The sequence below is a fragment of the Impatiens glandulifera genome, chromosome 1 (genome assembly GCF_907164915.1).
Source record: "Impatiens glandulifera chromosome 1, dImpGla2.1, whole genome shotgun sequence".
Taxonomy (NCBI): domain Eukaryota; kingdom Viridiplantae; phylum Streptophyta; class Magnoliopsida; order Ericales; family Balsaminaceae; genus Impatiens; species Impatiens glandulifera.
In genome coordinates, this window is record NC_061862.1 from 42066277 (window position 1) to 42138365 (window position 72089).

At 29.3% G+C, this 72089-nt stretch overlaps 7 protein-coding genes and 1 pseudogene across 10 annotated transcripts; 6 read left to right on the forward strand and 2 right to left on the reverse strand.

Annotated features, from left to right (window-relative positions):
* Positions 1–6642: 6642 nt before the first annotated feature.
* Positions 6643–8877, forward strand: LOC124920903 (VAN3-binding protein-like). The gene is made up of 7 exons (XM_047461484.1): positions 6643–7159; positions 7248–7361; positions 7430–7841; positions 7911–8123; positions 8182–8231; positions 8305–8362; positions 8447–8877. Exons 1-7 carry the CDS (start codon positions 6851–6853, stop codon positions 8656–8658), a joined length of 1368 nt encoding a protein of 455 aa, XP_047317440.1. The 5' UTR covers positions 6643–6850; the 3' UTR covers positions 8659–8877.
* A 1467-nt stretch (positions 8878–10344) lies between these two features.
* On the forward strand, positions 10345–11571 carry LOC124920275 (chlorophyllase-2). Its single transcript, XM_047460724.1, has 2 exons — positions 10345–10682; positions 10759–11571. Exons 1-2 carry the CDS (start codon positions 10404–10406, stop codon positions 11434–11436), a joined length of 957 nt encoding a protein of 318 aa, XP_047316680.1. The 5' UTR covers positions 10345–10403; the 3' UTR covers positions 11437–11571.
* Positions 11572–12945: 1374 nt separating this feature from the next.
* On the forward strand, positions 12946–24284 carry LOC124921838 (DNA-directed RNA polymerase III subunit RPC9-like). 3 transcript variants are annotated; one of them, XM_047462536.1, is made up of 5 exons: positions 12946–13110; positions 13874–13947; positions 14032–14149; positions 14255–14407; positions 24082–24284. In XM_047462536.1, exons 2-5 carry the CDS (start codon positions 13940–13942, stop codon positions 24268–24270), a joined length of 468 nt encoding a protein of 155 aa, XP_047318492.1. In that variant the 5' UTR covers positions 12946–13110; positions 13874–13939; the 3' UTR covers positions 24271–24284. The 3 variants fall into 3 exon arrangements, with proteins under 3 accessions (XP_047318492.1, XP_047318493.1, XP_047318494.1); XM_047462537.1 differs by having other exon boundaries at positions 13882–13947; XM_047462538.1 differs by lacking the exon at positions 24082–24284 and adding an exon at positions 14471–14746.
* An 8413-nt stretch (positions 24285–32697) lies between these two features.
* LOC124920277 lies at positions 32698–35284 on the forward strand (annotated as a pseudogene).
* A 956-nt stretch (positions 35285–36240) lies between these two features.
* Positions 36241–38494, forward strand: LOC124922534 (heat stress transcription factor A-6b-like). Its single transcript, XM_047463266.1, has 2 exons — positions 36241–37325; positions 37567–38494. The coding sequence occupies exons 1-2, from the start codon at positions 37008–37010 to the stop codon at positions 38284–38286; spliced, it is 1038 nt and encodes a 345-aa protein (XP_047319222.1). The 5' UTR covers positions 36241–37007; the 3' UTR covers positions 38287–38494.
* Positions 38495–55456: 16962 nt separating this feature from the next.
* On the forward strand, positions 55457–57566 carry LOC124922535. Its single transcript, XM_047463267.1, has 4 exons — positions 55457–55645; positions 55741–56387; positions 56475–56661; positions 56752–57566. The coding sequence occupies exons 2-4, from the start codon at positions 55989–55991 to the stop codon at positions 57243–57245; spliced, it is 1080 nt and encodes a 359-aa protein (XP_047319223.1). The 5' UTR covers positions 55457–55645; positions 55741–55988; the 3' UTR covers positions 57246–57566.
* A 4016-nt stretch (positions 57567–61582) lies between these two features.
* LOC124922537 (acylamino-acid-releasing enzyme) lies at positions 61583–66269 on the reverse strand. Of its 2 annotated transcripts, none has more exons than XM_047463270.1 (18): positions 66097–66269; positions 65727–65908; positions 65336–65645; positions 65042–65263; positions 64731–64943; positions 64570–64626; positions 64331–64469; positions 63941–64092; positions 63768–63850; positions 63562–63680; positions 63394–63472; positions 63127–63304; positions 62993–63053; positions 62773–62895; positions 62440–62637; positions 62028–62096; positions 61864–61940; positions 61583–61775 (listed from the first exon to the last, which is right to left on the reverse strand). In XM_047463270.1, exons 1-18 carry the CDS (start codon positions 66252–66254, stop codon positions 61712–61714), a joined length of 2484 nt encoding a protein of 827 aa, XP_047319226.1. In that variant the 5' UTR covers positions 66255–66269; the 3' UTR covers positions 61583–61711. The 2 variants fall into 2 exon arrangements, with proteins under 2 accessions (XP_047319226.1, XP_047319225.1); XM_047463269.1 differs by having other exon boundaries at positions 65727–65929.
* A 651-nt stretch (positions 66270–66920) lies between these two features.
* On the reverse strand, positions 66921–69883 carry LOC124925805 (pentatricopeptide repeat-containing protein At1g62680, mitochondrial-like). The gene is made up of 3 exons (XM_047465914.1): positions 67977–69883; positions 67528–67863; positions 66921–67459 (listed from the first exon to the last, which is right to left on the reverse strand). Exons 1-3 carry the CDS (start codon positions 69579–69581, stop codon positions 67085–67087), a joined length of 2316 nt encoding a protein of 771 aa, XP_047321870.1. The 5' UTR covers positions 69582–69883; the 3' UTR covers positions 66921–67084.
* Between the last annotated feature and the right edge of the window lie 2206 nt (positions 69884–72089).

Consider the following 72089-nt stretch of genomic DNA (forward strand, 5'->3'; position numbering starts at 1 on the left):
AAGGTAAAAAATACGATATCTGTCTGGGCAGCGAAAAAACTTTCTTATGCAGGGAGGATCGAACTTATCAAAACCGTGGTTATGGGCATAATTGGCTATTGGGCGCAACAAATGGTCATTCTGAAGAAGGTAATGAAGGAACTCGACACGCTGATGAGAAACTTTATCTGGGGTAGTAGTGGAAGAGGATGAAAGAAAGTCAAATGGACCGCTCTCTGTAAACCGAAGGACGAGGGAGGCATCGACTTGAAGAACTGTATCGAGTGGAACAAGGCTCTAACCTTCAAGCATCTGTGGGCTTTGGAGCGCAATTAGGAGTCACTATGGATCAAATGGGTGCATACGAGGTTTATGAAACACGAAACCAGCATCTGGACCTGCAAAATTCACGAAAGTATGAGCTGGTCTCTAAAAAAGATTCTTAAACTAAGAAGCGATATTGCAGATCTTTATGACATCCGACTAGGGGACGGGAAAGACACTCTATTCTGGCACGACCCTTGGTTTGAAAACCAGCCTATCATCGATAAGGGAGAGTTTCAAAATACTCGTATCAGAAGGGACTGCGCAAAAGCGAAAATCAGAGACATCAAAGACGGGAATTGGAACTTGCTCTTGAGAAGAATTCCAGAAGGAAAGAGGATATTTGATCATATAAGTAACATACAACTACACAACATACCGGATATTCATGAATGGAAAGCTGAGGGCAGTGGGAAGCTGGTATTGAAGAAAATATGGGAGGTAATCCGGGAAAAAGCGTAGAAAGTAGAATGGGCTCCTCTTGTATGGTCAACGAAGATTATCCCTCGACACTAGTTCCTCATATGGCTTGCCTTCTAGGAAAGACTCAGCACTCGTGATCGTATCAGTAAGTATATGAGCATCCCGGACGCGAGCTGTCTTCTATGCATAGGAAATGAAGAAACCATAGATCGCCTATTCAGGAGCTGCTGTATTGCTTTAGAGCTTTGGGACAGATTCTATAAAAGCCTAGAGCTGATCAGTTTCCCGAGCGAATGGAATGAAATCAAAGAAGCAGCACTACTCAAAGCCAAGGGAAATAGATTTGCAACAAGCGTGTTCAAGTGCGGCTTTGGAGCAGTGGTATATAACATTTGGCAAGAACGGAATGCAAGGGTATATAACAGAACCCGCAGGAGCATTGACGAGTTATGGAAAGATATTGTATCGGATTGCAGCGCCCTCGCGGGAACGTGGAGAAGAATTCCAAGCACGGAGCAGAACTGGAATATCTGCAGGAACTGGAATTTACCGTTTTTTAAACTCACTAGAATTGAAAGCATTGTAAACAGATAATTCATTTACGTTTTTAGCTTTTATTCAGAATGTTACGACTTCAAAATCATTCTAGGCCTGTCTAGAATGATCTCTTAAACTCATGGTTTTTTTTCCTGTTTTTTGGAATTTTTAATGAAATGACGCTAAGTCGTTTTTTCCAAAAAAAAATGTCGTACTTGCTCTTAGTGTGGCATATTTTTCATTGTATACCTTAGTTATAATTAATGTTATTCTTTTAAACTAGCATGTATCCCGTGCATTTGCACGAGTAATAATATAAAAAACAGTGAAAAAAATATTACGGTAAAAATGTTTATGGCGGGTCAACCCACAATCCGACCCAAGTATCCATTTACTCTCACATATATATTCAAATTAACCACAGCTCTCGATTCGGCAATCAAACACTTTAAAAATTAAGCATTATTATATATAGAGAGATTAGTTAGTTAAAAAGTTGAACTTATATTGTTAAAATGTCTCGCGTTCATCAAATTTGGTGTTGAATTTAAAATATAAAGTGTTATTAGTCTAGTTGGTTAAAGGGTTGTACTTGTTTTGTTAGGTTGCAAGTTCAAATCATACTACCTATAGCATTTTAAAATTTATTTTTAACCGTTTTAAGTTTATGGGCGGGTCAACCCACAATCCGACCCAAGTATCCATTTACTCTATAAATATATATCCAAATTAACCACAGCTCTCGACCCGACAATCCGAACACTTTAAAAATTAAGCATCATTATATATATATATATATATATATATATATATATATATATATATATATATATATATATATATATATATATATATATATATATATATATATATATATATATATATATATATATATATCAACTGTTTTATTTTCTCTTTATATAAATTAAATGCTTGAGAGACATTTTTAAGAAAATATATAAAAGTTGATCGAGTTTTTTATTTTTTATTTAAAAATATTATAAACCATTATTTCTAACCATTTTGTTACTTGCATATAAGTTCATGTAACACTATTACATAACAAACTTATCCTTTTCTACTAATAAAATTTTATGTATTTGATATATGTAATTAAGAAAAGATATAAAAGTTTAAAGAGTTTCTTAACTTTTATTTGAAAAAATTGTAAGCCGTTGTTAACAATAATTTATGTCAGATTGCATCACTTATTTTTTATATTAGCAATTCTTATCTTAATATTAGTGACATATTTACTTTTTTAACAGGTATAATATTAGTCTTGTAATTTGAGATTTTACACAAATACATTCAAATTAGTCGAGTTTTTTTCCTTTTATTTTAAAGTATTCAACGATTTTCGACAACTTATTTAGTGTTTAATTGTGACAATTTTGCGTTATTAATTTTGTATTGTTGTATTATATAAAATAAGTATAACATTAACATTTTTAACCTCCTACTAAATTTCTTAATAGATGTATAATGATCATGAACCAACCTCATGTTTGTTTCTTTACAGATATATCATTTTAGGACTTAGGCCATCTCCAATCCAAATACTTATTTTCAAACCCAAAATACAGTAAACATCCCATTAAACATGAACTCATCTCCAACCTAAAACCCAAACTCAAACTCAAAAGAATATTCTCAGAATATTCATTTTTATAATAACTTTTAATTTTTTCAATATTATATATATATTTATCTAAAATTACAAATTGAACCCATTACTTTACAACAACTTATTAATTACTTTTAAATTCTAATTATAAATCAATTATTTATACAGCTCCATAAAAAAATTAAATATTATTAAATAAACACAAATTACATTTCACAAACAAAAAAATACAACAAAACAAATTACATTTTTCCGGTTTTTCTACTTATTTTATTTTATTAAAATTATTTTTATTATTTATTATTTTTTATCAATATTATTTATTATTATAAATTTATAATACTTAAAAAGTATAAAATATAAATATAAACAAATTTAAATATAAGTTAATCATATAAACAAATTAAAATTATCATGAATTAAACATATAAATAATTTAAAATATAAATAAATTAAAATATAAATAAATTATATAAATAAATTAAAATATAAATAAATAAAATATGTAAACAAATTAAAATATAAATAAGTTAGGTAAATTAATTAAAAACAAACTAAAAAGACTGAAATGAAAGTTTTGAAAACTTTTGAATATGTGAACAGTGTCCCTGCAAATTTAGGTTTGGAGGAGAGAGAATTTACAAAAAAACTCAAAATGCAGTTGAGTTTGCAGGTGGATTGGAGGGCTAAAACCTATTATGAAGATGAGTTTGCAGGTGGGTTGAAGATGATCTTAAGCTTATTAAACAAATAAAAGAACCTATGTTCATAAAAACAAGATAAATATATATTATTAGCTTTCTCCATATAAAGGAATAGAGAGTAAAAAACAAGCAATGTACACAAAAGAGCCAAATTGTCCCAAACAAGACCAGTGAGGTAAGGGCGTGAGGCCTAGGGCCTAACTCGCCTCGCCCTCTGCCCACAGTGCACATGTGCCAGTTGCGTGATTTGAATTGGAATTAAACCTTCAAATTTCAAACCAAACTTGAAATGTTTGTATATGGATATGGAAGTACATCGTCTACTCTCAACAAAATCCTTTTAATTACTAATAAACAGAAAATCATTCATAATATCCAAGAAAATATAGAGATAATTAGAAAAAAGTCAAAAGTTGAAGGTGAAACATACACATTTATAATGGAGTGAATTAATAATGCTTAAACTGAGTACAAATATGTGTTGGGTTAATTAATATCAATTAATTAGTGGTTCAAATACTATTTATATAAGTATGATCTAGCTAACCCTCACCTTAGAGTAGTGCAAATATGCTGTTTCTAGTTCGGATTATTAAATAATCATAACATAATCAAATATTATTTTATATTTTTATTATTCAATTTAGTAACTAAAATGTTAAAACATCTTTTATTTAAATAAAAAATAAATTATTTTATTATTATATATATCATTTAAGTTTTTTAACCAAAAAAAAAATCTAACTTTATCAAAATTAACATTAATCATCTTTTTATAAATAATCCACATTATTTTATAAAAAAAATCTACTACGGAACAAGGCATTGAGCACTAGAGATTTACTTATTATTATTTTTCAATGAGAGATTTTGGTATCATTGTTTTCCATTTAGTCTTTCCTAAGATGATGTTTATTTGAAGTATTTTGTTTTGATTCATAAATCTTATCATAATTTATATTAAATTATTGAAACAATTTTTTTTTTCTCCCTAATTTTTACTGTCTTCACAAAAGAAAAATACATATTAAATGATTTTACAATTATTTTTTTATTTAAAAAAACATATTATTGTGAAAAACTTTTATTTTTTATCATACATATATATCATTCACAAGTTCTTTGTTTTTATATTTGTTGTATTTGATTAATTTATAACTAATAATATTTTATAACTTTAAATCTTATAGTTTTGTTTTCAGTTGAACGCATATTTTTGATTTACAAGTCAATGGTGGATTAATTAAAAAATATTTAACTTTTAAACAAAATTATTTATTTATAGATATATATTTATGATGAGTGTTTGAAGAATTAAAATTTTATTAATAAATAAAATAAAAACATTATATAGCCTTCAAAATTTGAACTTAAAAATAAAAAGTTAGACAACAAGACAACACAAAATAAAAATAAAAATAAAAGAATGACTTAAATACCACCAAAAATATTCAAAACCCATTTTAGTAAAAAAAACTTAATGAAAATTGAAAAATAATAACAAGAGAAGAAATAGTCACCATCTAAAAGGTGATCCCCATCCAAAAGTGAACAAAACAAATGTCAATGAACTTGCAATAAGCCAAATAAAGAGGACACATATGACTCCCACAAACACGTTAATTGGCACGAGCCTCTAGTAAAATTGGCTGAAAGTAGAAGCAAGAAAAACTCGAAATTCAGACCAAACCGGCTCAAACAACCTTGACCGACCACCCATCAAGACCGCAAGCACAAAATGCATAATGAAATATGTTGTTCATAACATAAGTGTCTCTATACCCAATATGACAAAAAGTACACGAACAAAACTCGGCACAAAAAAAGACTCCAAAAAGGTATGAGCATCCAAAACCTAGTGAAGACAAAATCAAATGAAAGAACAAAAAAATTAAACCTCAAATCTAAAATTGTTAATCCTGAATCACACAAACAAGTTAAATATCATACACATTCGGTGAACCAAAACAAATCAGTTGAAAACAAAAGTAACAATAACAAAAAAAAAAATCCGTCACAAATCTAGCTTCACATTATTTTCTCTAAAGATATAATCATAATTATACTGATTCTGATTAGAGCCTAAAATTAAGATGAAAAATTACGTCCTAATTTACAGAGAAATCTAGACTTCCAAAGAGCTAACTTTGTTTATTTATATACTCTAATAACATTGTTACACATGACTTAATTAACTCCTTCTTATTGGGCATTGCCCATAGGTTATTATTCTTTAATACTTGAAATCATAAGGCTAATCTAATTAAATTAGATCTCATTAACACAATAATTTCCATTAGTGACCAATTCAAATCTGATCGATCCACACCTCGATCCCATCTGTAATCTATGATACAATTCGAAATAATATATTTATATATATTCCTATTTTGATCAATATATTATGGTAATATTATAGGGGAAATATGAATGATCATTTGGAATGTAGCATGAATATATGAATGAATTTGGAGAATGGATTAGATCTCGACACTGCCATTTAATGGACCCCATTTTTCATTCATTTTCCAGATGTCTACAGATGATCTACCTCTTTCGTGGGTCGGCTATGTGTTTGATTCTAAAATTTGGCTCTAATAGTGTAAAGATCATGTTAAATTTTAAATTATAAAAAAGGAAGATAAAATGTCTTTTAGTTAAATTTCAATTATTTATGTTAGTGCATTGATCTCATGCATTAAGGTATAGTTTCAATCATTATGTATAGTTAGGGTTAACACTTTTTCATACTTTTTCATGCCGTTCTTTAATAAAGTAAGTGGGTTTTTATTACCCAATTGAAGACCTCTCATTTAAAAAAAAAAATACAAATATATTTATTTTTTGAAAAATATTGAGAATTAGCATGGTCAATTTTCATATGCTTAAACTCAAAACGATTTCAAAAAAAATGTAATTACAAGAGGTTAAGTACAAATAAATCGTAAACACACTTAATCCACATAATTTGCCATATAATTTGCCATATGACGGACTCAAACTCAAAACTTTTGATAAAAAACAACACGAGATTATAATGTTATATATGTAAGTTATGAATAGTAGTAGTAATCCACCACCACCCAGCCTAAAAACAATTGATGATGATCCACACCACTATAGATGAAATGATGAGCATATTTCATGTTTGCTTTGCTAGCTGGGGGCGCCCTGTTTCTTTTATTTTTATTACTAACAAACAAAATTACAACATCCATTATCTCACTCTGTCCGATCTCTCTCTTGTAATAGATCCATGGAAGAGGAGAAGAAACTTGAACAAAAGATGCAGCGGCTGGTATTCCGGCAGCCGGAGACGCCAAGAGAGCCAATGGAATTTCTATCTCGCTCTTGGAGCCTCTCTGCAATGGAAGTCGCCAAAGCTCTCTGCCCTCCCACCACTCATTCCTGGTCACCCCTCTCCGCCGCCACAGGTGGCAGAGAAGCAACCATTATTAATAATTCGGAGCTGGACGAGGTTAACCCAGTTAATAATTTCTCATTCGCGTCTACTGAGACATGTCAACTTGTGTTGGAACGTATAATGTCAACCCACTCCCTAACTGTAAGTATAATATATGTATAGCAAATGATCAAACGTTAATTGTTACATTAATTTGATCAAAATGGCTGCCGGCTAGTTTCAGGCGCAGGCCGATATGATAACATCATCGCCAAGTTCTGGAAGGCTTTCCAATGGCAGTGGTCTTTCCGAAACCCCACCTCATTCCCCTCCCCAGGTTCACGATACCTGCAAAATCACTCAGGTTTTACTCATTCATTTTTTACATAAATGTTATTTTATTATATAATGGTTTTGAATATTCAAAAACAGAGCAACCAGTGGAATCCGCAGCAGTGCAGAATCAGCACCGCCTCAGCCTCGATCCCGGGTGGTGGAGGGAAGACAATAGGCCGGTGGTTCAAGGACAGAAGGGAGAAAAAAAGAGAAGAGACAAGGGTTCAAAATGCTCAAGTCCATGCAGCAGTCTCAGTCGCCGGAGTGGCAGCCGCAGTTGCAGCCATGGCCACCGCCACAGCTTCATCTCCAGGATCCCAAAAGGACGAACAGGGGATGAAGACAGATTTGGCAGTGGCATCCGCAGCAGCATTGGTAGCGGCACAGTGCGTTGAGGCAGCCGAGATTATGGGTGCAGAACCAGAGCATTTATCTTCTGTTGTTAAATCTTCTGTCAATGTTCAGTCTCCCGGAGATATCATGACATTAACGGCGGCGGCAGCCACCGGTACAAATGTTTTAAATAAAGTGTTCTTCTTGTATTATTGAAATTAATTATTTGATTATGAATTTGTAGCTCTTCGTGGGGCAGCGACATTGAAGGCAAGAACAGTGAAGGACGTGTGGAGCATGGGATCGGTTATTAATCAGACGACTGTAGATAATTACTCTAGTACTACTGGATGTTTCAATGGTGATTTGATTGCTACAGAAGAGAACAATTTCTTAAATATATGCAGTAGAGAATTGCTTGCTAGAGGCTGTGAACTTCTAAAGAGAACCAGAAAAGGTAATATATAATCAATCATCATCTTCTTCATGTCTCTGTTTAATACACTGTATTGCAGGTGATCTTCATTGGAAGAAGGTTTCTGTTTACATGAACAGAATAGGACAGGTATATAATACAAGCCCTGCTTTTGATGCATTTTCTTTTATCTTAAAAGACTCTTACAATTGAATTTGTAAAGGTTATTGTGAAGATGAAGAGTAGACATGTTGCTGGGACCATGACAAAAAAGAAAAAGAGTATAGCCTTTCTCTTTTTACTATAACAATCAAACTATCTTTTATGTATTTGTTTGAAATTCATTTGTATTGGTGGTGGTGCAGATGTGGTGATGGAAGTAGTGAAGAATATTCCGGCGTGGTCAGGGCGTCATTTGCTTGAAGGTGGGGAGAATTTGCGCTACTTTGGGTTGAAGACGGTTAATAGAGGGGATATTGAATTCGAGTGTAAGAACCAAAAGGAGTATGATATGTGGACTGAAGGTGTCTCGAGGCTTCTTTATGTTGCAAACCGACTCAAGAACAACCAACTATAAAATCATATCATTCCTAGCATCGCTCTTTTTGAGAGGTCCCATGTCTGTGTTTTATGTGTTGTTGATCTTGCTATTCTTCTTGTAAGATGGACAGATTAAGTGTGTAATCTAATGGTGAAGCTGTTTGTTATGGAATAAGCTTATCAAAGTTGAAGTGTTGTTTTCAAAGATTATATATATATCTTCATGCTTTTGGGGGAATTAATGTGAATATGTCTTAGGTGCATCAGATTTTCAGGTGTTGTCTGGGCCCATACTAATTTTGTTGTTATGGTTAGTCAAATTTTGAGTTATTTAAGTTAAGAATTTAAAGAATATTTAGATCAATGTTATAAAATTAAATTACATTTATATCAAAAATAGTATAATAATAACAAGTTAATGATATTATCACAATACATTATATATAACAATCATAATAACTCATAACTAAGAGTTTTGTTTATTGATACTAAAAGCTTTTTAAGTAGGAATACGATTCAAAATGTCAATTATAATTAATTCCACAATTTAAGATTTAAAATAACTCAAACAAGAATGTTGTTTGAGTTTGATTTCTACTTAAAAAAATATAAAAAAAAATTAAGTGAGATAGTGATTACAATTATAATTTGAATTGTCTAATTTAGGATAATTTTTCCAGATTTAATTAAATCGGAATAAGGTGGGATTATATTTATGATGTCACCCTCACACTTGATACAAATAAATATATAATGTAGGGCCGATAATTTTAGACCCGACACGAAATACGACCAACCCGAACATGAAAAAATTAGGTTAGAATCATGTATTTATTTTGTTCGTGGCAAAATTAGGTTGACATTTTGAACTTGATTAATAGACAAGTCAAAACCGATAATCCTGTTTACAAGTTTCTTTTGTTAAGTTTTGTCTTTTTCTTTTTTACTCACTCTTTTTTTATAAGATTTTTTGTGATTGAACTATTATTATTTTGTCTTAATGTCATTTTAATTTAAAACGAAAAGATGTAAATTAATTACATCGAGTTGGGTTATGTAAATCGGGTTAATCAAGTAAGATTCCAGTCAATCACAAATAAACAAGTCAGTTTTATGTTAAATTTTTTTAACAAGAATTACTAATTAGATATGATTCAAATTAATATTGCTTAACATATATCTGCCAACCTAAAACTGACCCAATTGTATGACAAGTATTTGATAATAGTTTTAAATTTATTACATCTTAATAATTGTGAATTTTTAATATATTTAATAGTATTATACTATATAAAGAATAATTTAATTATAGATTTTTTTTACAATATAATTTGAACTATACATGATAACATGAATGATAAGTTCATTTCTTGCATAATTATAATTGGGATCCCTACTCATGTCTTTAGGGATCCAATGATAATAATACAGTGCTATATATATATATATATATATATATATAGGCTAAAAGTTTACTTATGGTATCATCATATCTACTTCAATGGTGGATATCATGATAAAAAGTTATCAAACTTCTTCTTTTAGGGGAAATATTGTATAGAAAATATCCCACTCAGAAAATAAGAAAAAAGGATTGATGATTTACCTGTATAGCTAAAGACCAAGACCAGTCAGTCTCTAAGTGATGGAGATGGAGAAGGCACAAGAAAGATCCTAAATGAAAGCAAGGTGGGCCTTTGAAGGCCACACACACAAGAATATAAACTAAACTTATCCACCTTGAGAAACAAGAACCAAGAACCAAGAACAAGAACAAGATCAATGTCACCTTCTCTTCCAATCTCATCTACTGTAACTAAAGTGTTTGATACTGGGAAACACTCAACTGTCCTGCTTAATGTTCAAACCACAACTTGCTGTAATAATTCATCTGATTCTGATCTCCACCCTCCAAAACCCCTGCTTATAGCATCACCATTAGACCATCCATCAGACTTCCCAGTCCTCCTTTTCCTCCATGGCTACCTCCTCTCCAACTCTTTCTACTCTCATCTAATCCTCCATATCGCTTCCCACGGCTTCATCGTCATTGCTCCTCAGGTCTTTCTTTAACTTTCATTCTACTTTCTTCAATCAAATTTACATCTCTGTTTTTCTTTTCCCTGCAATTCAACAGTTATACACAGTAGCCGGACCTGATTCAACCAACGAAGTCAAATCAGCAGCTGCAATAATAGACTGGCTATCAACCGGACTAGGATCTGTACTTCCAACAGACGTAAACCCAGATCTAACTAAGATCGCCATTTCAGGACACAGCCGTGGAGGGAAAACTGCGTTTGCGCTTGCCCTAGGGCTTATAACAGTTCCATCGCTAAAAATCTCAGCTTTATTAGGAATCGACCCTGTTGATGGAATGGATAAAGGAAAACAAACAGTTCCTCCGGTTCTTACCTACGTTCCTCGATCATTTGACCTAGAAATGCCAGTATTGGTTTTGGGATCTGGATTGGGGGAGATTAAAAGGAATTCTGTGTTTCCGGCGTGTGCTCCAAAAGGAGTGAATCACGAGAACTTCTACGATGAATGCAAACCGCCGGCTTGCTATTTGGTGATTAGGGATTATGGACATCTTGATATGTTGGATGATGAAACGAAAGGAGTGAGAGGAAAGGCTACGTATTGCCTGTGTAAAAATGGTGAATCGAGAGAGCCGATGAGGAAATGCGTCGCCGGAGTTATGGTTGCGTTCTTGAAAGCTTATTTGAGAGATGATTGGGGAGATTTGATCGCCGTTAAAGACGGCCGGCGAGATGCTCCGGTGGAGTTTCAAAAGATCGACTTCTACTGGTGAATGTTTAATTAATACTAAATTATTATTCAAACTCATCTATTTATATAATGTTATTAATATAGTTTATATATTAATAAAAGAAATATATTAATTTAGTTTATATATACTTGTTTGTTTTAGGGAGCTACATATATTTTTATGAAATAAAACAGGTTAATCCAGTTTAACATCTAATTATAAAAAATAATATTAAATCAACTTAATTATTTAAGTAAAAGGTTGAAAACAAATATTCTCATTAATTAAATAAACATAGAAATAAAAAAATTATAGTATTTTATTTATAGGGATGTTTTGAATTTTGGAAACACTCATTTTTTATAAATAAAAAATAAGTTATTTTGATTTGATATTTGAAAAAAAATATTAAAATATTATTATTTAAATAATTCAAACTAACCGATTTTTATTAGGTTTAAATAAATATCCTAGGTTTAAGTCTATTATGTTATTTACTAGTGTGACCAAAAATGGATAGATTTTGTTCTTTCACAAGAACTCTTAAAAGATTAGGATCAATTTAGCTATGTTTTTTAAATAAAGTTTATCTTAATATATAGATATAAACTAATTAAGATTATATATTTAATAAATAAAATATAAATTAAAGATTCTAACCAATAATATTAAAGCTTTTTTTTTTTATATCATATTTGATTTAAGTTTATAATTATTTTGATAAATATGAACCGATTTTATATATGTTCTTGAGTAAAACAAATAAAAATAAATTGAATTATTGAAATTGATCTGAAATATTAGATGAGTAGGAAGAATATGAACTATTTTTTTTTTAAAGAAATAAGAATTCTTGGTTGAAGTAATATGGAATGAATTTATTTTTTATTTCTTTAAATAATATATATCATACCAATATGCAATATGGTATGTCAAATAATTAAGAGTTAAATATTTATAATTAATTGAGAAAATATATCTTTATATAAATTTGATTTGGAGTTAAGTATTTATAATTAATTAAGAAGATTATTATATGAATTTTTTTAAATAATTCATTTAATTTAAATAATAATTGATAAATATATATATATAAACAAATAAAAAAATTCAAGTAAAATGCATTCAATATCACGTTAGGTTTAATTATATATGGATAGTTATATTATATATATATATATTAAGGATTATTTATAAACTTAAAAATTAAAGAATTCTAATAATTATATTTTTAATCAAATTTATAAGAAAGTTGAAACAATTAATTAAGGAATTCAGATTTTTGTTAATATTTATTTCTTTAAAATAATTAATTAATATATAATACAATTAAGAATAATTATTTATTAAAATGAAAAATATTAAAAATTAAAGAAATAAATAAAAATTCATGTATCTATGAAAGAAATAAAAAAAAATAAGGATTTAATGTTAAGAAATACATTATTCCAAACAAATTAGTTAAAGAAGTTTGTCTATATGGTTTTACATATTAAAGAATAAAGAATTAAAATAAATATTTATGTATATAAAAATGAAAGTATCAGTTATAAATTATAAAACCCTAACCAAGGTTGAAGAAAGCAAGAACGAAGAAGGCAGCAGAGCAGGTCTGAAGTGAAGAAGACGGAAACCACCGCCGACGTGGAGACGCCGAGACTCCTAATCGCCGTGAGCCGACAGAGACATCCAGACTGTTCAGTGTTAAGACTCCAGGTTAGTTACTTAGTTACTATCTGAAATCCAGCCTAGATAGTATTAGTATTAGTAATTACTAGTTAGTTTAAGAAGGGATCCAATTTGGTGTAATTATATATTTGTATCTTGAAATCTTATTTAATTCTTTCCAACAGAAAGGAAGTGGCTTGTGAATTGTATTTTCACTATCTGAATTAAGGCCTAAATACTTCGAATTCTTCTTAGACATTGGGAAAATATATAATTGGATTAAGGGTCCACTATCAGTTGATCATAACTCAATCAAAATCAGATTACATAATACTAGTTCTTGAATGAAGTTGTAAAATGCATCAATATCACATGCCTTCTCATGACAGGTAACATTGCTAGTTTCTCGAATCATAAAACGAAGCTGAAATAGGGGGACGGAGTTAGTTAGATCAACCAACCTGTTTAGGTTAATTGACATTGTTCTTGATGGTTGAGTCTTCAGTGACAGTCCACAATAACAGTTTTGACGCTATGAATCAGAAAACATTAAAAATATTGGATTGAATAAATTAATTGTAGGAGTCTGGTCTTCAACTTGGAAGCCGAACTGCCAAATACAAGATGACAGATATTGCTATCATCTCTAATTGTATTCGAACTGCCAAATATAAGATAATGGTTTACTGATTCTGTTTACTATCTTCATGTTCATATTATTTAAAGGAATCTAGTTTGCCCAGGTCAGGTCAGGTCAGGTCAGGTCTGCTTAATCAAACCCTTATGCTGATTGTGTTTGTTATCCTGGAAGTTTTGCAGATACTTGTGCTTTGATAACTAAATTCAACGATACATATCCTGAGCGGGTTTGCCTCAGATGAAGATGTAAGTAAAAACACAGAGAATCATTATTCAATCAAGAAACTGTAGTTTTAATATCCATTTTTGTTTAAATTTGTTGTTTCATAGATTGCAAGCTAATGCTGGGCCACTTACAAATTTTGAAGTGCTGGAATTTCTACGAGGTCGAGGAGCTGGAAAAGATCAAACACGGCTTTTGTTATCGATAAAGCAATCAGAATTCAAGGTTTTGTTTTTTTTTTGTCTCTGGTTGGTTATGTAGGGAAAAAAGAAGTTGATTATTTATTGTGTTCTCATGATTACCTATAAATAGAGGATTTTGTGTTGGTAGGTTTTTGACTATTTGGAACAAAGCCAGGCTGGCTATGAGACATTGGATACTATTAAAGAGTTTTTGGAGAAGAGCAAACCTTATAACCTGACAAAGGCTGAGATTCTCAACATCCTCAACACTAGGCCTTCCTCTGTTGCTGAAATTAATCCGGTAACAACATGAAAGTAGATATGTTTGTGTTATGCATTGTTATGACTGTTGTTTGTTTATCAGATAATATATGATTGGGACCGAAGAAAGTTGGTTCTCGATGACTTGGTGGAGGTAGTGGTAGAAGTATTGCCCGGTCCTCCTCCAACAGAGAATGAGGGTGAAGATGAGGGTGAAGACGAGGATGGGATGGAGACTGAAGACAAACAATGAAGTAGGGTATGGTTTATGTTTACATCATTTGAATTCATATTAATACAGAGTTTTATTTGTACTGTTAGAAAATTGAGATGTCTATTATTGGTATCAAAATAATCCCCAGATTGATCCTTGATTAGTAGTCAATACATGATTTTAACACTCCTTTCTTACACTTATAAGCAAAGATGTTGCAAATCATATCAATATTACTATTATTTGGTTATAAGGTTATTTTGGTCCTACTAAAACTCACTTCAAATGTAAATACTTTGCTTTAGTTTTATCTCAATGTTAACACAAATAACAGTAAATAAGAAGAATATTCTTCATTCTCTTGTAGTAAATTTGAAAGTAAAATCATTTATTTGGATAAAATGATTGAAATTGAAAGATGTTATGATTTAGCAAATTTCTTTGAGTAGAAAGAAAGATAGAGAGAAAATGTGAGAATTAAAATGTTGAGTTTGACTCACTCGGGTGTAGTTGAGGAGGATAAAGGCGAAGGCAGCGACAACGGGGGACTACACGACTGCAAAATACGATAGAAGTTTGCCTAGTTTTACAAGTTTAGTAACAGCTAGCTGATATTGTGCCTGATATCTCTCTGTGGGAGAGAAGCTTGCTAGCTGCATATTCTTGTGAAATAAGAGAATAGACAAAGAATGGTCGGTTTCTTATGGAAACAAAGTGCATATTAAATTATTCTGTTTTCATAAATATTCCTTGTCTACAATCTGATATACCAAAGACATCTTCAATATATATACATAATTATATATATTTATATCTTTATTATATTTCTAATTATTTTATATATATATATATATATATATACTTTCTTCATAATTATATATCTATCAAATTTTATATAATTAAAATAAATATTTATATATATAACTTTTATGAAGAAAGTAAATATATATATATATATATATATATATATATGACTTTATTAGGTCAACAAAATTAAACGAACTCTCTTTTTATATATATATAATAAAACTTATAAACTTAGTTATGGGTGATAATTTTTATTTTATTTTAGAAATGACTTACGTTAACAAATTAAAAAAACTCGAAAAGGGTAAAAGAAGTATAAGAGTTGAAATTGAGTTTATAACAGTTTGTTCAAAGTCAACACATTGAGCAAACACACGATGGCCATAAGCAATCCACAGTTAGCCTAAGAAACGCACACAAACATAAAATCATAGTACAAAAGTAAATAAAGAATGAAACTAACAATCAATCAACTAAAACAAGACGATAGGGGTTGATTTCCTCAGACTCGTCTCTCTTGTCTTTGTCCTTGTTCTTTCATTCTTTCTTGTCACTCTTATATCTTTTTGAGATATATTTTCGGATAGAGTTCCGGCTTGTTCGTCTTCGCTAGCTTTTCTTGTCACTTTTTTTCTTTTGGACTTGAGTTTGGAGTTGAGTGTATGAGTTGTTTCCCTTAAGGTGGTTTCTTTGACAATGTTGCGACTTTCTTTGGTTTCGGACCTCATGGTTTTTGAGATGTTTTGGCTTTCGCTATCATCCACGTCGACGTCGGGCTTTTCGAACCTAATTAGTGGGAAAAGGGCCTCGGTTTCAGGCTCGGTGGGATCGGGATCAGTTTTGTTCTCATTCACGTGTTCGTTGTGGTTTCATTTGTTTTAAGAATTTCGATATAGAATTTCTTAACCACCTTGAGATTCTCTTTTTCGGGGGGCCACGGGTTTCTTTTTTTTTTCGTCCTCTTTTTCCGGTTGCTCGTACATGACATCAATGACAACCATGTTGTCATTCCAACATTTTAACTCGAATTTTTCCAATTTTGTACTCGTTGAATCGATCTCAATGCAAACGCGGACAAACGTGACTCGTTCAAATGAGTCAAAGTTGGGATCGAGCTTAAACGACTTTTCAATGAGTCCGGTGAGGTAGTCAAATGCTTTGGTGTTACAAAGGTGCGGTGATAATTTTAACTTAACATAAAAATAAAAAAAATCATAATCAATTTTCTCTACATTTTCTTTATCTATCACTTCTTAAATATTTTTTAATTTATTGTCTCCTTTTTCCATTTTTAATTTTTTCCTTTTTAATTTCTTTATACAATTTTATATAATTATTAAATTATTTTTAATGTCATTATAAATCATATATATATATATATATATATATATATATATATATATATATATATATATATATATATATATATAAAAAAAAAAAAAAAATTTAAATCCAGCCCAAAAGAGAAGAGAACGACCGGCCCATCCCGGTCCTCTTATAAATAGTAATCATTTTAGGTCTTTGAGAGAAATTCAAGTTTTTGGGATTTTGAAGAGTAAGAGATTGAAGAAGATTGATCGGAATAGAGCGAGAGATCGGGATAGGCGACGGCCAGCGTCCCAGATGCGATCTTTATTATTTGAATTTGAACGATTTTCTTGATCTAACTCTCTATTACTGTTTGAATATGAACGACTTTATTGATTTAACTGTTTCAATTTGATCGATTTTCTTGATTGTTCTCGTTCATTTTTATTAGAGAAGATCTTTTTTTTTATTTTTTTTATTCTGATGTCTGAAATTTTTGTAAGTTGGTATATTACAGTTCTTTGATTCTGATTTCTTAAATGATTTCTAAAAATGTTCTGATTTCTGTTTTATTTTTCCCGATTTCTGTTCTGTTCTTCGGTAAAGATGGTCGTTTGATACAGAAAGCCAGAATGATACAGTCCGATTCAAATATCGAAAGGAAGCCATGCAACGGTGTCTATGTGTTTGTTAATTTTATATTAAGGTATAAGTATAATCCTAATTCTTTCTTTATCGGTTAATTTTATTTCATTATATAAATCTTAAATCGTCTACTAATTTCAAAGTTCATAGGTATAAATTCCATTTAACTCTTCTTCACTTTTTTGAATTTGAATGATTTTCTTATTTAACTTTTCAACTCTTCTTCTTGCTTTCCTTTTTTCTTTCTTTATAATACTTTAATAAATATATTACACGTACATATTAATTTTATTTATTTATTTACATTTTTTTTTATTATGGAGATGTTTTTCTCATTTTTACAACTACATTTCTATTCATTTTTAAAACTACTTATTTATTATTATCACTTTTAAATATTTATTTTTTTTTATTTTTTATTTTATTTTATTATTAATTTTTTTTATTATTAAATATAATTAATTAATTTTTAATATATTTTTTTAAATTTATTTATTTAATTAAAAATAAAAAATATTATTATTTTTATATTATAATTGTTTAAAATATATTAAATATTAAAGTATGTTCTAATTTAATAAAATATAAATATTTAATATTTTATTATATTAATTATATATATATATATATTAAAATACTTATAAAAATAATAGTTAAATGATTCAATTCTTTTTATAAATAAAATTATCTATCAAATAAATAAATAAAATAAAATCTTTAATATATTATATATTAATAATTAATCAAATTAAATATAATAAATAATATATTAAAGACTTTATATTAAAAAGACTTTATTTATTTATTTATTTATTTAATAGATAATTTTATTTATAAAAAAGATTGAATCATTTTTGTTTTTATAAATATTTTAAAAAATATATTTTATTAAATTAGGACACTTTAATGTTTTATATATTTTAAATCATTATAATATAAAAATAATAATATTTTTTATTTTTATTTAAATAAATAAGTAAAAATATATATATTAAAAATTAATTAATTATATTTAATGATAAAAAAAACTTAATAATATAAAATAAGTAAAATAAATAAAATAAGAATAAATAAAATAAGAAAAGGAATATTTAAAAGTAATAGAGATAAATAAGTAATTTTTGAAGTAGAGATAGGGTGAGAAAATAAATTTTAATTAAATTTATTAAAAACATATTTTGTGTTATAATTTATTTAACTTTTTATTTATATATTTTTTATATTAAAAATATTATTTATTTTTAAATAATTTTATATGGTTAATTAAAATTGCATTTTTTATATTTAATTAAATTTTGCATTAATCTTTTTTTATATTTTAATTTAAAATTTTCTTATTAAAAATATATAAAAATAAATTTTTTATTAAATTTTATTTAACTTTTTACTTATATATTTTTTATATTAAAAATATTATTTATTTTTAAATACTTTTATATTATTTATTAATAATTTTAAAATTTGAATTAATCTTATATTTATTACACTATTATATTTTCTATAATATTTTGCATTAATTATATATTTTTATTAATTTTTAATTTCTATTAAATTTAGTAAAATTGTATTTTTTATATTTAATCAAATTTAATTTAAATTTATATTTTACACTAAATTTATTTTATTAAATTTAATATATTATATTTTGAATTACATTTTTTAAATATTTTATTTATAAATAAATATTAATTTTGAATTAAACTTATATTTCATTTTTATGTATTAAATTTTATTTAGTTTTTTATTTATATATTTTTTATATTAAAAATATTACTTATTTTTAAATATTTTTATTATATTTATAAATAATTTTATATTTTAAATTAATCTTATATTTATCATTACTTTTTTTTTTTAATTTTGTATTAAATTTATTAAAATTTCATTTTTCATATTTAATTAAATATAAATATAATTTAAATTTATATTATACACAAAACTCATTTTTAAAAAAAAGTTAAATTTGTATTTAATATATTAAAAAAAATTATTATTTTTTTAAAATTTTTATATTAAATTTATTTTAATTAAATTTTGCATTACAAATTTTAAATTTTAAATTTTATATTTATATTAAATTTATTTTATTAAATTTTAATTAAGTTTATTTCATCATTAATTATAAATTTTATCCTATATATTTTCAATATTATGATTTTAAATTAAACATATATTTCATTATTAATTATAAACACACGTTTATATTTTTACATTTATTAAAATTGTATTTTTTATTTAATTAAATTTAAATTCAAATTTAAATATTACAATAAACTTATTTTCATTAAATTTTAATTAAATTTATTAAAAAACATATTTTGTATTATATTTTAACTTATATTTAAAATATTATTTATTTTTAAATATGTGTATAGTGTTTATAAATAATTTTAATCTTTTTAATTAATTTTGTATTTATCATTAATTCATACATATTATTATATTTTCTATATTTGCATTAATAATATTTTTTTATTAAAATTTAATTCGAATTAAGATTATTAAAATTGCATCTTTTTCATATTTAATCAAATAAAAATATAATTTAAATTTATATTATGCTCAAAAATATTAGTTTTAAAATTATATTAAACTTATTTATATTATTTATATTTAATCAAATATAATTTAAAATATAATTTAAATTTAAATCAAATCAATTACTTCAATTTTAAGAAAATAATAATTTTAAATTAAACTTCTATTTCATCATTAATTTATAAAAATATTTTAATATTTTGCATTAATAATATTTTTATAAAATTTTAAATTGAATTTTTATATTTATTCAAATATAAATTAAATTTTCCATTAAATTTATTTTCATTCAATTTTAATTAAATCTATTCTTATTAAAAAATATTTTGATATTAAAATATATTTATTTATATATTATTTAAATTTTTAAATTTTATATTAAACTTATATTTAATAATTAATTATAAATACTTTATTAAATATTTTAAATTAATTTTATAGATACATTAATTTATAAAAATATTTTTATATTTTGCCATTACTTTATTAAAATTACATTTTTTATTTAATTAAATTAAAATTTTACATTATATTTATTTCTTTAAATTTTAATTAAATTTATGAAAAATATATTTTGTATTATATTTTATTTAACTTTTTACCTATATATTTCTTAATTTAAAAATATTATTTATTTTTTAATTTTTTTATATTATTTATATATAATTTTGAATTATAATTTGGTGTACTATTATATTTTGCATTAATAATATTCTTTTTAATAAATTTTAATACAATAAATTGAATAAAATTATATTTTTCATATTTAATCCATTTAAATATAATTATTTTATATTATGCAAAAAAAACTTATTTTCATTACTTTTAAATTTACATTTATTTTGAACTTATTTTACATAATTTCTGTTTAATTAAATATAATTTAAATTTTAAATACATTAAATTTAAATACATTAAATTTAAATCAAATCATTAACAAATTAATAATTTTAAATTAAACTTATATTTTATCATTAATTCATAAACATAATTTTATATTTTCCATTAACAATATTTTTGTAAAATTTAATATTGTATTACAATTATTAAATTTTATTTTTCATTTATTTAAATATAAATTAAATTTTACATTAAATTTATTTTTATTAAATTTTAATTTAAACAATTCTTATTAAAAATATATTTTGTATTATATTTTATTTAACTTTTTACTTATATATTTCTTATATTAAAATATTATTTATTTTTAAATACTTTTATATTTTTTATAAATAATTTTAAATTTTAAATTATTCTTATATTTATCATTAATTCATACACACTGTTATATTTTTTTATTTAATTTCATATTTAATCAAATATAATTTAAATTTTTATTATACACATTTTATTTTTCTATTTCATCAAATATAATTTAAATTTTACTTTAAAGTTATTAAAAACATATTATAGATTAAATTTAAATTTTGCTTTTTAAACTTGTTAAAAATATATTTTAGATTTTTACTTTATACTTATTATTATTTATTTAATTAAATATAATTTAAATTTAAATTTTCCATTAAACTTATTTTGCATTAAATATAAATTTACATTATATTTATTTTTCATTATTAATTCATATATTTTGCATTAACAATATTTTTATCAAATTTAAAATGACATTTTTCTATTTAATTAAATATAATTTAAATTTTGTATTATTTTTTGTTTAGTTTAACTTGTATATTTTTTATATTAAGAATATTATTTACTTTTAATATTTTTATAATGTTTATTTAATCAAATATAATTTAAATTGAAATTGCAATAAACTTATTTTATATTAAATTTTATTTAATTTTTTACTTATATATTTCTTCTATAATATTATTTATATTTTTAACTATTCTATGTTTATAAATAATTTAAATTTTTTATTAATTTTATTCTCTTACATTAAATATAATTTAAACTTCTTAAAAACATATTTTAGATTAAATTTAAATTTTTCTTTAAACTTATTTTCTTTAAAATTGTTAAAAAGATATTTTAGATTTTTTTATATATACTTATAATTTTATAAATAATTTTAAATTTTAAATTAAACTTGTATTTATTATTAATTCATAAACTTTTATAGTTTAATTAAATTAAACGTATTTTCATTAAATTTCATTAACTTACTAAAATTTAGTTTTCTCTATTTAATTTAATTTAGTTTTCTCTATTTAATTTAGTATAATTTATTTTTAAATTTAGTATTAAACTTTTTTTTATTGAATTTTAATTTGAATTATACTTATTAAAAATATAATTTGCATTAAATTTTATTTAGTTTTTACTTATATATTTCTTATTATAAAAATATTTTAAATATTTATTATTAATTTATAAAAATACTTTTATCTTTGTATTAATCTTATTAAAATTACATTTTATTGTATTTAATTAAATATAATTTATATTTTGCATTAAATTTATTTTCATTGAATATAAATTTACAATAAATTTATTTAAAAAATATTTTACATTAATTTTTATTTATTTTTTTACTTATATTTATATATTAAGATTATTATTTATTAGGTAAATATTCTTATAAAGTTTATAAATAATTTTAAATTATTAATTAAACTCATATTTTATCATTAATTCATAAACATACTTTTATATTTATCATTAATTCATAAACACATTTTTGTAATATTTTATCATTAATTCATAAAATTTTCTTTAAATTTAAATTTGTATTAACTTATTTAAAACGAATTGTAATAATTTTATACTTATATATTTTTTATATTTTTTATATTATTTATTTTTTAAATATTTTTATAATGTTTACATATAATTTTAAATTTTGAATTAAACATATTCCATCATTAATTTATAAATACACTTATATTTTTCATTAATTTATAAATACACTTATATTTTTCATTAATTTATAAATACACTTATATTATGTAAACATTATTTTATAAAATTTAAATTTGCATTACACTCAATCGCGGAGCACTTGTATTCTGGACTCTAAGTGAGGTGATCAAACCCTGGCCAAAAGAATTTCTGGATTCGCCGTTGATTACACTTATATTCCATTCTAAATACAAGAGCTCAATAATAAACAATATATTGACGTAATTTTATGTGATTTGTAGTTATCTATAAAAAGAGTTTTGATACGAGTTCTGCTTATATGTTGATTATCAGTTGATCATGACTCAATCGAAATCAAATTACACAATACTAGTTCTTGAATGAAGTTGTAAAATGCATCGTCTGACCAGAATATATTGCATCAGTATCACCTGCCTTCTCAAGTGAGAGTTACAGGTAACATTGCTAGTTTCTCGAATCATAAAACGAATCTGAAATAGGGGGACTGAGTTTCCACAATAACAGTTTTGACGCTATGAATCAGAAAACTTTAAAGAGATTGGATAAATTAATTGTAGGAGTCTGGTTTTCAACTTGGAAGCCAAAGTGCCAAATACAAGGTGATATTGCTGCTATCATCTGTAATTGTATTCCAACTGCCAAATACAACAAGAGCTCAATAAAATAATGGTTTACTCATTCTGTTTATTATCTTCATGTTCATATTATTTAAAGGAATCTAGTTTGCCCAGGTCAGGTCAGGTCTGGTCTTCTTAATCAAACCCTTATGCTGACTGTGTTAGTTATCCTGGAAGTTTTGCAGATACTTGTGCTTTGATAACTGAATTCAACGATACATATCCTGAGCGGGTTTGCCTCAGATGAAGATGTAAGTAAAAACTCAGAGAATCATTATTCAGTCAAGAAACTGTAGTTTTAATATCCATTTTTGTTTAAATTTGTTGTTCCATAGATTGCAAGCTATTGCTGGGCCACTTACAAATTTTGAAGTGCTGGAATTTCTATGAGGTCAAGGAGCTGGAAAAAATCAAATACGGCTTTTGTTATCAATAAAGCAATCAGAATTCATGGTTTTGATTTTTTGTCTCTGGTTGGTTATGTAGGAATAAAAAATTAGCTATAAAGAGAGGATTTTGTGTTGGTAGCTAATTGACTATTTAGAACAAAGTCAGGCTGGCTATGAGACACTGGATACTACTAAAGAGTTTTTGGAGAAAAGCAAACCTTATAACCTGACAAAGGCTGAGATCCTCAACACTAGGCTTGCTGAAATTAATCCGGTAACTTGGTTTCATTGTACAACATGAAAGTATATATGTTTGTGTTATGCATTGTTATGACTGTTGTTTGTTTATCAGATAATATATGATTGGGACCGAAGAAAGTTGGTCCTCGATGACTTGGTGGAGGTAGTGGTAGAAGTATTGCCTGTCCTCCTCCAACAGAGAATGAGGGTGAAGATGATGGTGAAGACGAGGATGGGATGGAGGTTGAAGACAAACAATGAAATATGGTTTATATTTACATCATTTCTCTTTGTTTGTTGATATAATTTGAATTTATATTAATACATAATTTTATTAGTATTGTTAAAAAAATTGAGATGTCTATTATTGTTATGAAAATAATCCCCAGCTTGATCCTTGATTATATTAATCAGTGATTCCTATTAGCGGGTGTTGCTGAAGGGTTCAATACTATTTGAGTAGTCAATACAAGATTTAAACACTCTTTTCTTACACTTATAAGCAAAGATTTTGCAAATCATACTAATATTACTGTTATTTTGGTCCTACTAAAACTCACTTCCTATAACTTTTCACTCCCAATGTAAATACTTTGCTATAGTTTTATCTCAATGTTAACACAAATAACAGCAAATAAGAAAAAGAATATTCTTCATCATTCTCTTGTAGTAAATTTGAAAGTAAAGTAATTTATTTGGATAATATGATTGAAATACTCTTATATTTAATATTGAAAAGTGTTATAATTTAGCAATTTTCTTTGAGTATAAATGAAGAAAGAAGTGTGATGATTTGGGAATATTTGTGAGTGGATTGTGTTTGCGCCCAAACATGCCAATGTGTTTAATATCCTTAGTTGCTTCTGATTATTTAGTATATTTTTTCAGTTAGTTTGAAAAAATTATGTTTACATGTTTGATTTTTTTTTAGAAAACAACATAGTCATTTCATTACAAAAAAACCCAAAAGAAAAAAAACCTACAGTGAGTTTATGAATTAAAGCAAAACAAACATTACTTTAATTTTAAAAAGCCGGAATTACAAACCAAATGAGTAAACACAAAATGAATTACAACTTTTCAAACAATCAATCAATAACTTAGTCTCAACAATTAGCGACAACATTTTTCAACAATAATCTAACACATGAAAAATGATGCATGGTTGAAAGCTGCCTTTTCATTTGAGTTACTCCCCAATAAAACTAAAGAAATTTTTTCTTATACAAAAGGTAATCCATAATGTTAACATTTGAGGCCATCAAGGAGAAAAAAAATTGTAATATTGTGTCATTGTTATAGAGAGGGTGACATTTATTTAAATAATTCAGCGACATTTTTTTGATCTTGTTCCATTATAGTGTTTTGGATTAATCAAGTTATTCTCAAGTAACTTTTTCATTTTTTCTTATGAATCTCAAATCTAAATAATTTACCATAAGAAAATCATAATTTTAGATCTTCTTATTAATAAAATCATTCGAAATTATGAAATTGAAATATTAAAATGTTATATATTATATCTCTAATATTTTTTTATACAAATAACTCACTTCTATACAAATAAGTTATTTGAAATAACCTAGGTAATTCAAAACTTCCTAGGTGTTGGTTTTATTATAATCACAACTAAATTGTAATAAGTTGCTAAAACAGTTTAAATGAATAAATTGTTGTGAATACATATAAATAAATGTATATGAACGATTAGGGAATAAGTTGGATTAGTTAAAAAAAATAAGATAAGTTATTACGTTATAACATTATATTAAAAAACATAATCAAGCTAGATCGGTTTCATCCTCTATTCTAGCCTAACGAGTAGCGACAAAAGAATATGAATATTCTCAGCCTAAGGTGTTAGGTTCAAGTAATCCTTTATCCCATTATTTTTAAAAATAGTGTTCCATTTATATTTTTTAAATAAAATATTTAATAGAAACAAGCTTAAGAACATAACTGAAAAATAATTAATAAACACTAAAAATATAAATATAATTTTTATTTTTTTAAAAAATAATTTTATTAAAAAGAACGCAAAATGCGTTTAAACGTTACAAAAGGAGGGAAGTAAAAAACAAAACAATAAATAAGAAAACAACATAAGAATTTTAAATGCCAATAAGATAAAAAAATTATCATTCCGTACAAGCCTTTTTTTCGGATTGAGACGAACGCGCGTAACATAAATCTTTTGAGATGCTCGTATCCATAACTTTTCCCTTCGAAAACTCTTCTATTTATTTCTTTCCAGATTGTCCACCACATGATGAGAGGGATTAGTTTCCAGTCGTCCGCGATTTTATTACTATAACACAATTCAATCCATTTGATCCAGAAATTAGCGACTTTTGATGGTGTATCCATTGAAATCGAAGAAGGTTCTGCAGAAGAGTTCACATGCTCTTGACAATATCACAATGTAGAAGAATGTGATCAATAGATTATTCACTTTTTAAACAAATGTTGCATCTGCTAGCGAGATGAAATCCTTTCTTTTTCAATTTGTTAATTGTTAAGACTCCTCCATTAATAACTTCTCAACCAAAAAACGAGATTTTTGATGGAATTTTTGATTTCCACACATCTTTCCAATGAAATAGGGATTGAATATTTTGGATAGACGCATGATAAATGTAGCTAGTTTTAAAATCAGGAGAGCCAGACAGAGAAAATTTGTCGTCAGTCTCTAAGTCAATCGAAACGTTGGTAAGAGCATCTATGAGGAGAACTCGTCTCACCTCCTCTTCGGTGGAAAGTTGTCTATTTAAAAGAATTTTCCAAACATTGTGGTTAGATATAAGACGAAAACAGTCTGCCACTATAGCCTCATTTTTATTAGAGATCTCAAAAAATCTCAATAAGTGTCTGATAATTGATTTTAAATGAGTTAGAGTTACCCCAAAAGAAATTCATAATGATTGTGTTCATTCTACTGGACACCGATGCAGGAATAGGGAAGAGGGACATAATTAATGTTGGAATTGTGGCGATGGAGTTCTTAATGAAGATTAACCTACCGCATTTAGAGAGAAGTTTTCTCTTCCAAAGTGCCAACCTATTTCTCATTTTCTCGATGATAGGATTCCAAATATCCTTGCAACTGAATTTGGCGTCGAGATACTTTGATGGGAGATAACCAATTTTGAACCCCAGAATTTTAGAAATGAATGAGTGTCATTAACATTACCGATAGAAAAAAATTCAGACTTTTCTCTATTAATCTTCAACCCCGAGCATGCCTCAAATAATACAAATCTTCCGAAGAGAATGAATGTTTTATGTTATAGGTTTAGTAAGACAAAGAGTGTCATCAACAAAATGTAAGTGAGATATATAGTTGGGTCTCTCGTTGTTCCTATATTAATTCCCGTGTAAAGACTAACATTGTTGGCTCTCTCGAATAGTTTTGACAAATCTTCTATAACCACCGTGAAAAGGAGAGGTGGTAAAAGATCCCCTTGTTTAAGTCCCCTTGTTTATCAGTCAGATCTCGTTTTCTTCCAACCTGTCAATGATATCAATCTCTTGGGAAACGTTAGTAATGTTATAACGAAGAGAGCCAAAGTTGACTCGTCTTCATTTTTTAATGAAATTTTTAAGATTTTCAAGTTTAAAAGACAGGATAAACGATGGTCTCCCCTCAACATTTGAGTGGTCCACCCACCACTTCCCCACTTCCGACACAAAATTATGATCCGAGAGAAGAGAATTTTCAAATCTGAAATGTGGTTTAGGCTGATAGGTTTGGCCATATTTTAGGAAAAGGGGTTTATGGTCAAAAAGACGTCTTGTTCTTGCATATTGGCTTGTTGGATGATAAAGGTTCTCCCATTCTGAGTTGTAAAGAAATTTATCAATGCGAGACATACTTCCATTGCTGTTATCACTTTTCTTAGTAAATTTGGCACCCTCGAGAATATGGTCAATTAGAAATGAGTCGTCGATAAATTTGTTGAACAAGTCCATCTCTGTTGTGTGATGCGGTGCGAGTCGAAGAGGCGTTTATGCGAAAGTTGCAGCATCCGAAAATATTTCGCAAATGTCAAATTTCGACGATTGCCTAGTGTTTTTCGGGCGGAAACGTGGTGCTGTGAAGAAGTCATGGTTTTGCCATGAGGTATGATGGTTTAAGGCCATCTGACGACGTTTAGGGGCTCAAAATCGCATTTTTATTAGTTTCGGGTGTTTTTTGCAATTTATTAAAAGTTGTTTATTTTTTTTGCAAGCTAGGGTTTGAGTATTTAAAGAATCTTAAAACACTTTGTTAGGGGAGGATTATTAATCAGAAAACGAGGTTTCCTCAATATCTATCAATTTCGGTATTCGTAAGAATCAACGAATCTTGATAAAGGTTCATCCTAGCCACGCACGCTGCATCAGTTGGTATCAGTTTCCAGTCGACCCTGAGGTATGCCGCCCCGAAGACAGCCGCGCAACCCTACCCCTGGTGCTGATGATGGTGACCTTGCTGAGTTGCGACGTGAAAACGCTGAGTTTCGCCGTGATAACGACGATTTGAGGCGGCAGGTTGAATGGTTGACGCAACGGATGGATGCATCTATGCACATGCACCACCCTGAAGATGATGTTACGATGACAGATGAAAACCCTCTCGGTGGTCTTCGGAATCGATCCCTTGAACGCCCCAATCATCGCTGGGAGCAGGCTTTCAGGGTGGACATCCCTAAGTTCGATGGTAGTCTACCACCGGAAGAGTTTATTGATTGGCTTTCTCAGGTTGAAGAGATTCTGGATTTAAAGGAAGTTCCTGCAGATCGTCGTGTACCCCTTGTTACGACCCGCTTACATGATCGTGCACAAGCATGGTGGCAACAGTTGAAACAGACACGTGTTCGTCATGGTAAGGCAAAGCTCACGAATTGGGACAAATTCAGGAAGCATATTAGGGCTGCGTTTCTACCATATAATTACGAACGTAACCTGTACCAACGGTTCCAGAATCTTCGTCAGGGTTCTCGTTCCGTGGATGACTATTCCACTGAGTTTTACACCTTTGTGGCTCGTGTTGACCTGTCTGAGTCCCCTCTCCAGTTGGTTTCTCGCTATATTGGTGGCCTTCGCCTCCAGTTGCAGGATATTTTGAATATGTTTGATCCCTTGACTGTTTCTGAGGCACATCAGCGTGCTTCACAGGCTGAGAAACAGCTAGCCAGGCGCGGTTCGGGTAGCTTTGGAAAACAGGTTGTCCCCACTAGTGGCATTGGTTCTTCTTCCCAGCCGGCCCATCCCACCCTAGCCCCCCCTCGCGGCACTACAGCCCCCCCGCAGGGACGTCCCGGTGGCTTGCGTTGTTTCAATTGTGGTGAAGTTGGCCATCGCCAAGCAGAGTGTCGCAACCCAAAGTCCACCAATCGTGGTCTTTTTACTGAGGTGGATGATACTGACTCTGCTCTTCCTTCAGATTCAGCCCCAGTGTATGATGTTTATGATGATGAGGCAGCGGAGGAGTATGTTTCTGGTGATGTTGGCCCCCTTTTGGTGATTCGTCGATCATGTTTAACCCCTCGTGCTCTTGACAACGAGTGGTTACGCAATAATCTGTTCCATTCCACTTGTACCATCGGTGGCAAAGTTTGCACCTTCATCATTGATGCTGGGAGTTGTGAGAATGTGATTTCTGAGGTTGCAGTTTCGAAGCTGGGTCTGTCCACTGAACCTCACCCCAAGCCTTATCGCCTGTCCTGGCTGAGTCAAGATTGTGTTGATGCCAAATCAGCCCAAAAAGGGTGCTGCCCCCACTCATCATGCGTCCCCCCTGCCACCTTGTTGTCTCGGGGTCCTTTTCAGACCGCCATGGTTGAATCTGGCATGGTGTTTGCTCTATTTTGTTCGCTGATTACCTGTGGTGCTAGTTCTGAGGTTCCTATTCCAGTGCAGCCGCTGTTACAGGAGTTTGCAGATGTTTTTCTTGAGAATCTGCCTTGTGCCTTGCCTCCTTTGCGTGATATCCAGCATCACATTGACTTGGTTCCAGGTGCTGCCCTACCCAACCGTCTTCATTACCGCATGAGTCCCAAAGAACATGACGAGTTGCGTAGACAGGTGGAGGACTTGCTGGCTAAGGGACACATTCGAGAGAGCCTTAGTCCCTGTGCTGTCCCGGCCCTTCTTACCCCAAAAAAGGATGGGTCTTGGCGTATGTGCATTGATAGTCGTGCTATCAACAAGATTACAGTGCGTTATCGGTTTCCTATTCCCCGGTTGGATGACTTGTTCGATCAGTTGGGTGGTGCTTCTGTGTTTAGCAAACTGGATTTTGTCCTTGGGCTGCCACGTACCCAGCGTGGTTCTGATTCGATTTTTGTGGTGGTTGACCGATTCTCGAAGATGGTTCATTTCATTCCCTGCAAGAAAACCTCTGATGCTGTGGCTGTTGCACAGTTTTATTTCAGGGATGTGTATCGCCTTCATGGACTTCCTGCCTCCATAGTTTCTGATCGGGACACTCGCTTTGTGAGTCATTTTTGGAGGAGTCTTTGGCGTTTGGTTAATACTCAGCTGAATTTTAGCAGTGCCTATCACCCGCAAACTGATGGCCAAACTGAAGTTGTTAATAGGTCTTTGGGGAACCTTCTGCGCAGTTTAGTTGGGGATCATCCTAAGGCTTGGGATCTGAAGCTGCCTCAGGCCGAGTTTGCTCACAATCATGCTGTTAATCGCTCCACTGGTTTCAGTCCTTTCCATGTGATTTACGGGCTGTCTCCGCGTGCTCCTCTTGATTTGTTAGCGCTGCCCAGCAAGGTGCGTCCTCATTCCACTGCTGCGGATTTTGTTGGTCAGTTGGCTCAGGTTCATCAGACCACTCATGACCGTTTGGTTGCTGCTACTGCCAAGTACAAGGAGAAGGCTGATTCGAGAAGGCGTGCTGTTGATTTTGAAGTTGGTGACTTTGTGTGGGCTATTCTGACTAAGGATCGTTTTCCAGCTCATGAATATAGCAAGCTTGCTGCTAAGAAGATTGGTCCTGTTGAGATTGTGGAGAAGATCAACCCCAATGCTTATCGTTTACGCCTTCCCAGCCATGTGCGTACCTCTGACGTGTTCAATGTGAAGCATCTTGTTCCTTTTGTGGGTGAGTCTTCTTCTGATGAGGATGATGCGGTTCCAGATTCGAGGACGAATCTTTTCTACCCTGGGGGGAATGATGCGGTGCGAGTCGAAGAGGCGTTTATGCGAAAGTTGCAGCATCCGAAAATATTTCGCAAATGTCAAATTTCGACGATTGCCTAGTGTTTTTCGGGCGGAAACGTGGTGCTGTGAAGAAGTCATGGTTTTGCCATGAGGTATGATGGTTTAAGGCCATCTGACGACGTTTAGGGGCTCAAAATCGCATTTTTATTAGTTTCGGGTGTTTTTTGCAATTTATTAAAAGTTGTTTATTTTTTTTGCAAGCTAGGGTTTGAGTATTTAAAGAATCTTAAAACACTTTGTTAGGGGAGGATTATTAATCAGAAAACGAGGTTTCCTCAATATCTATCAATTTCGGTATTCGTAAGAATCAACGAATCTTGATAAAGGTTCATCCTAGCCACGCACGCTGCATCATTGTGAAACTACTTGAGTTTTTTCTTTCGTTTGGAGCCCCTAGCTAGGTTGAAATCGCCACAAAAACACCAAGGTACGGGCCATTGATTTTGTAAATCATATAACTCCTAGATAAAAGTAGTTTTCTTATTATAGTCGACCGGGACATAAACAACACCGAATGCTCATATGTTCCCTTTGATGATGCATTTGAATTTAATAGATATTGAAAATGCCCCATAATAGTTTCTTCCGCTTGAAAGAGATTTGTATTCCAAATAACAAGGATTCCTCCAGAATGTTCATTAACGTTTAGATTCGCCCATTTAAAAATTTTCTTTCTAGTTAAGTCGGTGATAAGGTTTTCCTCGAGATTCTAGATCATTGTTTCTTAAAGAGCAATAACGTTGCAATTATAGGAGTTGATGAAAGAGAAAACACAATTTCTTTTGCTAGGGTTATTCAAACCCAATTGAAGTTCCGAAATCAAAAATATATTAACTCTACAATTCATTTTTTTTTTTTATGTTTGTTTCATACTTTCATTCAACTCCCATCTATTTTATTTATTAATTACTATAATATAGTTTAATTTAAAAGTATATGTATGCATCAAGTTTTTAACTAACTCGTACCCACCACTAAAATAAAATAAATGTTAAATTAAAATTAAAATCAAAATCAAAAGTCACCTGCTGAATTGATCGAAAATGATTAAGGCAATTTAATTATATTGTAAATAATGGTTAGATTCGTTTGAAAAAATCTATTACAAAATTTAGGGTTTCGTGTTAATTCTTGAAAGAGCTTAGAAGTACAGCCATACGTATGAATCGAATCAATTGAGCTTATATTGTAATTTGTTTGTTTGGTCTCTGAATCCTTGTTGTTTCCAGGCTACATGATTTGACTTTTGGAATCAAGTTTTGCATGGAGATCTTTCATAAAGCTAGTAAAATCACCGTCGTTATAATAATGGAAAACTAGATAAGATTAAATGGTGCCTTTGAATGGAAATGGATTTATTATATGTTATATTTGTTTGGAGTATTTGGGAATTAGCAAATAATCTTCCTAATCTATAACATATACCAGGCTTCACGTAAGTTCCAATTTCCAATTAAAGTGAAATGAATTTGCATTAGGATCAAGTGGATTTTGATATGTCTGCTGTTTCTTCCTGCAGGATGCCAGGGAAGAAGTCATATAAGCTTGGTACATGGATATTGACAGTGAGGAAGACCAGAGGCTGCCACATCACCCAGACCCAAAGCAATATGTTTCCTTGAATCAGCTTTCAGGTACCGAATTACATAATCAATTTCAATTTATTTTTTTCAAATTGGCTCTATCTAATGAGAAGCTCTGGTTAATTACTATTATCCAGAAATTGGAGTTCTCAGCTGGCATTTGGATGCTGATAACTATGAATCAGATGAAGAACTAAAGAAGATTCGTGAAGAACGTGGATATTCCTACTTGGTTTGTAATCAATTTAATTGTTCTTGGTATCTGAAAAGAAACTGTTTTTAGGTTTTCTTCTCTTGATCTTGAACGGGGTTATCTGCTTTGCAGGATTTCTGTGAAGTGTGTCCAGAAAAGCTGTCAAACTATGAAGAGAAAATCCTTTAAAGAACATCTTCATACTGATGAGGAGATGCGTTACTGTGTGGCAGGAAGTGGTACAATTTAGAGCATTTTGATTTTCATACTTGCTGATCAATGTTTAGTCTGTAATATGAGATTTCATTTTTCTGTAATGGGGAAGGTTATTTTGATGCAAGGGATCGCAATGACTCTTGGATTCGAGTTTGGGTGAAGAAGGGAGGAATGATTGTCTTACCTGCTGGAATTTATCACCGATTTACACTTGATAAGGACAATTATATCAAGGTACCTTCATCACTTTTAAATGGGTGGAATTTTTTGTGGTAAAGTTTGTAGTTTGAATGATGTAAAAATCATTAATATTTATGTTCTATGAACTTATGCTTAATGGTGTTTCTCTTTGTTGCATTTGCATATCTTGATCTATATGTGCTTTCTTTTAGTAACCTTGTATATGATTAACTTTTAAATGTGCACAACATATATAGAGAAGAGTAGACACAAAGAGTTCTAAATCCACGTATGCTATTTTTTTGCTGCTTAGCATGTGGAATTATGCACCACATAATGTAGTGCATTCTGAATTTTCAATTGAACTATGCACAAAAAAGAAGTTCTTATGAGTCTCAATAATTTACCATGAAATCATCTCAGTCTCTTTGAATAGAGCAGGATTTACACAAAAAAATAAGTAAAAGTAAGATAGGCCAAGAATGCCGACTCATTAGCTACCCCTCAATTTCAATTTCTTGATAAGGTCCATGTTATCTCTTGCCGGTGAACAGGGTTTTTCACTTTTAATTTCTGCCTACATCATGAATATCAAATTGATTATTGCACAAGTCGGGCGTATCTTGTTGGTAAATGTTAGGCCCCAACATTTATAAGATGTATTGAATCTCTGCTTTAAATGTCACTTAAACGAGGAGAACACGGCAAAACATCAAATGATTAGTGTGATCCAATAGATTAGGCCACCATCGGACTATGTGCACGAAATGTTGTGGATTGACAACAATCAGTTCACAGTCAATATGAGATTTGGAGTAGTGCGATTTTTCATAATTAGAATTGGGTTATCATTCATATCATAAGATAATTTTTTTGGAAAGATTGGAATAAGAGATTTTTTTATGAGAAGGTTTATCATTGACAAGGTTTCATTAAATTTCTTGATTCTGATGCCATTGACCTTATTGATAGCCTTAGGCAATGACTTTGTAATAATTTTTTGTTTTAATTTTACGGCGATGACTTTCCCCTTTCATCTTTTTTTTTTCCTTGTGTTGTTTCTCATCGCCTTTCGGCCATGGTCTTTAGATTGAAATTGACCTTTATTAGAAAAAGAAGAAAAAATCTAGGAATTAGAGATATTTAATGAAGAACTTGGGATGAGAAAAATATGAAAATCAGATATCAAACCATTTCATATTCAACACAATGCTTTCATACAATCTATCTACTATTTATAAGTCTCCCACTATTATATCCCTAGTACATACTCCATGTAATTTATAGTTATATCATTTAAACTATGAATTATTTGGGGATGAACAAATAATTTCTTATCAATGCTGACAATTTTCGCAGGCAATGCGCCTATTTGTCGGCGACCCTATATGGACGCCCTATAATCGTCCTCTTGATCATCTACCTGCCAGGTACTTCTCTGTCGGGTGAAAGGGTAGCAAAAACATAGGAGAAATCTATTTTTATTTACTCCCCACTAATTCTCTCAATCTTAATATGTTGGTGTTTGACTTGCAGGAAGCATTATATGGAAGAGTTCGTGCAGGCAGATACTGGTGGCAGTCAATCTGTTAATGCTGCAGCTTGAAATCTGGTTTTGCTCTTTACAGAAATATTATTATGTTTGTCTTGATGCATAATAAAATCAATACTAGTAATGAGTAAACGTTTGATTATAAAGGTAATATGATCAATGGCTCACACAGTGAATAAGATAATGCTACATTGTCTATTCCTACAAGATATTTTTGGGCAAGAATCTTGTGCTAATAAATGACTGTAAAGAGAAAGAGTGATAGAGATGAAGGCATGGTTGAATTTGATTTGTTTAATGGAATTGTGGCTGTGAGAGTGCCCTATTTTGGGAGCAATTATTTATTTAATGGGAATAATTAAAAGTTAGTTGGATACCTTGCCTTTCTTTCAACTCATAATGAGATTTGTCCCTACTTTGTGATCTCATTCCCATCTTCTACAAACATCTTGAAGGACCCTCACTCAATTAAACAATGATATTTATTTTGGAATAGTTTAATCAGTCTTTGTTTTTAATGGGTATTAGTTTAGTCATTTCATTATTTGAATCCCTGGATGTACTGACACGTAATGACTTACTATTTTGGTCACTTTTCAATAGATTAGATTAGCTGTCACGTGGATTAGGAGTGACGTGGCTTATTCTTAAGCAAGGAGTTTTCTGTATATAATAATCCTTACTTTATCATCTTGTCTTTTTCTTATAGTTGGGACTAATGCTTTCATAAGAAGCAAGCCTACAACAGTCATTTTGGATTTTGGGTCAAACTAAGATGACATGCTCATGCTTTCAGTCTTAAGACATAATGTGTTATTTGAAAACATATTTTGAATCCGTGTATGACTAAGTTTAGTTACTAAATGTATTCTTATCTACACAGGGCCTTGCCTTGAATCCTCATAGTTATGTTAATCTAAAAGACCAGAAGAGATTTTATATTCTTCTCGTCAACAGTTTTCAGTTTGGATCTCCAAATCTTTGTCAATGGAAAGGTTTCTGTTTTTGTATCCCTTTCACAAACTTTCCATCAAAAGAAATTGACACTTTAACAGGTATTCTGAGAGTTTATGGACACCTGTCTGTTCTCCTGAACCCCATTTAAGAATTCTCTCTAAGGTCTGGTTGGATATAGGTTATTTAAATATTTGCTAACCAATTTATATCACTTTCCCTCTCTTTCATCACATCATTTAATTCATTACCCAACATACTAAATACTAAAATACCTTCTATCTTTTTTACCAAAAATATATCCATCTCAAAATCATCACCAATCCAAACAAGACATTTTAGCAATATACATAATATTTAACATTACCCATAATAGTACTGCATTTGAATCTATTAAAAACATGTGGGTCCCTAGGTGTGACAATATGAACTTTTTCTTAGCATTGGTTTAAGCATAAATAAAGTATTGATTATTAATCTCCCAAGATATGTGGTTCTCCCTCAACCAACCAAACAAAGACATTTCCCTTGCAAACCCTCCATTCTCAATAAGCAGCCATGGAAACATATAGGAAAAGAATTAGAGAATTTGAAAATTCTGATTATGTTTTTAAATTTCATCGCCTTTATTTGTGTAATTATTTGAATGTTTTATGTCCCAAATTCAAATGAAAATGGGGGAGCCCAACGTCCTAGGAGGGCTTCTTGCAGTACAGTAGTCACTGTGAATAAATGATATTTCCAGAAGAGTGGAAAATAATTTTCTAATAAGGAGTGAGGAAAGATCTGAGTCTAATGGCCTTTTTGGTTCACTTTAAAGCATAGGGCCAGCCACCTGTCTGTTGCATACTCTTAGCACACATGATGATGATGATTCAAAGTATATAAATAATACTACTTCTCAATTCAATCCAATTCAATTCATATACTCTCTCTTTCTTGGCTCCATCATCATGCCAGAAACTTATCCTTAGATCCTTTTCTACCCTTTTTTTCTCATCTTTTCTGATTTTCTATTACTGACATGCCCAACTCCTTCTTCTTCGTTCTGACGTCTGACCATTGTTGTCCCAATTTGTAGTTAAGATCCCTTCAAATCCATTAGACTTCATATTCTCTTGCAGATATTGTCTTCAAAATCTTCCATGATGGATCATCATCCTGTACCATGTCTAGTGAAGGAGGAGAAAATGGAAGAATTCTGTAGTTTGCTTTCGGGTCAGCCTTCTTCAATGGGCATTCTTCCTCTACCAATGGACAGACTTCATGAAACGAGCACTCCTCCATTCCTGACCAAGACATACGACATGGTCGAAGATCCAACCACAAACCACATGATCACTTGGAGCATAGGTAACAACAGTTTTGTGGTTTCAGATCCTCAAGCATTTGCCATGAAACTACTTCCTAAATACTTCAAGCACAACAATTTCTCAAGCTTTGTTAGACAACTCAACACCTATGTAAGTATATATATCCATCATCTTTCCTTATTTAGAAATCGTGTTCATACACTTTGTGATTGAAGAAATGGAGCTAATTTGATCTTGGGTTATTTAAGTTTTTTCTTCATCACATTTTAGTATTAGTAATTTGACCCAAAATATCAACCTTTTCATCAAACAAGATTTTGATTTCATAATATTCAAATAACCCAAATAAGCACACATCAAAGAAGCTCATGGAGAAATTAATATTGTGCAGGGGTTTAAAAAGGTAGATCCAGATAAATGGGAATTTGCAAATGAAGTGTTCTTGAGAGGGAAAAAGCATCTTCTGAAGAATATTAGGAGGAAAAAGGCACCGCCTCTTCCTATGGCAGCTAACCGTGAGAAGGAAGCTTGTGTTGAAGTGAGACGGTTTGGATTAGATTTAGTCGCAGAGATGGATGACCTGAGGCGGGATAAGCATGTTTTATTGGAAGAATTGACGAAGCTGAGACAGCAGCAACATAATACTAGAGTTTATATTGATGCAATGGAGGAAAGACTGAATAAGACAGAGACTAGGCATAGACAGATGATGGGGTTCTTGGCAAGAGCGCTGCAGAATCCATGTTTTGTGCAGCAATTACTCAAAAATGATAAAAGGAAAGAACTTGGGGAAGTAATTAAGAAGAAGAGAAGGAAGCGAATCAGTTTAGGCCAAGGCGATGATGATTTTGATGATGATGATGATGATTATGGAGATGTTTTTGGGATGAGTAGCTTAGGGAGGGAGGTTGAAGGGCAAATTGGAGTTTTAGAAAACTTTGAGGGAGGTGATCATGAGGAGGAAGATTATGGAAGTGTGAGTAAATGGCTTTGTGAAGAAGGGTTGATGGAGAATCTGATGAATGAAAGGAACATTGGTTTTCTTGGAGAATGTGAAGATGTAGAATTATTTGCAGAGCAGCTTGGTTTCATGGGTTCTAACCCACTCTAACTTAACCGGACATAATCATCTCTGTTTTGCCTTTTCCTTTCATGGGTTCTGTTTTTGCTTCAATTAATGATTTGTGTTCTTATGTTTCATGCTGGGATTCTTCTTCTTCTTCTTCTTTCATCACCATTCATTATTGTAGATTGTGAAGATAACACTCTGAATGGTAGATAGTAGACTTTAAAAATAATGGTATGTACTTTTGTGTCAACTGAAATAGCTAGTCTGACATAGTTTCATAAATTTATTGACAGTTACTTATATTCAAATAGGCACATTGTTCTTGAAAAGCTACTGAAACTGGAAGATGAGGTTTTACTTTAACATACATCATCATCTTCATGTGTTTTCCATTTTTGGGTAAAAAAATGTAGGAATTGATTGGCCCCATCTGGGTTATGATCATTATATTTCCCTCTTCTAATTAATTCTACTTAAATGGCCCAATGTCCAATGTGAGTGGACTATTTAGGTATCCAAACCAAATTTATTTGGATCTAACTTATCATTCAAAAATTGGTTTAAAAATTTTAATCAACAATATGCATTTGATATTATTGTACATGGGTTATTTGAAAATAAGAAATCATGTGCATTTCAGAATCAGTACAAAGAAGTTAAATGGCAATTCCTATAAACAAAATATTATTTATCAATAAATATTTTAAATAAATTTAATTAATTTAAAATTAGTTTTAGTTGAAAAAATTAAATTTATTTTAAAATTTAATGTTAACATATATTTTAAAATTAATTAATTTTTTAAATTTTTAAAAAAAATTATTTTATGAGTTTGTAAAATCTTAAAAGAAAATGTAGATTTCTTCCTAGTAAGAATCAAGTCAATTACACAATTTATCTAGTTAATTATTATAAATCAAGAGATTTTACTAAATATTGTGTAATACATTTTGTTCTTATCTAAAGTAACGTTAGACGTACTTTACACTATTACCGACCTCTTATCCAGTACCGCAACCTTTTTTACCACCACTTTGACAAACCAAATCACACAATCCACATCTCATATCTTGACCTCACACACTTTCACACACCTATTATCTCTCGTCAAATCAACCATCAATCTCAATCGATCTTTCATATCATGATCTCACATTTTCACATGCCTCTTATCACACTCGACAAACCAACCGTCAATCTCAATCGACCTCTAATATTGTGAGTTCACATATTTTCACATTTCGGTCAATCAAAATTTTATTCATATTATTTTTTAACCACCGATATTTCTTTTATTATCGGCCTCTTATCCCCAAAAATCCCACCTCTCATCTCATTATTTTACCCTTATCGTGACCTCTTTTACCACCAATTGACCTTTTACCTTGTGACTCATATTTTTTCATATTTCTCTTTATCCACTTGAAAAATCATCCACAAATCTCAATCAACTTTTAATCTCGTAACCTCACACACTTTTACAATTCGATTAATCAACATCTCATTCATATATTTTAACCACTAATATCTTATTTATTATTATCCTCTTTTATATTACCGCGACCACTTTTTTTACTCACTTCGGTACACCAACCACCAAATCTCAATCGACGTCTCATCCCGTGACCTCACACACCTCTTATCCTCGTCAAACTAACATCAATCCCTCAATTGACCTCTCATCTTGTGACTCACACTTTTTCATATGTCTCTTTGTCCACTCGACAAATAACTCATCAATCATAATCGACCACTAATCTCGTGACCTTACACATTTTTACATTTCGGTCAATCAACATCTTATTCATATATTTTTAACCACTAATATCTCATTTCTTACCAATATCTTAAATTATTCCCTACTTCCGGCAAACCAATCACCAAATCTCAATCGACATCTCATCTCATGATCTTACACACCTCTTATCCCTCGTCAAACTAAACATCAATCTCCCCAATCAAACCTATCATCGTGTGATTCACATTTTTTCATATTCATCTTTATCCCCTCAGCAAACCACTCACCAATCCTAATTTCGACCTCTAATCTCGTGACCTCACACACACGTTTATACTCTGGTCAATCAACATCTCATTTATACATTTTTAACCGTCGATATCTCCTTTTATTATCGGCTTTTCTTATACCGACAAATCAACCATAAATCTCCACCTCGCATCTCATCATATTTACTCTTATTGCGACTTCTTTTATCCCACACTTCAACAAATCAATAGTCAATCCCCCAATCGATCACTTCGGTCAATCAACTTCTCATTCATATATTTTTAACCACAAATATCTAATTTGTTAAAAAGTCCTCTTACATTTACTTTACTTCGGCAAATCACTCATCAATCTTAGTCGACCTCTTATGAATCACACTTTTTCATATGTCTCTTATCCACTTGGCAAACCACCCACCAAATCTTAGTCGACCTCTTGTGACTCACACTTTTTCATATGTCTCTTTATCCGCTCGATAAATCACCCACCAAATTTTAGTCAACCTCTTGTGACTCACACTTTTTCACATGCCTCTATATCCCCTCATATGCATTTTTACTCCCTCGGCAAATAAACCACAAATCTTAGTTAACCTCTTTACCCCCACTTCAATAAATCAAAAACCAACTCCAACTGATCATACACCTTTAATCTCTCGTCAAAACAACCATTAATCTCATAATTGGCCATCATCTTGTGACTCACACTTTTTCATATGCATCTTTATCTCCTCATATGTCTCTTTACCCCCTCGGCAAACAACCCACCAATCTTAGACGGTCTCTTTTACCCTCACTTCAACTAATCAACAACCAATACTAATTGATCATACACCACTTATACCTCGTCAAACCATCCAATAACTCCCCAATTGACCATTATCTTATTACTCACACTTTTTCATATGTCTTTTTATCCCCTCGGCTGACAAATCACTCACCACTCGACATCCATCTCGTGACCTCACACTTTCAAATGTTCGTCTAACCAACCAATAATTCTGACCTCACACTTTTCAGATTTCTCTTATCAATTGTTTAAAAGTTGTGTTACAATATATTATACTAAAAATGTATTTTTTTTAACATTGATCTCTCAAATATTTATAATACTCACTTTTAAATTTGTTGGTATTCAAATCTTGGTCTTAAACATGAAATGTTAACACCTTAACTGCTAGATCACTTAAGATTGTTGAAATAATTTTATAATTTTGTGTATGTATATATTTTGTATTTAATATTTATTACCAATTAGTCAACTAATCGATATCTTGTGACTCACACTTTTTTATATATCTCTTTATCATATTTTCACACGCCTCTTATCCTTCGGTAAACCAACCACCAATCTCAATCGACCTTTAATTTTGTAACCTTACAAACCTTTGTTACCCACCTCTTATCACTTGACAAACCACATCTCAATCACACTTATAATCTTTTATTATCCACCTCTTATCACTTGGCAAACCACATCTCAATCATATTTTCACACGTCTCTTATCCCTAGGAAAATAAACCACCAATATAGAGACGGATCCAAGAATTCACATTGGGGTGGGTTTAAATTTTTTGTAATAAATTATATATCAAAAGAAGACATTATATTATAATAATTAAATAAGTTAAACACTACCGGATTTAAAAACATTAAATTCATCTATAATAAAATATATATTACATCCTTAGACAAATCTCGTTTAATATATAGTGTCAAATAGTCGACAAAAAAAATTGTGCTCTATTTTAATGTGAAGTTCCGTCTTCGCATTTTTATTGCTGAAAATGTTTGCTCCGTAGTAGTAAAAGTTGTAAGTTAAAACTAAATAAATATTTCATTAAACAATTATAATGAAATTATAAAAAAATGAAAATAATTAGATAATGTTAACTTTGTAATATTAATCCACGTAATAAAATCAAATAGTTATAAATATAATAAAGTTAACCAATATATAAATTAAGAAGATAAATATTAGAAAATGAGAATTAAAAGAAAGAAAATAGTAAAATTCTATCTTCTTAAATTAGAAAAATAAATATAAAAAATTTAAATGAAAATAATTAAATAATAAAGAATTAGTAGTATATTAACTTAGTGAAATAAAATTTTAGTAAATAAAAAATAAAAAGATAATTAATGATAAAGATATTGTAGAATTAAATTATATTTGTTCATATATATACTATGGTTTACACACGGTAAAGAGTGAGAAGTAAGGATACCAAATAAATAAAAAATTAAGGGGTGGGCTTATTGTGGTACGTCTTGCATCAATCTCAATTTATATTTATCATCGTGATGACACATTTTGGTCAATCAAATTGATTCATATTTTTAATCACTTTTATTTGTTACCGACCTATTATCTCTCGGAAAACCACACTCAATCACACTTGGTTAAATGGTTGTACTTGTTTTGTTATGTTGCAAGTTCGAAACATACCTATAGCATTTTTAATTTTATTTTTAACTGTTTTAAATTTATGAACGGGTCAACCTATGATCCGTCTCAAATATCCATTTACTATCATATATATATCTAAACTAACCACAGTTCTCGACTCGACAAACCAAGCATATATATATATATAATAATAATAATAATAATTAGTTTAAAAAATTGAACTTATATGGTTGGAAATGTCGTACATTTCATCAAATTTGGTGTTCAGTTTAAAATATAAAATATAGCTTAATTTGTTAAAGGATTGTACTTGTTTTTGTTTTTGTTAGATTGCATATTTTTTATTTTATTTTTAACAATTTTAAGTATTATTATTATTATTATATATAATACCAATCAGGTATAATTGAGTTGATTGTGTGACGAAAATGATCTGTCAATGAGTATCCATCGTATCATGTCCCTCTAAATATTGTATTTGTTGTCTTGTATTTAATATTACATAACCATACGAGTTATTCTGTTTTACGTATTATTTCGTTCATATATATATCTAAAATTAATTCGACTTGAATGGCCCAATAATATAGGTCTGTTACAGATTACTATAGTTGGCCCAATGAGTGAGATATACAATTTAGTAAAAAAAACAAAAAAAAAAAAACTAATCTAAACTTAGAACTTAGAGCTTAGGCAGAAAAACAGTGTTTGAACTTAGAATAGACAGTAATTTATAAAAGTTATAATTTTAAAATTATATGCAATTGGGGTTTATATTAAACCTTTCATCAGAATGGCTCTCCTTATTTATTTATTTCAAGTTTCTCAAAAATAAAATAATAATTTTGTAACTATTAGTGTCATTTTCAAGTTTCTTCAAAATAAAATAATGTTTTTTTAATATAAACAATGGAAATGTCCTTAAAGTCATCATTCTAACTTTATAAAAACAAAAATAATAAATAAAATCATTGAACAGGGGAAGCTCTCTAATATCCTTAAAACGATATAGCATTACTCACATGGAAAACAAAAATCAACGTTTAAACATAATATTTAACATTTGAAAGTGAAACTTTAATAGAAAAAAATATTCGATAAATAACTAAAGAAAATAAAATAGTTGATCAAGATGTCTATAGTTGAACTCTAATAACAAATGCTTGTTTTCTTATGTGTGGATTAATTAGTTGATCTAGTATATACTATTATGTTTGTCAATTCAGGGGCTGAATGGGTTAAGCGATATTAATATGAACATGATCGATCTAAGCTATTCAGGTCAAAATTTCTAAACGATTTTTGCTCAGAATTCCACAATGACTCGAATGATAATAAAGATTTGATTATGTATGATGGAGTCAATTTTTATATCAATATCATATACTCCTTGCATATTGTAGTTGAATATAATGAGAAAAATTCAAATACCAGACTCATTTTCCACATTATTTGTCATTCCAAAACCTAATAATAGATTTTTTTCCACATTAAAACTCAAACTTTTATAAACTCGTCACATAAAGTACTAATGATTCGTCAAATGCTACATTCGAACAAAATATCAATAATTTTACTCACCCCAATCCCCATATCCTACTTTGTTTGCATGAGTGTTGTTCATATATTAATTATTTATCCTTTATGTCAATAACATGTAACACCATTTGAAAAGAAAATGTCTTACTGAAATCCTTAGCTCATATAGTGGATCCTTCACTTATTGGATAGAGGTGCCTTAGTTATTAATTAATTAATAGGCATATTTATTTAATTTTAGCATGGAAATGGATATGCATAGAATGAGTATGGACCTCTCATTAAAAAAAAATATAAACAGTCCATATCCTTGTTAAATATATAAAACAAATAAAAAAGATAAATAATCACTACAGTTACAAAAATAAACAATAATAGAAAGAAAAAAAAAACTAATAGTGTATGTCAACATCAGCTGTCACATATGTGACTTATATTTGTAGACTTTTATATGAGAAGGGATAACCTTTTTAATTAGCCACAAATGGATTTTAATATCAACATCTAATATACACTATTTTCATTTTCATTTGTCCCACTTACCCCTATAAATGTAATATATAATAATAAGATAATCATACATTAATCAATAATTTGTTTTTTAAATGATTCAGGTATATTATAAAATCGCTTAAACACAACAACAAAATATAATATAAGAAAATTAAAAAAGTAACAAAAAACATAAGAAAAAAATACAATCACGTTGTCTAATATGTTATCGAGTTTATAAGTTCTCGAGAAAAATAATTAATCTATTAATAGTAAGCTCATATTCATCTATTTCTATTGAGAATTTATATGAACTTAATACAATAAAACTCGAATAATATTGAAATGAGAATAGTTTTACTCTAAAAATCTTCTAATTTAAACTACTACTATTCAAAGTTGTTAAGAGTGACAACTATGAATCTAATAATTTATGGGTTAGGAATTGAAATCCACCACTTCCAAGTTCCACCAACAACACAAACAAACCCCCCAAACAGAGCTTAAAAAATAAAGTTTGGGTCATTATAATTAATGGGTCATGTCTTGTTTAGCCTACAAACTTGGCCCACACCTAAAACTCATTAAATTAACCTACCATATTAAATAAAATCACAATCACAATAATACTGCTAAAATAGGAGTTGTGAAAGCAGTGTATTTTTCTATCTTAAATATCACACCTATCTCTCATCATACATAAATTTAAATTATAGGCTTTGATGTATGTAAATATTCTATTTAAATTTGGTATATGATGTTGATATAGGTCAAGTTTTTTATTTTTATTTTCAATTTTAATTTGATGAAGTAATACAGCTAGCAAAGTCAATCATATTTTTTTATCATTATAAATTAAATTGAATTAAAAAAAAAAATAGCACATATATTAATAATAGATTTGGACTTAGTGTGAGCAACATATTCAATTTGAAAAAAAAAAAACATTTGATCAGTCGTATATAAGATCTTGACATATATAACGATTTATTAAAATCGAATATAGAGTTTATTCTAATAATTAAATTAATATATTTACTCTCAAAATATATTAATTAATATTATGATTGTTTAATAAATTTTACCCATATATCAACTTAACTTTTATATATTTTTTAATAAAATAATATATTTTATATTCGATTTTATTTAATTAGTTATTTTAACATTAATTTAAGAGAGATGATTGATGAAAGGATGAGAAAGTGAATCACTGTCTCTTTTTTATTTTTCTTCACATTTTTTTCAACTATGAATGAATTATTATTTTTTCAACTATGAATGAATTATTAGAATTATATTCAGATATTTAAAATCAAACCGATTAAATATATGACACATCAAATTCATCGTGTGGGTGAATAGTTAACAAAAAAAAATTAACAAATTAATTAAATTTTTAGTGGTATAAAAACTGTTTTTTTAACACTTTGGATAAATTGATGATCATCTCATAAATTATTATTTTGGGCTTTCACTCTCAATCTATTAATATTTTTTTAAAATGTCTTGATCAATCATTATCCTAAGAATTCATTGTTAAGTAAAATAATTTATAAATTGATGACACAGCAACTTTGAACTTATCCGTAAAGACAAAAACGTCTTTCATTCATGGGACTCGCTAACATATGTCGGCTCCACCTCACGATTGATGTACCTTACCTATTTTTAACCGTTGATTTACTTCCTTCTTCATTTTACCACATAATATTTAAGGTCGTGTTTGTTAATCATTATCAATCAAATCATCCTTATACAGAAGAAGAATCTAGATGGTCATTTTATTGAGAATTCACACCAAACAAGGCATAAGTATATGTTAAATATATTATAAATATCCTCATTTATCATAGATAATGATTTTATTGAGAATTCATACCAAACCAGGCCTAATAATATCTATAATAAATTGATATTTAATTATCGATTCATTGTGTTACTTTACACATACCCAGTCCCGGACGTGGAAAAAAAATAAATTCATTATTAAACTTGTAAGAAAAAGGAAAAATAATAATTGAACGTATTGATTCAATTGTTGACTTGTTTGGCATATGTGGGAACAAAAAAAAATTGATTTTAATTTTTGGGAAGTGTCTAAAAAACATGACATTAATATCAAGGTAAAGGATGAGTATATATTAAACATTAATATCAAGGCAAACAATTTTTATTCAAATATTTCAAAAACATTTGTAAAAATTGATAATTATAATCGGTATTAGATTTTAACATGAGCTTGTTATTTATTTTTTAAACGAGAACTAGCATGACACCCCACAGTTATGGTTCCCCACTTAAACTTAAAGCGTTTTCAAATGTAATTGAACCCGTGATATTTTAATCTCTTAAACCGACTCTTACCACTAGACTACCTTAGTGGAGTATTAGTATGTTATTTATTTTTTAACAATTTTTAAATTTAATAATAAAAATTATTATAAGAACTTACTAAAATGTTTTAATTATAAGAATAACTATTAATAGATCAAAAGTTACCAATAATACTAATTTTCTACTTTGAATATATATTAAAATGATCATAAATATATATTATCTAGTCCCACTTAGAAAATGAAACAATTTTATTTAAATAAAATTAAAAAATTAATATGATCTCTTAGTTAAAATTACTTTTTATTTTTATTTTGATTTTGAACTCTTTTTTCTTTCGTATTTTTTTTTTATTTAATTTGAATTGATCATTTTCATACATAAATAAAAATAGTATATTTATTTTATAGGTAAATTTCTATTGAAATGATAGAAATACAAAATTAAAATCAATAGGTCGCTTTTAAGGGAACACGCATAGTATCATGATTGTCCTTTACATTGATTAATATATAGAATAATTAAGAGTGTAATAATGATGTAACCACTCTTTAATCATATTATCAAGTTTTTTAATATAGATTAATTTAGACTAATCATTTTTTTTATATATATATTTATAATGTTAATGTTAATGTCTTACTTTTTTATATGTAAATAGTGTTTTTAGAATTATTTTTCTAAAAGTAAATTCACTAGGTATTTTAATTTGTAAAAGTTATGCCTAATAAAATAAATGGTATGAGTTTAATTTTTACTTAGAAAAAAAATTTTTACTTCCTAAATTAGAAAAAAGAACTACTTGTATTAAAATAACTCATCAACAAACAAGTCCAACTATTATAAATATCTTTTATTTTTTTAAATAACTAAAATATGAAATTGTCAAACGAAGAGAGATCAAAATCGACATATGAAAATTCTCCAACGCTTTAAAGAAATATTCAACAAATTGATCAACCCCGTAAAAATAATAGAGGTATCGTCTTTATGAATGCAAAGTACTTTCTTAAGAAGTGCAATATCTAAGATTTTAGCGAACTTAAACAAGGTGTCCTTTTTTTTCTAATGTGTTACAAAAAAAAATTGAATCAATTTTTCTCACAAATGTAATTTTTTTTTATCTTTTGCCTCATTTAATTTTTTTAGCATACAAATTAAAGAAGGGCCATAATAATAATAACAAATAAAATAAATAAAACTTGTAACATATGAGCATAAGATGACAAATCATCAAATCTTTTTTGAATACTCAATGTAGGTAAATTGATTATCAAAAATTAAAATTATGTCTTTATTTGAAAGTTGTACAATTAACCTAAATCCTAAACTTGGAATTTTATTTTTGTCAACAGTCATACTAAAAATAAAATATCAATAATATCATAATTATCTTTGAATTTGGGCATTTAAGTATGAGCATTTAAGTAGATTTAAATGAATTTGAGCTTACCTTCTAAGTCTAGTTATTGACTCTAGACTTTATTGACTCTAGACTTGTTGAAATTTAGGGATGACAATTGGACGGTTTGAAACGGGGAATACATTTACCATCTATACCTCGATTTTATTTCGAAGATTTTCTTAATATCATCTCTGTCCCGTTCGATTTTGTTCGGTTTTGGAGAATCCCGTGGGACACTGTTAATAAAATATTAAAAAATAATAATAATAAAATTTTATAAACAATTTTTTTTAATATAATATATATTGTAATATATTAAAATTTTATATTATTATAAAAAAATAAAATTATTGTTTTTATAAAATATATTGAATAAATAAATATATTAATGATTTAATATATTTAATTATATTTATAGTGTTCGCGAAATGAAGTGAAATTGGAAATTGTCATCGTTACGTTGAATTAAATATTATACGCAAAGTGTTTGTAATTCTTTTGATAGCATAGGTCAATAATGTATCAAATGACCATGAAGATTCATCTTCTCACCTACATATAATTTTGTTATTAATGCGGTTAATCTATAGTGAAAGATTAATTAAAATTAATGTTAATAAAATAAATAGATAATTTAAAAAAAAAAAAAACTTATACTTGATCATATAGATATGCATATCCAGATAAAAAAAAAAACTATTTAACGAATTAAAATGGCTGATAAAATTGTTTTTTTGTAATAATATAAATAATAAAATTTTAAAAAATAATTGAAACAACTCAATACAAGTAATTATCTTTGTATATAAATTAAATAACACTTTTATATATATATATATATATATATATATATATATATATAATTTATAATTTATCATTAATTATTAATTATTAATCATTTTCAAATACAAGTAAATAATTGAGATGTCTAGAGACCTAAATATATTTTAATTTGTATTTTCTTTATACCAAAATTTATTTTATTAAATAAATTAGCACAATTATGAATATTCAGTTTAAACGTTCTTAATTAAATTAGGAAAATTTTTGTACGAGGCACACGGATAAGGATAAAAATAAATTAAATTAAAAAATTATAATAATATTTATTCAATGTTTAAAATTATTAAAATAAAAAATATAACGCTCTCATTTCACATTTTATTTACTTCGATAAAACAACTTATTTTCTCACATATTTCATAACATATTTTTTTCGAATAAATCTCTAATTTCGTGACTTTACACTTTCACTTTGTCAATCAAATATTTGTTTCATATTTTTTATTAATTAGCATCGTGACCTCACACTTTGGTCAATTAAATATTTGATTCATATTTCTTTAACCACTTTCAAATGATACCGGTCTATTATCCCTCGATAAATAACATCTCAATCACACTTGGTTAAAGATTGTACTTGTTTTGTTAGGTTATAAGTTTGAAACATACAAATAACATTTTAAAATTTATTTTTAACCGTTTTAAGTTTATGAGCGGATCAACCCACAATTTGACCCAAATATTCATTTACTCTCACATAAATATCCAAATTAACCACAACTCTCGACAATCCGGACACTTTAAAAATTAAGCATCATTATATAAATATATATTTTAAAACTTTTTATATTTAAGATACCTTGACAAATTTATTTATAATTTGTATTATTATAATTCATAAATAAAAATTTTAACTAATAAAATTTTGATACTTTGAGTTAAGAAATATAACCAATTACTAAAATAAGGAATCTCATCTTTCTTAAACTATTTTATTACAAAACCATTTTTTATTGAAGTTAGATTAAGGATTATTACTAATATTTTAAGTGCCGTGTTATCATTTCATCTATTAAATTAAAGGTAAACCATTGGACACATGAAATAAAAATGAATATAGTTGGAAAGATAAAATTTTAACCTTTAATTGTATGCAACAGATAGAGAATAACAAAAACAATAATTGAGGACAATGTATGGTTTTGTTTCTCTTGAATAAAATAATAATAATAAAAAAAATAAAAGTCTGTATCAGAATTATAAGGTTGTTGTCCTTAGTTTTTATTAAATAATAATATTTTAATTAGTGTATTATTGTGGTGGGGATATTGATTCACTAAGAGTTTGACACCTCATCCATCAAAAATAGAAAACAATTAATAAGTGAAGAGGGTCCCATTTTTATCAATAAAATCAACTTCTCATCCTCAACTGTAATAACTTCAATGAAATAGACTTTTGAGTTTTTGTCCACCACATGATCAAAGACTAGAAATAATTCTTCATTCACAATAAACAATAATGTCAAGCTTCTGTTTTAAATCAGTAAAAAATTACATCTTTTTATCCTTCTATTTATTAAATAAATAATACAAATTACGCGTTTTCACCTTGAACCGCTTTGAATGACCAACCAACGACTTGGAACATGGCAAAGTAAAAGACTTCTTGTATAATTTATTGTAAACTGTTGCTTAACATAATCTCGCTAAAACAGATTTGAACTAGATGATTTATTTGTCTATTATTATTGAAAGCATTGTATTAATTTATTAAACTGGATTAGTGGATCTCAATGTTTCCAAATGTTGTTATTAAATTTTATAATTTTATTTTTAAATTGATTTGTAGATTCAATTCCTTTTGTGTTGCTTTCATAGAAGAGGGGCTCAAGAGACATGTGAATGTATAGCTAGCTCTCATTTTCTTCTTTACAACTGCCATCTTAATTACCCAATTTATAAGCTTTACTTTCTAGTTCTAAACATGGATCAGATGGGCCCTTATTTTGCTTTTTTCAATAAATTTATTTCTCATTTTCTATTTTTAGATGACTTAATCTAATCAATTGGCAATTTTATTGTAAGTATTGGGAAATGAATGTTGTAAATATTATCATTATAAACAAATATAGGAGAAAATAAAAACTTGATTTTGATGCACATTAATTTCTATTGATAATGTTAGTTTTGAAGTATAATCTGAACAATATTTTGGTTAGAAGTTCTTTCTATATTTTTTTATTAGGGTGAACATTTCAAACTAATCAAAATGTTATATCAGCTCAATCTGAATTGAAAATGTTTGATATGTAAAAATATATATATAACATATTCAAATAAACGAACCAAATTCATACTCAAAATATATTAATTATGTTATAATATTGCATAAAATAATTTTACAAATATATCAACTCCATTTTTTGTCTTTATTTAATAGAAAAATGTTTCAAATTAATTTTATATTCATGATATATTTTAGTTGATTTAGTTTCATTAATTAATTGTTTTAATATTAGTTTATAATTATGTGGAATATAAATTAACTCACTATTATAATTTAAGTAGTAAAAGTCTTTGACCAAATATATCAAGTTGTTATAAAATTTAAATATATGAGTTATTATTTTATATATATATATATATATATATATATATATATATATATATATATATATATATATATATATATATATTTCAGAAAAGATTTCAAATGAAATGTTATGGAAAAAGTATATATACAATATTTTTAAATCTTGATATTTTATTTATAATCAATCATAAGATAACTTAACTGAAAAGTAGAGATAAAAAGATTAATTTACAAGTAATATTACATTGTTAAATAATAAAATTTTCATTTATATAAAATTTTATTGTTTTATAATATCTCACTAAAATAGTTTAAGTGATAAAAGTGATTTATAAGAAATTAGACGTTACAGTTGAAAAAATCATTTATATTATAAAAATGTGTTATAATGTATACGATAATTAAGAAAGATATGATTGAGTTACTTGGATTTTTTATCTTTTATTTTAAAAAATATAACTTGATATATATTCAATCACGTTTAATATAAATTATGTAATGTATAAGGTTAGATATTTAAAAAATTATCAAATCGATCAAATATTTTTATATATATATATTTTCTATCAGCCCAGTCATTACTATGATTTTTCAGTTTAATATAAAATACTATGATCATAAATAATATCTATAGAAATCTATTACTTATTTCTGATTTAATTTATTTATCATTTTGACAATCCCTATAAAAAAAACTTTATTATATAGATAGTTGTGTACTATATTTAAAAACTATACAGACAACATCTTAAGAAACAATTTACTTTAAAAACAACTAATTTTAGACCATAATTTATTAATAACGGCTTGCTTGTTAGCTAAATCAGGTAACCATATCCTTTATATCTTTTTTAGATACTATTTTATTTGTGGCCTCAATTTATAGGATAAGTACAATATAAGAAAGTTAAATGTTTGTAAATTTCTTAACCCTAACTTAAACCCACAAAACTCTTAATTAACTAAAGTTGTGTTTGATTGCATAATTAATCAACAATTTGAACAATGTTTCAGAACTAAACTTTTACAGATTTTTTTTTTTAATTTAAGAAATTAGTACGACTTGTCATATTTATGTATACCCATTTCAACTTAAGTGTTCTCAAATTCAAGATATCTGGTCTATTATAAAGATTCTTACATTTCAACTACCTACTTAAAAAAACAAATCATTGAATAACAAATTTTCCTTAAAAAGAAACATTTCCAAATGATGAACATATGATATCATATTAATAAATTATGAATAAACTCGATCTCCCACTAATTTAATATCTTCTCAAAATGTGGTCTAGTTCATCATTTCACTAGTTATATATTTTTCTTTTTTCCAAAGTTGCCTGCATATAATGAAATCTAACACGTAAAATAACAATAAATAAATAAATAAATAAATATATATTTACAAAAACAAAACTTAGGGAGAAAATAAAAGTAAAACAAAACTATAATGATAGAAAAAATTCGGACTTAAAAAAGTCTAACAAGAAAGTTCTTCAATACAACAATAAAACTATTTAAGAGATAAATGATGGAAAATGTGTACGTTGCTTTTTAGGTCATTTCATCATTTAAAAACATTTGAGACTTAGTAGTTTGATCGGAAACATTAAATAAATGTATAAATATATGTCTAATTAAGTTATAATTATGATCATCATATCTTATTTAAATTAATAACAAAAATTCAACAAATTTATAGACATGTTTTTATTTTAACTCAACTCCTTGTTTTAGTTATCACCAAACAATGTCAAGTTGCCCATAAGAATACAATCATTTATTTATTTGGTGATTAAAGATTTGTCTTAGTTAGATAAGTTTTGATTATTTGAAAAAAAAAATATTATAATAATAATAAAAATTGATAAGATTGATGTGTCATTCCTTAAGTGGGCTAAAAATTTAATTTGAGATATAATTTTTCAATCCACTAAAGGAATAATGTGTCATTCCTTTCAAATTTCTTGACAAATTATTTCTGTATAATATAATTTTTTTATAAGTTTTTTATAGGACAAAATGAATTTTTAAATAAATGTATTGACGATTTTAATTCTAATCCAGCTTTAGAAATTATTTTTAAATCGATCAAAATTATATATATTTATTTAGAATAAGCATTTTTTAAATTAATTAAATATTCATACAAAGAACAATAAATTGTTATCTTTTAATACTTTCTTTTAAATATGTTAGAAAAAGGAAAAAAATTAAAAATTGAACAAATTGCATTGTTTATGTGATTTACTTTAACGGATGGTGGTGAAGATAAAATGTGATCTGGTAAGTAAATATAAATATGAGAGACGTGATCTATTATATATATATATATAACTTAACATGTGAAAATGAAACGTCTATCACATTCAACACGTCAAAGATACCGTCATTGCTTTGCGTCGAAGTGATCGCTATTACTTGGGATGTTTTGAACTGAATTTATGACTAGACATGTATTTTTAACTTAGTAAATCATATTTTTACCAAGCAAAAAAATTGTTATTTGCATTTACTATGTTTTAAATAAAAGTTCATTTTTCTTAAAAAAAATAATCTTTTTAAATCTATACTTTTTGAATTTCAATTCAAATATCCAATTTAAAATGAAACGTATATGACATTCAACGCGTCAAAGATATCGTCATTACTTGGCGTCATAGACATTCAACGCGTCAAAATATCATCATTACTTGGCATCGAAGGAATCGCTATTACTTGGCATCAAATAGATGTTTTGAACTGAATTTATGACTAGACATGTATCTTTAACTTAATAAATTATACTTTTACTAAAGAAAAAAAAATTGATATTCGCATTTACTATATTTTAAATACAAGTTCATTTTTCTTAAAAAAAAAATAATCTCTTTAAATCTATACTTTTTGAATTTCAATTCAAAATTCCAATTTAAAATAACCATCTGATATAATAAAAACAATTAATTTGTATAAAATAACAAAACCATAAATAAATAATCACTCATGAACTTAATTTTGATAATAGACAACCCAATTTATTCAATAGAATGTGTTATCTTAGTATATATACAATTAAATATGTAAAATTCTACTATTAATTTCTTTATACCAATTCATTTTTTTACTCGAAATTATTTTAGTTATGAGATAGTTTAAGTGGTTAATAATGACTTTATTATCTGTCATATTTCCATTAACTAATCTTTAATTATTGTTTACATTTTTCTAAACAAATAGAGATTTTTTTTTTAAATTGTTATATTTGGCCTTCTTTACTTAGATAAATAATTAACATTTGTATTAATTATTGAAAACCTTGTTAAATAAAATAATAATTTGTCACGAATACGTACACTCTACTATGAAAACGGTTGCTTCTCTCCGCAAAACATGGGGCATCATCCCAAGGGTACTATAGTAATTTTACAATCGCTAGGCCAATTAACCGTTGCCCTTTAAAGTTTGACCACGATAGCGTGTCTGCATTCCCCATCCTACCTGCCCGCTGCCCGGTCACGCTAATAAAACCCGTAAATATTATGACTTGGCACTTGCCATGTCATTACCGATGTGGCACATTCAGACACGTCATCTTTTGTATTTCTCTCTCCTCATCTCTATATATACACTTTCCCCTTCCCTTACCATTTCATCATTTCCTTTCTCCTTCTCTTCTATTCATTTCAATAATCAACCTTTCTAACTCCGGTGGCCGGTAAATGGATATTCCGGCGACAGTGAGAAATGTCATTCTCTCTCTTCCTCACCGTCACGTCTTCCACGAATGAACTCATCTAGACGCAATCAATAACAATTTTGCTGTGATTTGAAGTCATTCCATTCTTCTTCAGTAAGTCTCTCTGAGACAGATCATATTCTCCTTCTTTTTCTTCTTGCCTTTTGAATTTTGAATTCTGATCATCTGTAATTACTAATTGGATGGAGATTGGAGGTGATAAAACGAGCGGATGAAGCTAATTTTATTAACTAACTGACTGATTGATTGATTGATTGTTCACGACGAGTTTGGTTGCTTGATCGATCTGAGTTTTAGAGAGAGTAAAAGATGAATTGATGTTGAATTTTTGTATAGCTGTGAGTCTGTGACTAGCAATCAGAAAAGAATTCATGAGCTGTGAGAAAATGGAGCAGAAATTGCAGGAGGTATTATAATTAAGGAACTCTAGGATAGGATGCATTTTCCGATGAAGATCCAACCTCTGGATACGCAGGCTTTCAGAGAATCAATCCGGAATGAATCGTCCAAACCGGCGACGAAATCGCGTCTCAGGAGGCTATTTGATAAGCAGTTCCCGAGTGTTCTACGAAATTCTACGGCGGAGAAGCCTACGTTTGGCGAACTGAAAGACACGGCGGGTGTAACCGAGTTCGAACCAAGCTCTTTGTGCTTGGCGAAAATGGTGCAGAATTTCATTGAGGAGAACGAGAAGCCATCAGCGTCAACGAAATGTAGCCGGAACCGTTGCAACTGTTTCAACGGAAACCGTAATGATATCTCGGACGACGAGTTCGAGTTTACCGGTTGTCTCAACGATTTGAATCCAAATACCGATGCTCTTGAAAACCTAAAGGTGAGTTTGAGTTTTCAACACTCTTTGAAATCTGTAGATTTAGTTTGAAATGAAATTAACCATATTATATGTGATGCACCGATGCAGAGTTTGATGCTATGTCCTGTATCGGAGAGAAATGTTCTAGCCGATACTTGGAAGATTGTCGATAAGAACAAAGCTTGTAAACGGAAAGATGAATTGCGTAATCTCGTAAATGAAGGCTTAATTCTTCTCGGCTACGATTCTTCAATCTGTAAATCACGTTGGGATAAATCTCCCTCTTGTCCAGCCGGTATAGCTAGATCTCTTTCCATAACTTTTGCTTGTAACTGTTCTTCGTTTTGAATTTGCTCCATCTGAATAATTTGTTGATGAAACGCAGGAGAATACGATTACATAGATGTTATTACGGAAGGAGGTGATAGACTGTTGATAGACGTGGATTTCAGATCGGAATTCGAGATAGCACGATCAACCGGAAGTTACAAATCACTTCTTCAATCTCTACCGAACATCTTCGTCGGGAAATCCGATCGACTGGATCAGATCATTTCCATAGTTTCTGAGGCGGCGAGACAGAGTTTGAAGAAGAAAGGTATGCACATCCCTCCGTGGAGGAAACCGGAGTACATGCGAGCTAAATGGCTATCTCCACACGCCAGAGCCGTGGCCGGCGCCATCGCCGGCGCCGTAACTCCTCCGGCCGGTGAAGAAGAATTGGAGCTGCAATTCGGTTCCTTTTCCGGTGAGGAAGAGAAAGAGAAGAAGCAGTTAGTGCAGCTTACATGGAAGCTTCCGGCGATAAATCTGAAGAATTACGAAAGGGGAGGTGTTAAGATTGTTCCTGGATTGGCTTCTCTACTTACTGAGAGATAAAGCCTGACAAATTTTGGAGGGAGTAATTGTAGTATTTAATTTGTAAGCTTTTTTTAAAGATCGGATCTTTGATAATAGACATTCATGTATAGTCTAGCTCTGTTCTGTAAACAAAGTATTAGGGTTTAGAAGGACGAGGAAGACGACGATGGTGGCGGCGCGTGATGGTGGCGGTGGCGCGTGGTGTGAGGAGCAGTAAACAGAAAGAGAGGAACAGTTGTTGAATAGCGTGATACTACTACCTCTCCTCTTTTTTACCGTCACCAAACTTTATTTTTACTTTTATTTATTGTACAATAATAAAGTGAGTTTTTTTTTTTTCTTTATGGCCGGTAACCATATCTCCCCTTTTGTATCCTTTATTTTATTTTTTTTTAATAATATTGTGACATTATTATTATTATTATTTTTGTATTTAAGAAATTTATAGTTAGAAGTGATAAAAACAGATAATATTAACAATACATTTCATTATTAAAGTTTTAAAGAGTATATTAATTAAATAAATAATTAATTAATATTGGTATTGAGTATTCACATAATGACATATATGGTGGGGTCAATGATAAAGTTTCCTTTTACGGGTCCTGTGCAAATTTAGTGAGAGTGGGTCCCACCAGTATATTATATGTAAAGGCAAATTGCCCCCTCACTTTGACAATAGTGCTTTAATGAAAGCAACTTTCCACCTTTTGTAAGATTTAAATTTAATTAAATATCATAATTATTTAAGAAATTTGATGAAATTAATTGAAAATATTTTGAACTGTGGTGCCTAGAAGTCAGGCAATGTTTTAAAATTTTGATTGATGCGACTAATATGACATATTTATATAATTTGGTTATCATTCCATTTTGTTTTTATATTATCTAGTTAGAAAAAGATCGTCGAACTTTCGCTGATCGTAATCGTTCGATGCGTATCTTTTATAATGATATTATAATGATAATTTCTGAGATTAATTTCAGAAAGACGGTAGAGTTTGTCGGGAAGTTAATCGTTCTTCTCGAATACTTACAGACTCAATAACTTATTGAGTAACGTTTTTTCATTTTTATTTTTAATTTTTGATTGTTTTCTTTCTCCGTCACGTTCTTATTTGATTTTTATCCTTATTTTATTATACATAGAACTTTTTTTTAAAATTAATTGAAAACAAGAGATGTCCAATTCTTTTTAATATTTGTAAAATTAAATCCTAAATTTTTACAGTCAACACATACCAATACAATAGATTATTATAGTTCTTATTATTTATTTTAAAATCTTATAAAAAGAATAATTTTTTATTGATTATTATATTAAATTTGATAAAATAAAAAATTAAATTAATGAGTTATTTAAAAATAATTCCAACTCACATATAATTATACAAGCACTTGTTAGAAAAATAACCATAAAGAGTCTAACTTTATAGTTTGTACTATTATTTTAGTGCTTATAATAGGTTTAATTCCCTCCATTTATTTGTCAAAATTGTTGAAACATTGATTCAACTGCTTTTATAATGAATTATTTTCCTAACAAACATTTAAGCCTAATTGATTAGGCTGTTTTTACAAATTGGGTTACATTTTAAGAATAATGTATTCAACTTATTTACGGTTTATTATACAACTTATTTGAATCACTAACGTTGAGCTAGTTCGATATACTTAATTGTTCAAACTTATTTTTCTTATTTCTATAATATTTTTTTTTAGCTTATTTGTTAATTTTATTTATTTGTCAATAAACATGGTAACAAATTATTCATACAACATACTTAGTGTTAATAAAACTGAATCAAAAGAGCACTAGACAGATATCATATCTGAAAAATTATGGGACCACCCACACCCACTTTAAAAAATTGCTGGCCAAATAAATGACACATCTATTTTCTTTTTCAAATACTCACTCATGGTTTAGCCAAAAATAATAATAATAATAATATAATAAATACAACAATAATGTGCAAATGTCTTCTTAATTAAATAAAATATAATTCAGAATTTTGGTTTAGCCTAGAGAAGTTAGATTAAATGGAAAGACCAATATATTAAAATAAATTAAGATATGAGAATATTAGATAAATTTAATCTCAAATAAATAATTGAGACAATGAGAATCTGCAAATAAAAATTATAATATTATTGTGATGGTTCCTTAAGATGAAACCAGACAAGCAGATTCGGACAACAAGTTCTATAGATGCATGCATATATATATATATAATTGATTAGGAACATGCTACATAAAAAAAATAAAGCAATCATTTCTAGATAATAATTTCATCTCAATAATAATAAAGCCAACCATCTTCATGTTCATGTCTCAAACATAAATCTATCAAATACATTCATTATTTAGCTAGCTTTCTAAATCCCAAAAAAAAAACAAACAAAAAAAAAATCAGAATTGAAATCTCTTCTCTACCATAGATATCCATATGGCCAAACAACAAAAAAAAAATCTTGAACTAAATTAGGCATCACCTAATTAGGTTTAGGTTACTACTTAACAAACCCCAATTTTGCCCACAAAATGATAATTAAGTAACATTAAAAGGCAAAATCTCAACAAAAGTACACCACTTTACTATATAAGTGATATCCTTACTCATAAGCAAGTTATCTAATAGAACACCATCAAACATTGAAAATGACATTTTGAATTAAGGTTTTTTTTTTTTAAAAACGTTGGGTTCCGCTTCTCTTTTGGAATGCTACTAATCCCCGCGAGTTAAATATATAGTCCGCAAACATACTTAATAATTTAACCAGACACAGAACTTATTGACTGACTGACTCAAACTCAATACTTTAGAGAGACTGGAGTTATCCACATCTTATTACCGTTAGACTAGAAGAGGGGATAAATTTATAAGTTTTTCATCGATTATTCCCAATGTGTGCTTTTATTAAACATTATTAACATTAGAATAGCCAATATCTTTCCACTATAATGAATGGAAATCATGTCTAATTACACTCACATTAATACACATGAATACATTCCCCAAAAGCAAGTAACTCTAATAAAGTCAGATACAAAACTACATCTCATAGCCCTCCTTAAACCACGAGTACTCTCCAATTGATGCCTTTCCAATGCCCTACAAAATTAATTAATAAATTGGATATAAAATGAGTGGCAATAATAATTAGTTAGGTGTATAAATTGACAATGCTGTATTATTATTTAATGAAAGAAACAGTTTCCCAGATAACAATGACACGCTAAGCACAAGTTGAAAAAATAAAATAAATCATAATCTTGAAGTCAATGAACTATGTATGAATCCTTGATTGACCTCGTATTACTGCAACTTGATCAATGACTTAATTAGTGGACTATATTACTTAATTTTTATTGACCAAGATAATATTATTAGACTTTGTTTGGTTTAAGAGGAGATTCTTTATAATTAGTTGGTGAAATTTGATTTCATTACTTATTATTATTTGTTTAATAATGATATTTTTCATTAATTTTTGCACACCTCAATTCAAATTTTAATAAGTATATGTGGTAGATCATGAAATCTTTTCACATTATGATTTTTAAAAATTAATGCAATTATTATTTAGGGACAGTCTTTTTCAGTTTATTTGATAATCCATTAAATAAGTTTGATAATATTCAACTTGTTTGAATTTGTTTGATACACTTAATTGTTCCAACCTATATTTATTGCGAGGGAAGATAGAGAACGGAAATTTGATGTCATTAATGATGTCGAGAATGATGTGTCAACACGTGATTGAACTTAAATCTAATAGGATAGACAAATTTCATTTTTAATGTCAATGTATTGTTACATCATTCCCGACATCATTAATGATACCAAATTTTGGCTTTCTATTATCACTAATTTGTTTATTCGTTAAAACTATTGTAAGAACTTATTACGCAACCACGACTTATTCTCGTTTACTTTAACTTTATTATTAGATTTTAAGATTATCCTTTTCAATTCTCACTCTCTAATTCCATCTTAAACAATTCAAAATAAGAGTTTAGTAGGTCAAGTTAGCATCTTTTAGGTCACTTAAACTCACGGATTATCACCTAATCCTCTAGGTTTCAACTTGGGACGTGTTACCTACACAACCCCACACAAAAGACTTCTAATTTCCATTTAAAAACAAAAATTTCATATTTTCAACTCAAATTTCTTTAATCATCCAAACTTAAATTCAAACTACATTTTCTTTACAAAATTAAAATACATGTTTTTACATAATTTGATATACTAATTCAACCTTAGGTTCTAATAATTCTCTTTTTGAGTTGTGGTCTCTGTCACCTTAGTTTGAGCATTTATAAATTAATAAAAATGATTTAATCCTTTAGAAAAAAAACAAATTTATTTATTGCAGCATAACAAAATTTCAATAACTTAAAAATGTAGATATTCAGCATTTATTTCAATAATACCCAATTCTAGTTTTATTGTTTCATCTTTATTTCAAATGATTCTCTATTTACAGTACTTCTTGAACCATGCCCCAATATTCAGGAAGCTTTCAAAGTCAGATTGTGGCCTGCATCATCATGAGAAGAAAATACATATGATTTAGGTCATATTATCAGATTTCATGCCCAAAAAAGGAAGAAAATTATCTCGTTTACCTCTCGATACCGTGAGTATCCTCGGGGAACAAGATCACTTTCACCTCCACGCCTCTCTCCTTTAGGGCCCGAGCATACTAAACAAGTTGAGAAATAAGAATCATAAGCTTCTTGTTTCAACTAAGTAATTATGGTGATGGAGAAAGCAAATAAAGCATTTTTACTTGGATTCCATTGGAGACTGGAACACGACGATCTTTCGCACCTAGGAGAAAGATTGTGGGTGTTTTCACCTACAAAATAGGAGCCATATGACCACACATTACAAGAAATAGAACAAAATCAAGCAAGTGTTTGATAACACATCTATAACTTAATCTAAATTCTGGCTTTACTCGATAATTTAGTAAGGGAGCCTACAAACATCACTTTAACCTCTCAAAATTTATCAAAAATTAAGTATGCCACATTCAACACATAATTTCAGCTTTGTTGAACACAACCCAAGTAAACTCTCTTCTTTATAGATGATAGCATTTAGGCACATTTAACTCAAACATATGACACATCAATCAAGCTCTTGTACACAAATAGTCTATCCATTATATGAATCAAAAGGTGGGTTGGTTAGTTAACCTTTGCTATATGTGAGATAGGAGATTTGCTCAAGAAAAGAGAGAGGTGCTCGGATGAAGGCGATTCAGTGAAGTTAGATTTTCCATCTACTCCAAGGCTTTCAACGAAACACCAATCGGGTATATCAGTTGTCCCGGTCATCAGAGCAAGGTTACAAACAGGATTTCTCGCAGCTGCTGCAGCAAACTTCTCTGGTGCCTGCTTTAACAAACAATATATAATTATTATTATTATTATTAAGATCCTAACTTACTCAGAAGTCTTTACCATACAACTTTTAAAAGAATAAACATAATGCATCTATTTGGAATCTTCATTCTGTCTTTACTTCACCTGACCAATCAAGTGGGTTGTCAAAAAGCCACCATGGGAACCGCCAAGAACAGCTATTCTTGATGGATCTATCAATCCCTTCTTGATGACATGATCAATTGCAGCGAGTACATCATTCACATCCTGCAAAGTTTGAAAAAGAAAATTACAAGATAGCACTCAGCTTGATGGGCTGGAATTGGATAGATCATCTGAAGATCCATCGCAGCAGAATAATCACCTGAGACCCAACTTTTCCAGGAAGCGATAGTAATGCCTCCTCACCAAATCCCAATGAACCTCTGAAATTCAAATTTCAGATCAAGATGTTTGAAATAAAATCAGATATATAAAAAACACGCATAATAGTATTACCGGTAGTTTACAATCAGCAAGCTATAACCAATTGAAGAGAGAAATGCCAAGGATTTTGAGAAGGCTGATAAATAGACAGTGTGAGGGCCCCCGTGGAGCACTACAATTACAGGATCACAAGAACCCGGTTTGTTGGTCTTGGAGGAAACAAACATGGCCTCAAAAGGCTTGTTAGCACCTAAAATTTCAAAACCCACCAAATATTGGCAGATTAGTGCATAAAAAAGGGAAAACAGTATGAATAAAAGAGTTTAGGCAATAGAGAACCTCTACTTAAATTCTCAGAACCATTAGGGACTGGAATCTTCATTACGCTAAACTGGCGAGCAGCCAGCAAAGCCATCACCTTAATATGATTGATAAGGCAAACAATATAAATCTCATCTAGAGAGAAATTCATACATGAATTGGTTCATATAAAAGTGAAGAGGAAACCTTCTCAGAACCCTTTGAGAATGGGCTGGAAATATCATCCCAGCTCCATGCAGAAAAATCCAAACTTTTAAGAGGTCGCCCATACTTTATTTGAGGAACATTTATTAGGCTGCTACAAACTGGAAAAAATAAAATATATATTAGCATTGTTCTACAGCATTTCTGAAAATATATTCAGTATGACGTAAGAACGAGTAAGCACCAACCAGCAATAATATTGTCACCGTCCAGGGCAAGAACTTTCCAGGAAAAATGTGTATCATCAGGACTAACTCGAGTTACATCCCCACTATAGATATTATAAGTAAATATTATAAAAAAATGACAACATAAGAAAAATAAACAGCATATTTACCCCCTAAACTGTTCATGTTCATACCTCAACACGTTAACAGCAATGATTGCTTCATCGCTACGCCAGGCAGAAGTTACAATCATTGTGGATCCATCCGAAAGCCATGGATTACTCGAGATGACGGTATCGTATAGCCCAGGGAAGCTATCGTCCTCAGGGCACATCACAACAGGAACCTAAAAAGATTGCAGAAAATTGCAAAAAGGAAGAGAAGAGAATCAGTAGAAGCAGAGGATTCAAGAACTTATCCCTTGTTCATGAGAAGAGAAAGCTTGTTGATCTTGGGTTATGAATTCAAAATTCTTGTTTGATGTAAAGTGGATTAATTGGGTTAAATTACTCTAAAGATTTTTTTATATAATGAAATAACCCAAGATCAAACTTTGAAACTAAGATGGCAAAAGAAGACCTCACCACATTAACAAGTTCTAAGGATGAATCTAGCTTCCCATCACAAGGCCAATCAATTTTATAAAGCGAATCTGTCGCGCGATGTGCTCCAGTGTCTACAGAAGTTTTTGCAGATAAAAATACAAGAGACTTTCCATCTGGGCTGAAAATAAGTAAATGTAGAAAACCAATAGATAATTGATCAATGAATATTCAAGAGCTATCCTCTCTAAAAACATTCCTACAAAATTTCTTCGACAAACCTGAAATGTGGGATGCATGCACTACTTATGCTTTGGGTCAGATTTATCACTTCAGCCCTTTCAACACAAAATCAAAAAAAAGAAAAACTAGTTCAGTGCCTCTCCCTAAAAATCACTTTTTTCAATCTCAACTAATAGGAAAAGGTAAGAAATGTATTTACGACGGTTTGTCAGCTTCTGATCCACTAAAAGGGAACCTGACTGCATATAATGAACAAGCCCTGCAGAAGCAATACTTAATACCAAGTTTTCTCGGCTCTGATGACCACCCTACAAAGACTAAAGTTTCTTGCAAGCCATTGTTTGGTGGAGCCCAAATAACTTGCCCAACACTAAGCGACTTGGAGATGCCATCAACTGCACGAATCTCACCACTGCATGGATATATATATATATATTGAAAGGTATTTAAATAAAGAAGATCATTTAAAAGAAGGTATTCATTCATTATGTTCTTCATGAAAGCAAGCACCTGCTAATGTCAATAACAAATAGTGCAGGCTGCCTTTTACCAGCATATGTTTCCCCCCAATCCTCCTCCCAATCACCTTGACCTTTCCAGCTACCAAAGTCCTTTATTGTTGAAGTTTCCTTCTTATAACCAAAAGCATCAAAAGTTGGCTTTGAGGGAACTGGTTCCTCAGCAACATAAGCAACCATAGTTTCACTAGAGTTCCAGGAAATTCCCTCAAACCTGTTGATATTTTACGATTGTTGAGCAAACAATCAAACAAAAAATGTATAAAAATTAAGGAATGTGGATTACCATCCATCTGTATATACAGAACCATGAACAGATTGAGGGATTTGAAATTCCTTTTCCACTTGAGATTGACTCCAAACCTCAAATTTGGCAGGAGATTCATTTTCAGAATTCCTAATAACTAAAACCTTTGAACCAGATGGCGAGGGAACCAATGTAGAGACCCCAGTCATTTCTATAGGAAAGGGGGAAAACTGAAAGCTTGTTGTGCCATTGCTATCATTAAAAATATGACTGGATATGAGATATCGTCTTTTCTTATTAGCCAATAGATTTGGTTGGTTAACTGAAAACATAGCTTGAGAATGTTTTCCTGCATAAGATGGGATATTACAGAGATTAACATGCCTGCTTTAAGGAAGCTAAACTGTAGATAACCAAAAACAATTCATACCATTGGAAGGCTTGAAAGTCCAGGCCTTATCAACAATGGAGATATTTACAAACTCTTGGAGTAATTTAGAAAGAGATGTATATTCTTCTTCTTCTTTTGTAGTTTCATCTAACCCAATTGAAGTTTCTTGTACAGGGGCTTTTCTAGAGGCATCCATAGTAAAACCAGATTTTGATTGTGCGCTAGAACAAGAAAGCAAGTAGCTGAAATAAGTAAAGAAAACATAGACCCAGGTTGAGTCAGAGTAGATTCTACAATATTATATCCAAAGATTTAGCTTGATGACATGTAGAATTAATATCCAAAATTAAAAGCAGAATAGAATCAGAAGAACAGAAACCCAATGGTCGACTGAATAATTAACACAGACCGTTGAGAGCTGAAGGGATTGCGGCGAAAGAAGGAAAGAGTAGTCGTCACTCCAAAGTGCTTGAAATTGAATCGTTGACTATGAGGTATTAAAGCGAACTGGGGACGAATCGATTTCACGAAGCACTGACTTGTGGGAGTGACAAACCTACTGCCCATCTGAAAAATGTTATCTTTTTCACTAACGGAAGAAATATCAAATGTGTCCTGTATTTATATTCTAAGATGAAAACGTCCCTTAAAAAGTTTTACAATATTGAAGAACTATGGAGAACGCATTTACAAATATCTATTTCGGAGATTATTTTTACCATCATTCATCTTATTCAATTTCAGAGAATCCCTGCAACACATTGTTTATATATATTCTTCAAAAATAATACGATATGCAATGCCCTTTTATATAATTTTATCGTATTATTTCTGAAGAATATATATATAAACGATGCATTGCAGGAATTTTATCGTATTATTTTTAAAAAATATCATAAAAGACACTTTAGTAAAAAATATTTTAAAAATTAGACATTTACCTCATGACGTGATAGTATAACGTGACAATTGTATTCATGATTTTCTTGCCTCTTATGAACTAGACTATCCATCCCCTCTCCCGAAATCAAGTCCAATGTTGGCTAGTACATTCTTTCTCATCACCAAGACTTAAAAAAAGTAAAAAAAGTTTAAATTGTTGTTATGAACAAAAATCTAAAATATCATTAACTAACTAATAATGATTTTATTTTGTTTTAACCTTGAGTGTTATAGAATTCTCAAATATGTCTACATTTCAATTTCAAAATTAAAGTGTCCAATATAAACCTATTGGCAATTTCAATTCTAAACCTATTGGCACTTTCATAATTTCATTCAATACAATTCTTCTATTTTATTCTCAAACCACCTTAGAAATCTCCTGTTGAAAACTAGGCAAGATATTTTCAACATTATCATGTTCAGAAAAAAGATACAAACATTTCACAATCGTATCAGTAATTTCTTCGTTTAAGACGAAACCCCTCAGCTGCCATCCGTCTAAGCAAACCAATTATTTCTTCCTTTTCACCCATCGCAAGGAAACCGTTTAGTAAAGAATCGTATACAGCAGCAGTAGGACCATAACCGCAAGCTACCATCCTCTCGAAGGTGTCTTTTCCCGCCTGCCAATGTACTAATTTCATAAATCCATTTACAAGGGTTGAAAAGGTCACAACATCAGGTTCCACGCCCATTTGAAGCATTTCCTCGAAGAATTGTTTTGCCGATTGTAGATCATTCGCTCTTATAGTTCCATGAATTATGGTATTAAAAGATGCAACATCTGGTTTACTGTCTATGGTAATAAACCCTTTGCCTCCTCCAAACTACCTTCATTGCAGAGAGTTGCTAGTAACATGTTGTAATGATAAGTTTCAAGTAGAATTCCACGAACCGTCAAAAGACCTTTCGCAATGTTCATCATTCTCAATTGGAAGAATCCATTTATCAAAACTGAATAAGTGTGTGAATCCAGAACTAATCCCATTTCAAGCCTGGTCTTCAATAACTTCATTCCTTCACCAACATCTCCTTTCTTCAAATGAGCATGTATTAGTATATTAAAAGGAAATATTTCTCTCGTGTTCATTTCACGATGAATCTCCATCGCTTCTTGTAGACGACCTTCTTTACAAAGCCCGTGAATTAAAGCTGCTAACAATTGATGATCTGGCTCTACACGATTCTCGTCTTTCAACATCAAGGATACTAACTCCATCGCCTCATCAACCTTCCCATTCTCACAAAGCCCCCAAGCTAATGAATTGTAAGAAACAATGTCGTGTTTATTATTACTCCCTTTAGTCATTGTTTCAAAGACTCTTAAAGCTTCGGTAACCATACCAGATTTACAAAATCCATTAGTGAATTATATGTTATTATGTCTGCCTCTTCACCATTCTCCGCCATTAAGTCTACTAACCGCATAGCTTCCATGGGCCTTCCATCTCTACAATGCCCATCGATTAAAACGTTGCAGATTACCAGATCCTGTTTTATTCCTCGGTCTGACATAACATTGAATAACTCACTAGCTGCCTCCCATCGCCTTGTTTTGCAAAGATACTGTAACAAACTTGAATAAATGAATTTGTGCGGTTCAACTCCTTTTTCCAACATCTTCTCGTAATGTTTCTTTCCCTCGTCGAAATTCCCAGCTTTGCAAAGTCCATTGACAAGTGCACCGTGAGTAACAGCATCCGGATCGAGGCCCTTCAGCTTCATGTCATCAAACAAATCCATTGCTTCTCCCATTTGACCCTTTTTACAAAGCCCGTTCACAAGAATGGTGTAAGTAAAAACATTCGGATTGAGACCCTTCAGTTTCATGTCATCAAACAAATCCATTGCTTCTTCCATTCGACCCTCTTTACAAAGCCCGTTCATAAGAATGGTGTAAGTAAAAACATTTGGATTGAGACCCTTCAGCTTCATGTCATCAAACAAATCCATTGCTTCTCCCATTCGATCCATTTTACAAAGCCCGTTCATAAGAATGGTGTAAGTAAAAACATTTGGATTAAGGCCCTTCAGCTTCATGTCATCAAACAAATCCATTGCTTCTCCCATTTGATCCTCTTTACAAAACCCGTTCATAAGAGTGTTGCAAGTATAAACATCCGGATAGAGGCCCTGCAGCTTCATGTCATCAAACAAATCCATTGCTTTTCCCATTCGACCCTCTTTACAAATCCCGTTCATAAGAGTTTTGTAAGTAGAAACATCCGGATTGAGGCCCTTCAGCTTCATGTCATCAAACAAATTCATTGCTTCTCCCATTCGATCCTTTTTACAAAGCCCGTTCATAAGAATGATGTAAGTAAAAACATCCGGATTGAGGCCCTTCAGCTTCATTTCATCAAACAAATCCATTGCTTTTCCAATTCGATCATTTTTACTAAGCCCGTTCATAAGAGTGTTGAAAGTAATCACATCAGGCAATACAGGCCCTCTGCACCATTCATTGAAAACCTTTAAAGCTCTTGAAGCATCACCATTTCGACAAAGTCCATTTAAAACAACATTTATACAAAATGTGTTAACTTGAAAACCACACTTCACCATCGTGCCCAACACTCCAAAAGCCAAATCGGGCTTATTAGAATGCTGGAAAATCTCGATCAGAACTTTCAATGAAAAGAAACTGCGAAAAGCTTGGATACCCTTCATCTTATTGTAGACATAGATAACCATGCTATACTTCTTTGACTGTAAAAATGTTTTTAAAAGAAAATTGCACGTTGATTCAGAAGGCAGGCCGTGAATTTTAACAGCTTGATTAAAGAGGAGCAAAGCATCTTCGAGTCGGGGACTGGATTTATCACATAATGATCTAATTTGGGTTTCTATGTCAATGGAACTCGATTCTACGGTTGCTGAAGATAAGCATTTGGTGTGAGGACGAAACAAGAGATAGCAATTACTGCAAAGTTGCTTTCTAATAATCATTTCACCGCAAGTAAACAGCTATCACTAATTTCTTAAAATGATTTTACCCAGAGAGTGAAAAAACAGTGAACGGAGACGTTTACCGGGTAGAGGCCATTCTTTCCAGTCGCCGCCGCCGTCCTAACTCGGCACCAGAACTGAGTCTCCGACCGAATTACTGCAGATAACTCGTTGCTGGATCGAAATCGTTGTTCAATTCCTCGTAAATCCTAACCCTAGCCAGGCATTTCTCCAAATATTCTTTTCTTAATTAACTTGGCTTGTCGTGAGGAATCGAAATCGTTGTCCAATTGCTTCGTAAACCCTAACCCTAGCCAGGCATTTCTCCAAATATTCTTTTCTTAATTAACTTGGCTTGTATGAAGAAAGCGTTTTTTAGGTTTCTCTTAAAAATGCTTGTTAAATTATTATTTTTTTATAAAAAATTAATTTTAAAAATTTGAAGAATAATTTACTCTTTGAATTTATATAATATGGTTTAGGTGAGAAAATAATGGTTTAAAGGGGATAAAATTATAAGATAATTTTAGTATTTAAATTAATAAAATTATTGATTAAATAGTTGATACGATGATATGATGTTAGAGTTTTTGAATAAAAACTAAGTTTTATCTCAATAGCCAAACATCAAACATACCCGTACGAGTCTACTATTTTTTCCTTGATCATGATTTTAAAATCAGTTTTTATTATCCCGTCATACTACCACATTAACGCTAATCACCCGAAATTTGGTTAGAGATAACCCATGTGCTTTTTTTTTAGTATTTTTTAAACAGAGTAAATGTATATTTTTTAAAGAGGATTGATAAAATCAACGAGAGCAGGTCCACGAAACCGACGTGGCCTGCCAACTGTCCCCACATCCCGAAAGCGCTCATTTCGAGTTCCGAAACCCACTCATTTCGGGTCCCGCAACGGTCATTTCGTGAAGAAAAAAATAATAATTTTTTTTTCCAAAAATGGTTTCGGGTCCCGAAACGGTCATTCCGGGAAGAATTTTTTTTCTTCTCGAAATAATCGTTTTTTTCTTTCTGAAATGACCGTTTCGGGTCCCGAAACCACTCATTTTGGGTCCTAAAACTATTTATTTTGGGTTCCGAAACAATTATTTCGAGAAAAATTATTATTTTTAAATATTTTATTTGTCTCGAAATGGCCGTTTTGGGACCCGAAATTAACGTTCCGGGACGAAATTAACGTTTCGGGACATTTAAAAATTTTCTCTCTCCTACCCACATGTCATGCCACGTTGATTCATTGACTTACTTTCATTGAGGACATGCTTGTTAAGTAGTTTTTGTACTCAGTAATGGGAAAAGGAATAAAATGAGATGTTTGGTTGGTGGTTTTGATTACAGGATATTGATTTGATTCCCGGATACTCAGGAATCATCCAATCCTCTCTAAATTGGGAGGAATGAATCTCATTCCACAGCGATACACTTTCTCTCCCATTATCTTCACTCTTCTATTTTCTCTCTTATAATTATAATATCATATATATATTTTATAATTATATTATACGTTATTTTATAATTAATATAATAATAAATTTTATTTATTTATAAATAAATAATTTTAATTATTTAAATAATATTAAGAAATTAATTAAAATAAAATTTTAGTAATAATTATAATAACTAATAATAATATAATTAATTTTATATAATTAAAATAAATAAATTAAAATATAAAACTAAAAATAAAATAACAATTTTATATAAAAAAATATTGAAAAATGAAAAATGAAATATTTTAATAAAAATTATTATTAAAAAAATTATATCATGTTATAATATATTATTAAATAAAATATTATATTTAATTTAAAGTATATAATATTTGAAAGACTTTGTCTTATATTTTATATTTAATAGATAATTATTTATTTATAATTAGTAAAAAATTGAAACACTTAACATTTGTTATAGTATTTTTTGTTTTGAGAAAATATAATTAATATGAAAAAAATATTAGAATGTTTATATTTTATTAAATTACGTCACTTAAATATTTTATATATTTTAAATAATTATGTTATAAAAAAATAATATTCTATATTTTTAATTTAATAAAATAAAATTAAAATTAAAATTAATCATAATTTTAATAACAAAATTATATTTATAATTTTTCTCTAATAAATCCAAACATTATCAAGGTAATGGAAAGAAAAAAGCTCACTTAGACGTATGTATTTGTACAACTAGCTCACTTAACTTAAAGTATGTACTAATAAAAAATCATTTAAATGTATGTATTATCAAAAATTGGCTCATTTAGCCTATTTTAGTAACCCTGGTTAACTTTTATTTTTAAATTTATATATTTATTAATTAAATATTAATATATTTTCTCTCTTTCTTTTTCATTAATTAATCTAGGTAAATTATTTTATTCTTAAATTTTTTATTATTTTAATATTAATATTAATTTTTCTTTTATATTTTATTTTCTTTTTTTATTAATTTTTTTATTTCTCATATTTCTTAAATTCTTTTTTTT

Coding starts and splice junctions, on each gene's coding strand:
- LOC124922535 (XM_047463267.1), top strand. CDS start 55,989: ATGCATTTTCCGATGAAGATCCAACCTCTGGATACGCAGGCTTTCAGA. Junction 56,388..56,474: donor ATGCTCTTGAAAACCTAAAG/GTGAGTTTGAGT, acceptor GCACCGATGCAG/AGTTTGATGCTATGTCCTGT. Junction 56,662..56,751: donor ATCTCCCTCTTGTCCAGCCG/GTATAGCTAGAT, acceptor GATGAAACGCAG/GAGAATACGATTACATAGAT.
- LOC124920903 (XM_047461484.1), top strand. CDS start 6,851: ATGGAAGAGGAGAAGAAACTTGAACAAAAGATGCAGCGGCTGGTATTC. Junction 7,160..7,247: donor TGTCAACCCACTCCCTAACT/GTAAGTATAATA, acceptor TTTCAGGCGCAG/GCCGATATGATAACATCATC. Junction 7,842..7,910: donor AACGGCGGCGGCAGCCACCG/GTACAAATGTTT, acceptor ATGAATTTGTAG/CTCTTCGTGGGGCAGCGACA.
- LOC124920275 (XM_047460724.1), top strand. CDS start 10,404: ATGTCACCTTCTCTTCCAATCTCATCTACTGTAACTAAAGTGTTTGAT. Junction 10,683..10,758: donor TCATCGTCATTGCTCCTCAG/GTCTTTCTTTAA, acceptor GCAATTCAACAG/TTATACACAGTAGCCGGACC.
- LOC124921838 (XM_047462536.1), top strand. Junction 14,150..14,254: donor TAAAGCAATCAGAATTCAAG/GTTTTGTTTTTT, acceptor TTGTGTTGGTAG/GTTTTTGACTATTTGGAACA. Junction 14,408..24,081: donor CTGTTGCTGAAATTAATCCG/GTAACAACATGA, acceptor TTTGTTTATCAG/ATAATATATGATTGGGACCG.
- LOC124925805 (XM_047465914.1), bottom strand. CDS start 69,581: ATGATTATTAGAAAGCAACTTTGCAGTAATTGCTATCTCTTGTTTCGT. Junction 67,864..67,976: donor TAATGGATTTTGTAAATCTG/GTATGGTTACCG, acceptor GAGAATGGGAAG/GTTGATGAGGCGATGGAGTT. Junction 67,460..67,527: donor TTGCGAAAGGTCTTTTGACG/GTTCGTGGAATT, acceptor CAATGAAGGTAG/TTTGGAGGAGGCAAAGGGTT.
- LOC124922534 (XM_047463266.1), top strand. CDS start 37,008: ATGATGGATCATCATCCTGTACCATGTCTAGTGAAGGAGGAGAAAATG. Junction 37,326..37,566: donor TTAGACAACTCAACACCTAT/GTAAGTATATAT, acceptor AATATTGTGCAG/GGGTTTAAAAAGGTAGATCC.
- LOC124922537 (XM_047463269.1), bottom strand. CDS start 66,254: ATGGGCAGTAGGTTTGTCACTCCCACAAGTCAGTGCTTCGTGAAATCG. Junction 65,646..65,726: donor GACTTTCAAGCCTTCCAATG/GTATGAATTGTT, acceptor CATCTTATGCAG/GAAAACATTCTCAAGCTATG. Junction 63,305..63,393: donor TTCTGAGAATTTAAGTAGAG/GTTCTCTATTGC, acceptor TTGAAATTTTAG/GTGCTAACAAGCCTTTTGAG.